This window comes from Poecilia reticulata, linkage group LG20 (genome assembly GCF_000633615.1).
Source record: "Poecilia reticulata strain Guanapo linkage group LG20, Guppy_female_1.0+MT, whole genome shotgun sequence".
Lineage (NCBI taxonomy): Eukaryota > Metazoa > Chordata > Actinopteri > Cyprinodontiformes > Poeciliidae > Poecilia > Poecilia reticulata.
In genome coordinates this window covers 20,291,828-20,363,916 of record NC_024350.1, presented here as the reverse complement: position 1 = coordinate 20,363,916, position 72,089 = coordinate 20,291,828, and the positions used below count along the sequence as shown (strand labels likewise).

General features: G+C 38.3%; 1 long non-coding RNA gene across 1 annotated transcript; it reads left to right on the top strand.

Moving 5' to 3' along the window:
- The first annotated feature begins 25,144 nt into the window (after positions 1 to 25,144).
- On the top strand, positions 25,145 to 53,902 carry LOC103456791 (uncharacterized). The gene is made up of 3 exons (XR_532321.2): positions 25,145 to 25,389; positions 40,523 to 40,608; positions 53,522 to 53,902. It is a non-coding gene; the product is annotated as an uncharacterized LOC103456791 (long non-coding RNA).
- Positions 53,903 to 72,089: the final 18,187 nt, after the last annotated feature.

Below are 72,089 nucleotides of genomic sequence, written 5' to 3'. Positions count from 1 at the left end.
GGGAGCGGAGGTGGAAAGTCTGACAGGTGACAACGGATGGGAGCCCTGTGAGCTTTTAAAGCTTTGATTTTTGCTCCGCTGAGACCCTTTTTTCAAGCCACCTTCCAGGTTGTAACTCTCAGAAAGGAGTGGTGATACATCATCTTTTGTACCAATTAGAGTCATCACCGTGACACTGTCTTTGACCTGTTTTAACATGATGACAGATGAATTCAGAACATGTCATGACTTTTATTCGTGGCTCTGCCGTAGAGAGCCTCGTCAGAAAGTGGAATTTATGGCAGTGAAGCGCCTGTGTTGCATTTTTCCATTAATTTTATCCACCACAAAAGTTTGAACTGCTGATATTTGTCTACTTTTCGATTAAACTTTAGAATGCTGCTGCAAAACAAGTCGTGCAGGTGCATTTTAATAAAACTTTAATAATCTTCTTCTCCTTTTCCTTTCAGCTTTTCCCTTTTGGGGTCGTCGCAGTGACTTTAATGCCTTTAATGATAAAAAGAAAACTTTCATCAGAAAGTACATTTATTCCAGCTAAAAAGGTGAAACTCATTTTAAATTGATTCTTTATGTATCTTCAAGTATTTCTGTTCATTTTGATGACGATGACTAAGTTAATTAAACTAACTAAGATCAATAAAATGTAAGATCAATAAAAAAAAAAACTTTTTAATTGAGTCAGCAGTCATCCCCATGATTGTGATTTGATAGTAGTTACGCAGTCATTGACACAACTGGCTGTTAAACGAGTGCTGTATCCAAGCATAGTAGAAAGTTGAGTGGAAGGAAAACAGGTGATAGAAAGTAAATATCGCATTTAATTTGGATATCAGCTTTTCAGAGTCAGAAGAAAAGTGGAGACACACAGAAGGTCCAGTGTGAAGTTTCCTCTTTCAGTGAGGATTTGGGGAAACCATTTCCTTGGTCGCTGTTGGTTCACTGTGTTTTATGAAGTCCAGAATTACTGCAGGAGCAAAGAAAGACAGTTTAGAAAATGCTTTAAAAAATGCTTCTCTGTGCGAACATGCTGGCTAGACCTCAACCTTATGGGTGTTGTCCAGATGAGAGACACCAGGGCAAATAAACTGACCAGCTGAAGATGAACGTCTTTAAGACGTCACAAGTCACAGACTGATCTTCTTCATGTGTTTGTGCAGTAATTCATGAAAAAGAACCAAGAATTGAGTGAATACTCGTTACAATTGTAGACTTCTGTTTAGAAATGTAGTTTGTTTCTCCTATGTGAGGCTCCATGGTGGCAGGATACCAACAGAACCACGTCACCTGCAAACAGGAAGTCCTGATGCCTCTCCTGAACTACCCATTGAAATCCTCCACATTAACATCACTTTCATGTTTTAAAGGTTTAAGTCTTTGTAGCTGAGACTTTGTGTGAGTTCTGTTCTTCTTTCGTTCTTGTTCAGTTGCAGTTGCAGCTTCCCGCCTGCTGGTGTCACTGTGAAAACTGGGTGCAGACCTCCTCCTACGTCACTTCCTGTCTGAGGCCCACAGAAGATCTGATTGGATCATCACTTGATGGCTCCCTGAATCCCTGAAGAGGCCTCCATATTTAAACTTCAACTTCCTCACAGGTTTTTTTTCAATATTTGTTTGACTTTTGTACTGACACTGGTTTGTAACCTCTTGGTTTGTTTAGCCCAGTGTTACTCAATCCCGGTCCTCACGCCCCCCTGACCTGCATGTTTTAGGTGTTTCCCTTCGGCCACACACCTGGATTGAATCTCTGGGTGATTAACAGGTTTCTGCAGTACTTGATGGTCATGCAATCGTTTGAATCAGCTGTTCTGGAACAGAGGCACATCTAAAACATGCAGAGCAGGGGGGCCTGAGGACTGGAATTGAGAAGCACTGGTTTTAGCCTGAGGTTTTTGGTCAAGTTTTGTTTTTAAGATCTCTGGGTTACAGCTCTGATTTTAAAATGCTAATTTGGTTTTGTGGATTTTGTTTCGGTTTCTAAGATTCTATTGAACTTTTATTGTTAATTTTCACTCTTGATTTAAGAAAAAGAACTGAACAATAAACCGCTAACTGTTAAACCTTTAAAATCTGGGTTTCTTCTTCCATGTGGTTGAACCGGGTCGTAACAGCTGGCATATTGTGATCTCATTTTTTACTTTTTATTTTGGAGTGATGACTTTTTTCTTACTGAGTTGCCTCTCAGTTTTACTGTGGATGCTGACCTTCTTTTACCAGCCTAAATCAATATCTTCATAAGGTCATTTTCTTTTCATCTCCAGTTTAAAGATGCATGAAAAGTATGATGCCTGTTTATGTTTGCATATATTATTTAACCATTCATATTTTTGTTTCATCGCTGCAGGCTTCGCTAATAAAATCCCCATCAAAATAAATCTCAATTGCTCATATGGCATATGAAATAAATCAACATTTTGTGTTTTTTTTTATTATTATTCTGAAAAGAAAAACACGAAAGAGACTGTAGTGCCTCTGTACGACAGGTTGAGTAATTTAGGATTGTAGTATTGACAAAAGTGAATTAACATCTCCAGTGTTTGGTTTTGTAATCTTTATTTCAATCCTCCATTAATCCGTTCATTTTGCAGCCACTTACCCCGGATTTACCCTGCCTATGGATTACAATTCACCAGAGGAAATCAAGCGTACTTGCTGTCATTTTTCATGTTGGAGTGTGGGATGTGTTTTCAGGCCAGCTGGGAAATCTTGTGTCCTAGTTCTGCCCTCATGCCGCCTGAAGGAAATCCTTAAAAATGCAAAAGAGAAGTATTTTCAATCAAAACTCCTTAGGATTTTTTTTTTCTCTTTCTTTTGAATGCCTGAAACTGTCATATTGATAAATATCATTTTCCTCTCTTGTTTCTCATCAGAACTTGTCACTAAAAACTGACTAAATGAAAACGCTGCGAACGCAGCACTACACCTGATCTCATGGACCTTTTTTATTTGATTAATGACTCTGGAAAGCATGAAAAGCTGTCAAATGAGGTCAAAGAGATCTGCTTGAATGTTCTGCAACTAAAAAAGGTAGAAAAAAAGTGCGACCGTGCTGGGTTTGCGCTCTCTCATTTAGTGTCCTTGAAATATTTGTTTTTGCAGCTTATTCGTGCATAATTCTTGCATAAAAGTGAAGTGACAACCATCAGCCGATTAACTTATATTCATGAGCAAAATCATTTTAATCAAATGAAACATCACTCAAATGTTATAAGGAATAAATGTAAAAAAAAAATGCATGTGAGAACATTAACTTTGCCAACGTATCTCTGCTGATTTGCCTGAGTGATTTCGATCATTATCCTAATGAAAGTTTTATTGTAAAGTGGGTCAAATCTTGCCCTGATAAAATCAAAGATGAAATTTTATGAGAAGATGATAAACACTGAATATTGTTTTGGCCACACCTCCAACATTCTTATAATATACAACAGGAGTGAAGGGTATTTCTGTTTACAGTTAAACTAGAGGAGCTTCTTTATAAAGAGAAAAATGTTGCTGCACATATATGGTATATAACATTCCTTTATGCATATTTGAATCATATAAAGTTTATGCATTTAAACGTAATGTCTGCATGGTGTCACTGCTTGAAAAGTCGAATTCAGATTCACTTTTTTTTTTACACTATCAGCCATTAAAACTGATTCTGATTCAAGTCTCTCAGATTGAGCTTAACTTTTATTCTGTGACTCTTTCAAATACTAAGGGAGTGATGATGAGTTCAAAGTCAACTGTCAGATATTTACTTCGGTAAAGTTGGAATATTTTTCTGCTGATACAATTTGAAACAATCGCACCTCCAGAATGTTTAGATGTGGAGGAATCGGATTCACTGAAGCAGCTGAAAATACATGGAAATCGTCGTTAGCTTTAGATTTTATGATTTTCTTCGTCTATAATATAATTATTGTAATTCAATTCTGTGATTGAAGTAAAATCTGAACATATCTGAGCTTAGGCCAATGGCAAAATCTTTTACATTTTCAGACAGTATTTAAGAAATTCTTTCAGCACAAGTTTAATATTTTAAATCCCTTGTTATCTGATGAGGAGAAAATCTGCATCTCGTTTTCCTGTGAAGCTGATTAGTTGCCATGAGGTGAACTCTCCTCTCAGAAACCCTGCCAAGCATTTCCAAGAGCCAGAGTTTAGTCCTTCAACCGTTTTCCAAAAGTTTCTCTACAGAAATAAAAAAAAAAAACAAATAGGCAAGTTCAAGTTTATGTTTTGTACTTTTGTGTTTTAAAATGCATTTCTTTGTCATCTGTTAAAATAATCACTGTATATTTACACACGTCAGGTTGAGCTGAGGTGATCCAGTTTCAGTTGTGTAACCTTCATCATTAGCTGGCTGCTTCTAAGGATTTACGTCACCCTTACATCATCTACAGTGAAAATGCCCTGGATGTGTGAGGTGAGGCTTAATTTCACCCTGTTTTCGCCGCTCACACTCCAGATTAGTGCCGAACACGACTCCTCCACAAATTTTGGCTTTATGTAACCGGATCCATCAGGGATCAGTGGCCTCCATCGACGTGGGCATGGGTCGTGGAGTCTGTCCGCCAAACACAGCGGACAGTTTTTGTTCTCCTTTGGCATCAACACAGTAAAATAAACCATTAGGGTTGTGGCAGCTTCAAGGTACAGGTAACATTGAACAGCACAAGAATATGTTTGCTCTATTGTCATGAAAAAAGCCCTGTCAACAAAACTTCAATTTCTCCCCCTTTATTTTTTGCTTCTTTAAGCTTTTGTCTGCTGCCTGAGGCACAACTCTTAGCAGGAAAACTTGCTTTAAAACCAAACAATTTGTTTTTCTTTCAAAGTATTCCGAGTTGAAATTGTATTCCAACAAAAGGATGCTAGCACAGCGTGGAAGACGATATGCTGCAATTTTCTGCAATTTAGTGTACATACTCTCGGCACGGACATGAATGCCATATTTATTTTGACCTTTTAATGTTTTATTTGAACTGCTTTTATCTGCAGGAAGGAATATCTATGTAACAAACAATCTTACGTAGTAATAAAAGAAATAGAAATGTGTGAAAAATCAGAATGTGTTTTGGATTTTCTCAAATCTTTTCTTTTGTCTGGCAGAACACTAAACAACTCTGGGACAAAACTGTTCCAGGTCATTTACGCTAGTTGGTTTCCTGATATTTCTTTAGATGTACAATTTTCTATCAAGGCTGAAGTAAAATAAAATTGGCAAAACAATTTTGGAAGTGATGTTTCAGCCTGATATTTCAGAGCCAGTTTTGATGTGTGTTCCTGATCCCTGAGCTGCTGATTTGAGGTGAAGCTCAAGAATTAGGAGGTAAAATGAACCAGGACTTCTGGCTCTGCACCATTATCCTGCCACCACCATATCTGACAGTCATGTCACAAAAAACAGAGTTTTGGTTTTCTTCTGTGTTTGGTGTCTTGATCATTTCCTTGTTTTATAATTTATTTATATCTGTTTAGTTCTTGCCATATTTCATTCAGTTCCCTGCATTTATTATTGTACCAAACGTCTTGCCATATAATTTTCTGTCTGCATTTTTACCAGCTGTTCCCCATTTGCCTCTGATTAGCTTGTCTGGCTCCATTGTCATTTTTTCCCTCTGCCTGTGTATTCAAGCTTCTGCATTGTCATTGTTGAATCCCTCCATTAAACCGCCTGTTGACGTGTTTCATTCAGTTTCCTGTTCCTCCTCCATTTACTTCTGTAATTTCATTTAAAATAATAAACTTCACTTTGCCAGTTTGTCCTTGCACTTGGGTTCTTGCAATCTGAAAACATGACACACTTGGTATTTATGTTTTCTTTTTCTTTTTTATGTGATGATATTCTTTGTCAGTCAATTATCAAATTGCTCCATAAACTCTCTCCTAAGCCTCTTGGAAATCTTTCAAGAAGAGCTTAGGCTGCCAATATAATGGATAATGTCTCCAAGCATAAATTTTCTGTCTCATTTTATGAATGTGAAGATTCTGGTGATAGATTTTTCTCTTCTATATTCCAAGTTTTTAATATTTACTAGTCCAAACATGCTTTTTTATAGTAAATTTTCACCCAATTAAACTCAATAGATTTTATGTTACATAATCAGTCTTAATGCATCCTAAAAAAACACATTTATCATGACATGCCCATGATTTTATGGAGCTATCACTAGAACCATATATATTTTAATGGCGATAAAACGGCGCTAATGCAACAATGTCGATGGAGTTTTTCTCTGCCTTGAATTTATTGACTAGGTGACACCGATGTTGCTTACCTGGTTTTCTGAAATTAGCAAAACAAATAAAATGCATAACAAGAATTAAACCTAGACAACATTTGTCTAGGTTGTGTTAAGTAACTTTTCTCATTGCCCGTATGCTTCCTGTTTGCATTTCACAACGTGTCCTTGGCTAATTTCTCTACATAGAGAAATATAATGATTCAGGGCTGTTGATTGAAATGTTTCAGCTTTCTCCATCTGAGAAAAATAAAAAATCCATTCAGATTCTCTGTGTTTCGTCTGCGTTTTTCTTGTTATATTCTCAGCAGGGTTTCCAGTGAGTCGGATAAAGAAAAGTGAACTGCAGACAGCTGCAGTGCAGACAGATAATGTAGATGTATTGTACAATCTCAGTGAAATTTCACACCTCTGGCTGAATTTTTTTTCCGCCTCTTACTCTTTAATGTGACAGATGAACAGACCCAACCACCGGCTTTCCGTACCTGCGACCCCTCCTGTGCGTCGAAGCCGCGTTCTCTACATTTGCGCCATGCAGCCCATCCCTCTCTCTCTCTCTCTCTCTCTCTCTGCTGTATAATAACCACTGTCCTTCGTTTCCATAGTAACAGATGGAGGAGCTTTTATGAGGGCAGAGACGTTGATTTGATTTGCTAGAGATTAATATAGATGTAGAATGAAGTTGAAAAGGGGAAAAAGGGGGAACGTGGTTCGTAGTGACGATGCTGGAGGCGGAGTTGGCTTTTACTCCATCAGTGTCAGCAAATTGTTCACATTGTTTAACTTTTAAATGCCTCTGAGAATGACATGAACGATCAAAACCAGACGCAAGGACAAGTATTCGCACTCTCTACAACAAAGTGATGTGTACTTGTGAAGAGCAGCAAAAACATTCAAGAGGTGGACGGTGACTCTGGAGAAGATTCAGCGATTTGCTGCTCAAATGAAACAACTTAGTCGTGTCATTCATTGGGCCTTTATGGTAGCGTGTCACAAAGAAAGTCAAGTTGTGAGATTTTTTTTTTCTTCAAATGGTCAGAGTTGATGGAAAAATGGATGGAGGAAAATGCAGAGCCATTCTGGAGAAAAAGCAGTTAGAGGCAGGAAAAGGTTGAAGAAATTCACTCTTGAGCGTGGCTTGTTTTTAAATTTAGTTAGACCCCAAATGTTGCTTGGACTTGCAGACTTTCAAAAAGTACTAACAGGACATTGCTGTGTAACAAAAGTAGGCAAAGCAGAGGAATTTGTAAAGCATTACATTCCAATAAAACACAGAACAGTGTGATAAGAATGTGCATACTGGAACCTGACTCAGGTTCAAGCTTTGGCATGTTGCATAGAAATGCGTTTTAACTGTGGAACATCAGTAACAACTAAATAGTAAAGGATAAGAGCAATTACATTGTGAACATTTTGGATTTCTGGTTCAAAAGTAACAAAACCCCAAGTGACAAATTGTGACATTTTCCTAAAAATGTGTCTAATATTGTAATATTTTGCGTACAGCTACTTTAGTGTTTCTCTCTTTATATTAAACAGCAGTTTAATTTTCCTGCTGGTTGAGTGTTGATAGAAGCATTAATGATTCTGAAATCTTGGTTTTTAATGTCCTTTTCATGTTTTATTTCTAGTTGTTGAGTCTGTTTACGTCTCGCTCTAAAAACCAATTGATTTTAATGTTTGAATTGATTTATATTAGTCATGTTCCCCAATGAACTCACCAAAATAACTACCTATTTATACAATAAGACATGAGGGAAGAATCTGCTCCACCTGTTTGGTGTTTTTTTTTTTTTGGCCTTAAGCAGTAAAAGATATCAGAAAACGCATCTATGACAGCTGTAGTGAAGACTAAAGTTAATAATAGCATTTACGGACATGAAAAAAGGGAGGAAACGTAATTCACAAAATGTAGGAACCCCAGAGAGTTAAGGGAGAACATCTCCAAAGCAGAACAACTGAACCTCATCTTGATTACATGACCAGACCCCTCCGCACCCCCTCACCCCGTTTCTGTAATGCAGCATCAAAGAGCCCAATTCCCCCAAACTTCAGATTTAAAATTACCATAGAAATGACAAATCATCTCTGAAATCTCCTGCAGCAATTCGCCCCAACAGTCCTGGCTGTGAATGAAGTGAATGTTAGAGTGATTTAGCCTGCGGTCACAGTCTGATCATGCCTGCAAGGCTGTCATCTTCAAAGGAAATCGCAGCTGAAGTTTAGGTAATTAGACAGAGGAGCTATCTACATCAGGCATCATCACGCGGTACAGGCCGCTGAAAGCCTTCATTGTCTCATCTCTTCCTCTCCTTCTCCTCTCGGTTACCCATATCAAAGGGAATTTCAAGGGTGATTAAAAGTTAAACTGGATCTTCACCAAGGGAATGCCAATGCTTCCAAACTTCATGCGATTCACTTCGGGGTCCTGGAGCTTCTCGCTTCAGTTCAGCATCGGAGAGAATGTGGATAGATGCAGGAACTTGGCACGTTTTGCCATGGGCTATCACACACTTTCAGCTAAAGAGCTTTTTTGAAGCAGTGTACGAACCTGAAATGTAAGAAAAACACTAAAAATGTTTAGACTGCTCATAACTGCCTCATCTAAAAGTGGTTAAGCTTAGTATTAGAATTAAAAATAGTCTAAAAAAAGTCAAGCCAGAAAGCCTTAACCTACCGTGTTTTCCGGACTATAGAGCGCTCATCACTGTAAGCCCCACCCACAAAGTTTTTGGAAAAAACTGGAAACTTGCATATAAGTCGCTGGTATCTCCGCCGCTCTCGGTTTTCCACAAGGGCGTCTCCAACGCCGAACCATGGATTCGTTCAAGCCGAGCTTATGTGGAGCGGCTACCGATCTGTACTGCCAGATCGATAGCCTTCAACTTAAAGCTGCATCATATGAACTTCTTTGTGTTGTTCCCATGATGAGGGGGTATGAGTTTCAAAACATTTCTCCATGCTGCTAGCATGTGCTTGTTCTAAATAAAAATTAGCGCATTCTTCTCTGATTTCCACTTTTGACTTCCAATGATTCACTTCCTGCTAAAGAGCCCCCTGGTGGTTGAAGAAAGATCCACAGAAAAGCCGCACCGGGCTACAAGCTGGATGGTTCAAAATGTGGGGAAAAAGTAGCGGCTTATAGTCTGAAAAATACAGTAATTTAGCTTTAACCTAAATTAGAAGACCGCTTCATTTTATTCAGTCTAAATAAATCTAATTCATATGTATATTCTTCAACTAATAGCAGTAGTAACAGTTAATGTATTACCAGAAACTTTATTAATAAACCCAGAATTAAACCTTTTGGTTTGCATGAAATAAGTACGAGGCCTGAGCTATATGTTAGCTTTTACTTGAGCTCTTACAAACTTACCTTGCATGCCTTTTAAATTATCTAGAAATTAGTAGACTATATTCATATCCAAGTCTTGGTTTATTTAAAAGCACAAAAACACGAAAGCTTTGCCTTCCACATCGCTATGCATGCACAGAGCTCTCCAAAGCTGCTTCCGCTGCTCTCCGTAAAGTATCACACATTTTGGTGGTGATTTCCCAAAGGGTGTAATTCCTCTCCCTCTATTTCTGTGTTACATCCACGTCTGCAGACGCACACACTCTCCACATGCATGCATTTCATGCTCTTCTGCTTTATTTGTCGTCGTGGCGAACAAACACCCCGCTGAGTCGAACTTGTTTCAGGTGTCGTCGCACTGAAAGCCACCTGCTGTTCTCAGCGGAGCACCTCTCTGTCCCATCTTACCCGCATCCTGACTACATTATTCACAAGTCAAGTGGTAATTCATTGACTTGTCAAAGAGTCTCACATCTGCAGTGAAGCGGAGGACAGTTGAGTGGATGCAAACTCTCTTGTTGAGAGGACATAAAATCTCTACACACCACTGTGTAGTCATTCCAGGTTTTGTGATGTAAGAAAAAATGTAAGTATCTTGTAAAGAAAAGGACACTTTGCCAAAGCAGGTTTCCAGATACTGTTCTTAAAACCTCTTGGAACAATGTGTCAACTGTAAGGTTGGTGTAAGACTAACACTGAGTGTAGGATATGCAGTATTTCACACTAAAGGAGGTAAAAGTGTTCAAAAATAATTTCTCATGGTCTCACTTTTCACATAAAAAGAAGGAGACTGAGCTCTTCTTGTATCCAATGTAGCAATGATAAAACTGAAATGATGATTCTCCAGGCACTTTATGTTTACCTTGTAAAATGCATTAATTATTCTCTCTCTGCAGTGGGAGATAAGCCCATTTCTGTATGAAGTGGCCTGTGACTTAATTACATTGTTGGGATGCAGCGAAACGGTTTAAGGAAGAATTTATGGGTTTTTATTCAGAGCAGGATTCGCTGTCAGCGCTTTAAAATTGTGAGATTCTGTGATGGCAAGAAGGGCAGAGGTTTGACCTAAATAATGTGGCTCCAGGTGTTTGACGAGATCAATAGCAAGTGAAGGTAGGAAACAATATTTATAAATCAGATTGGATGTTATCATTTCTGTTCGTACAGAGAAACACCAGCTTATCCTAGTCTGATGATTTTTATGCATTTTGCTGCAACTTCTTTTAATTGTGTATCGTAGACAAACCATTGCATGAGTTAATTTCTCCTATCAGAAATAACCATGAGTTCGGGTGAAAAATATTTACAAAAACATTAACATACAGTTTAATTCGTCTTAAATATTTTTCAAAGAAGGTTTACATTTATTGTGGTTATTAGTCCAAGCCGACAAATTTCACCCTTACTGTGCAGTATGTTGTTCTTCATTTTGTTTCTTATGTATATTTTATACTCTGCCTTTGTGTGAGTCTATTGGCGGTAATTGCCTTTCACTTTGCTGAAATGTGTGTTTTGGGATGCAACAAAACAAAACATTTTGTTTTGTTTTTTCCAAAAATGTGTGTTTTGGGATGCAAATCCCTAAACACACATAAATGATGCTAGTGCAGATTTCTCTGTTATGGGACATAAAAAAGGATTATTCTATTTTATTCTACCTAGCAGTCTTGTTTTGGACTGTGGGAAGAAGCCAAAGTACCCATGCACAGTTAGAACATGCAAACTCCATGCAGAAAACCCAGAACCTCCTTCCTGCAAGGCACCGGCGCCACCATGCATTCCTGATGCATCATAATTAAAATCGATGTGATCTTTGGAGGCACAGAGTTGATTAAGTGGGTTGTACTCATTTATTGCTGGTAAACTGCCTGTTCTGCCTCAAACTCTTTATTGGACTGGAAAGTTTGGGATGATAGAACATGGAGGCAATTTAAAAGATGATTCATTTAACAAACTGGGGCCACTGGTGACCGGCTTAATCACACACTGCTGTGGGACAGCCAAGATGGACAGACAGACAGATGGGCTGATGAACAAACAGTTTGGTGTTTTCTCTCTAACATCCCTAGCCTCTCATCGTCTTTAGTTTCACTGATGCACATGAGCTAAAATATAAATACACACGACACAGGAAATGAGGAATAGCTCAAAATAGTTTTAGATCCGGTATGGGTAAATTCAAAACTGTTTTAAAGTTTGGGCATTATGCAGACACACCATCAAGACAAGTAAATTAAATCTGCTTAACTGTGATTTTAATACCAAATCCCAAAACACCCACTGATGATGCTAAAATGTGAGTTTTTTTCACTTTATTTTCAGATTATAGCTGTGCAGTCTATTGATGTCTCAATTTTAAAAACGATTTGATGTTAATGTTTGGAATGATTCATATTAGTCATTTTCATCAATGAACACTTCACATTAACCATCCATATATAAGATCATTTCATCTGTATGCCTGGTTGGTTTGTGCCATGAGAAACCGAACATCACATGCAATCTGTGTGTTTTATTTTCAGTTTTTAACAGTCTTGAGAAAAATCTGTGAAGGCAATTAGACTTCTGTCTTTTCCCAAAAATGATTCGTCTTTCACCCAAGAATCTTTTTGGATGAGAGGTGAAACATCTTCAACCTAACAAGAGAAGTCCAGATTCTTTCATGCATAACTCTCAAGGTTACCCCGTCCCAGAAGACTGAGAATCTACGCCGACGTTTTTGACAGTCATGGTTATGATATTTAGTGAAATTCAAAGATATAATTTCTGGATCACTACTTGTCAATTCACATGTTTCCTGTCTCATTTTTCACACAGTTGGGGTCATTTTGCAGAGCACTGGGAGTTGAAAGAAGTCTCTCGTCTCACTACGAAGTGACAGACTCAGGCATCACTGGAGCGTAGCGGTGAAATTGTTTAAACCTAATGTACAGTGATGTTCCTTTTCTACATTTAAATAAGGTGTCAAGGACTGAGGAGAGGTTCATCTGTCCTGCTGTCGTCAGGGAGCTGACTGACTTCCTGAGGTATTATTAGACATCTCTCTTCCTCTGGTTCTTTAGTTGCGGTTAGACGGAGAGTTTTATGAATGTCCACTTCAGAACAGGCTCTGTGACCAGAGTGTTTTCCTTCAAACCTATAAGTACTTTGCAGAACATTGTTTTTTTGTGCAGCAAGCCCAGCCTTGAAGTCAAACTGGTGAATGTCAAACGCCGTCTTTATTCCAGCCCTCCAGCAGACACGTGGGTTACAGCACATAAAACACGAGCAGCGTTTGATTTGTACTCCTGCTGTACGTCGGTGGCGCCGCTCATCGACACATCGGTGGCAGCCACGCGTGAAGCCTAATGTGTTTTTCTGATGTATTTGATGAGACTCTCAGCAGGCCACAAAAGGACTCTCCCAGTGACTACCTGCACTCTCTGCAACGCTTATTCTCCCGCCTACATATTTTAATGTTTGCAAAAAAAAAGCTCTAGACACAGCTCACTTCGACTAAAACAGAACAGATCGATCTGCTTTATACATCTATGGTCATCTACTTTTTGTCACACTTCAGTATTTAAAATCATTCAATAATTTATTAATTGGTTATTAGCATGGTGGCCCTATGTGGGGGGGGAGTAATCATCTTGCCCTAACTACAAACATCTGAGAATCAACAATGAGAACTGATTTCAGGAGTTCAGTTAAACCATTCAGAGCCCAACTCTTGGCTCAGTTAAGGTCAATTTCCATGATTCAACAAGAGAAAAGTGACTGGAGCTCCAAGGTTAATAACTGCTGATCAACAATAGCACTTCTTATATTTCCTAAAACATACCATGTCGACGAAACCAAACATTTCTGGGCAACCTGTTGCAGCAGACGTAAGAAAAAGAAAAGAATAAGTTGTCCTTGTCAAAGCCCGTTCTAAATTTGGTTGAGAGGGCGCGGCATGACCTCCAAAAACCTCTACTGTGCCGGCATTAAACAATTGCTTCTAACGTTTTTATATGTAAAAAAAATACTCTTTTGTTCTTTTACAGTTCATTTATTACTGCTGTGAAGGGAAAAGGCATTTTGTAATTTAGATTATTGCTTTAAATCAGTTTCATCATTCTTTTCATAATGTTTTCAAAAATTTGTAGTGTCAAAAAGTGGGCATAAATAACTTTAATCAGTTTTGCATGGAATTGTATTCATTTTAAAAACACAGTAAAGATATGAAAAAAGTCAAATATTCACCGGTACATAATATAAAAAAAAAACATAAATAAAAAGCACATATCTTTAGAAATAAAAACATGACGCACTCTATATGTTATCACAGTGCAGGTAAAAAACACCCAATTTCTTCCACCCACAATCTGTTACTACAAGAGAGCATGATGCTTGTTGAGGAGCTGCAGAGGCTCTGAAAGGCTCCTGTCAGAAGTCAGTCCTCCAGGCTCCTCATTAATGTTCACAAATTCCTTTGTGGAAAAAATCCACATGCAGTGTGGGTGGCTTTACCGTGATTTGAAACTAAGCGCTTTCAGCCCAGTGCTCGGAGCGAGCTGTCGACCGGCAGCGCACGCATTTTTCTTGACAAACCAAAAGAAAACGAAGATTGGAAATAAGTAGATGATCCGAGAACATGTAAGCCCCGTAGTAATGTCAGACTGATCAGTTTTTGGAGAACGGATTCTGGTGTGATTCATCAAAATGTGAGGCGAGTAGGTGCAGGCGAGTACAAACGATAATACGACAGATCCATGACATTGCTGTAAAGCTGGTAGCTGCTGTATGTATAATTGGTAACTCCAAGTTTTAGCTCCTGCTCAAGATTTTGTGCATTCTTAGCACAACAGCAGTTGCTAAACGGCCGAGGGAGTGTGATAATGAAGAAGAGCAGCTCACATTTACCAAAATGAATGAAACATAGTGGAACAACTGACCACATTTTGTGTTTATAGCAGGACATAATATGGAAACATTCATGGTGCAGGCATTGAATCTCAGATCCAAGAAGAAGAGAAGTTCAGCTTGTGCTGAAAGTTGAACTTTTCGTCTGCATGTTGTGGATTATTTGTCTACATTTATTGCAATAAAATCATCCTGCTAAAGGGACTCTCTGCAGCGCCTCCGTTGCACTTTCCCTCCTGACACGCCGGGAATGAGGAACGTTATTGCCTGGCCTACCTTCCTCCGGAGGCATGCTAATGGAACAATTTGGCGGCCTGCCTCCGGAGGCAAGAGGGATGGACTTGTTTCACTTGATGTCAGAGTGGGGATCTGGAGAAGAGAAGAGAATTACAGGTTGGCGTTACATCAATTGGCATGAAGGCGGCGGAGGAGAAGACACCATGCAATATTTCACCCACCAGACAGAGAGCTGAGCGTCGATTATTTTGGGGGATTGTTTCACTTGAATTATTTCGGATGTGATATGTGAACTTCTATTCCCCTCAAATACAAGAAGAAGAAGAAAAAAACAAACCCACAGCTCTATTAGGATCCAACTCCGCCATCTGTTACAGGTAAACCAGCAGGGCGCATTTTCACATTTTTCCCCCCATTCCCGTACAGAAGCAGCACTGATTTGTACAGTAATTAAAACAGTGAACACTAATAGCCCACACATATGGCGCTGGCTGGCTGCTTGTGCCATCTCTCCGGAGCAAACAGCTGCGCTTGCTGATTACCACGAATGGCCTTCAAATGACTCGCCAGAAGGTTCCTCTTCACCTTGTCTGGATGTCTCTGCCCCGAGAATAAGTGTTAATCTCTGTCCTAACTTCAGCGATATAAAATTGAAAGTTCATGCAACGGCTGCATCATGTTAAAAAGACTTTAGCTAGACTCCGGGGCGCAATGTTGGCTCAGCGGTGAGTCTCAGACTGTGACATTCATGATGGGAATGTTAATAAATTACCTGCGTGTCTCTCTCTGAACAAGAGGCTCGGTGTGAATATAATTTCATTTAAAAGTGCAACTTCTAAAAGTGTGTGTGTGTGTTCTCCAAGTACAAATCTCTGTGTTACAAGCTTTTAATGACATTCTAATCTTTGAGAATACTGATAATGCTCCAGCAGCTCTCTTCTTTTCAGTGTATCCCAAGGCTGCAACCAGATTCAAATGTGCTGAGCGCTGATGCTTGGCGGTGGCGTGACGCCTGCAGCTCAGCCATCTATCAGCTCAGCTTAGACGGCTGGCGGCTCGGCACTGTGGCATGGCTGACATGTATTGCCCTGATGGAAGATTCAGTGTTACTCTTGTACATGTTGAGTGTTTTTTTTTCTCCTTCTTCAAACTGAGCAAGAAACTCAGGTGAAATGTTCTGTCTTCATTTCTGGAAGATTGCAATGTCCTTGCTTTGTTTTAGAAATAAAGTCATATGGAAATCAAAGCACATTGCAGTTTCTAACTTTTTAGTTTTAATTTATAATTTCAGATTTTATCCGTTTTTCACGTCATTTTGAATAAATCCTGGCACACCATCTTTAAAAGATTACTTCAGTTTGAGATTTCTGAAGTGTTTCTGTTCACGTCTCTTTAAGTTGCTGCAACCTGTTGCTGCAGACCCACAAGTGGCTCTTTGGACCTTCACAACGGCTAAAAATGAGGAAAAGCCAACAACATTTTTTAAATAGGAATATATTTAAAATAAAAGGGTTTAGCAGCTTTTTCATATATTAGTATGATTGAATTTGTGCAACAGAATCACACTACAAGTATCAGTAATGCTATTCCAAAGACATTTTTCTTGCCATTAGTTTGAAAATGAAGTGCTTTTCGTATGATGTCATTTTCTACATATATCAACATCCTCATCCTCTTTTTGAAATTGTTTTGTTTGGCATTTTCCCCTAAAATCCAACGAAACTGAAGTAAAATTGTCTACAAAAACTAAAAAGAACATTTTCTTTAGAAGTCAAACAAATTCTTTATATGTTTGTGACTAAAGGAGTTTTCTTTAGTCACAAACTCCTGTAAGACTGTAAGACTAAAGGAGTTTTCTTACAGCCCAAAATGCCTCTTTGGACTGTAAGGGTTGCAGACCCTTGGACTAGGACATTACAACACCTTGATTATTTATTGTTTTTGACATTTTGACATTTGCTGCTGAGTTGAAAAACAATATCCTGTTGACTGGTTTAGCTTTATCTTCAGGTCAAATAGTTTTTTGCATCACTCCTCCACCACCGTGCTTTAAAGCTGGTTAGAGGCGTTTGAGCTGATATGCTGTTTGTTTTTCCCCAAACACGGAGCTATATATTATGATTCGACATCTTTTCTCACCTCTACTTTCTCCAGAAGACATTGTTCAAGATGTGCTGTGTTCATAAAGATCCAACTTTTCTAATTTAAGTCATTCTGCATGTCTCTTTTTAGAAACTGCATTTCTCCAAACAACCACTCCAAACAGCTAGTCTTGTTTTTCGCTTTCTCTATTTGTCCTATTAAGAACTTTAACCCTTCACCTGCTAATTAAAGCTTGTCCAATCTGAGATGGAGCTTTTATTTTTTATTCTTTTGCAATTCCTCTGAACATCTCACATCTGAACCGTCGTGCCAGGATGCTCGCTCCTGCTAAGACTGGCATCTGTCCTAAATTCACTCTGCAGAATGACAGACCTCAAATTGTTTGGAAATTACCTTACAACTCATAAATAATTGCTTCTCTGAGTCCATAAATGATGTCTCTCCCCTTTGGCATTGTGTTGACTCACCTGCGTGTTCCAGACTCACAAACTGCTAAAAAACGAAAGGCGGCCAAACCTGCTGAGGATAAAGTGAATTTGATTATCAACACCTGGCTGCAACTTTCACTATTAAATCTTATGAAAGCAACAATTGTGTTTTGAGTTTTGGGCTTCCTTTTTATTTAATAAATAATACAATCGATCAAAGTTAGCTGGTCGGTGTAGTCTGGCGTTGTGTAAGTGTGTGTTTGTTTGTCTACAGTTTTTGGCCGTTGATGGACCGGCGACATCTCCACAGTGAATCTTGCTGCACCAGCCTCCGGCAGAATGGATGGATTCAGTCATGTTTAAACCTTCCCTTGGGGTTATATTTATGTCATGTACAATCTTGTAAAAACTCGATCAATAGCATTTTATGATGATGTGTAACCCCTTGAAACTGAAATAGGGTGTACTTTCTTTTCACCCTGTGAGGTTTTCTGGACAGATTTCTGAAAACACAATCATCATCAATCCTTGGACAAGAGAATCAAAGAGCGACTTCTAATTAACCAGAAATGTCACATACAGCTGACCTTCCTAAAGGAAAATAAGTGGGAATGAGGATTTCTAAACAGCAGCTTCTATATTTACCATTGTGCACAACTCCTCAGAGACACGTTCTGCACCATCAGTATACAACAAATGAAAGGCTTGTATTCATTAAACTTGAGAACGCAGTCACAATCGTTCAGCATACAATGGTGCTAACAGTAGTGATGACCAATGGTCAGAAACGGAGACTGCGCTGAACGTCGTGCAATTATAGCAACAGAGGCAGGATGCTCCAAAGAGATCAGATTTACTTTCCAGCAGCAGCAACACCGACAAAAATGAAACAAAAAAGTACCAGCTTCTAAATAATAAATGAGAAGACAAAAGATTCTGCATGACGTTCCAAAAATGAAAAAAGGCACGGAGCAAAACATGAAAATACGAAAGACAAGAACAGAAAAACAAGTGGTATTCTCTGAGATACACACAAAATAAACCTGCTTTCAGTTTTTTCTGTTTTTGTTTCAGTCATGTCTTTATTAAATAATAATTATGATACATCCCCATTGATAAGCGACTGAAAGACAGGACAGTAAAAAATGATGGAAGAAAATCGATGGAACATCCACAGAATATCAAGAATAAAAATAAAATCCCAGTTTGAGCTTCAACAGAAGCTTCATTTCTACACTCAGCATCATTTGTCCCTTTGGTTTTGTGGTTCAACCTTCTTGTTGTCATGACAGGATTTAGGATGAGCAGAGACTGACTGTGGCTAGAGGAACAAAAGGAAAATGTCATGTTATTAGATACAGGCAGTGAAATGCAAGAATCCAGCCACGAACAACGAAAAACCAGGATAAAATGAACTAATGTTGAACAACTGTGGCATAAGGAAAGCAGAGAAAGTGGGGAAATGAGACTAATTAGCACAAAAGAAAGTTAAATTAAGACTCAAAAGACTAAGAGGGATCAAAGCCAAATAGATCCCAATACACAATGAATAGAACCAAAGAATTAACTCTGAAACTAAACACAAGGGAATAAACTTACACAGCAACACCTTACTAACAACAGCAAACCCAGAAAACATCATTCTCTGTTTGGACCTGACAAACATAAATAAACAACAGGAACATGACTAAAGCGCCAACACAAATGTAAAACCCAAAAGATTATAAAACTTGCTTGGTTCGTTGAAAAAGTAAACACATATTCAGTTCAGAAAACACTAAACATTTATTTTTTATTTTGATTTGCCATAATGTTCAAACTTTATGTATGACATCATATTTCCAGGAGATAATTTGTCCACATTAATTACAGTTTTTGCCTTTATCTTCAGTCAAATCTTTGGCTCATAAAGTCACTTCTCAAAATGTCAGCGTTAACAAGTCAACCAGCATTTATGATCACTGAAAGTTTTCAGAAACACACTGCAGATGGGAAACACACACACACACACACCCACACACACACACACACACACACACACACCCCCACATACGCACACACCTACACAAACGCACACGCACGCACCCACACACACACCCACACACACACACACACACACACAACGTTTCAATCAGGGTTTGGCCTCGTTTTCTGGTGAGTTGAGGGCACTTCTTGTTGGAACAACTCAGACTGATACAACAAAAGCAACATTTTCCTTTGGAATATTTTAACCACCAATCTTGTGTAAGGAAAAAAGAAAAAAAAAAATCAGGCTGATTAGCCAGAACAGCAACATCTTGAAGAAAAAAAAAGCTTATATCAGAGTGAGCCGAGATAAGAGAGGAGGATTACTCTGCTGTCAGAATGCTGAAGAGAAATCAGACAGCCCAGTGAAGACGTCTGTGGCATCAAAGGTCGTCCTCATGAAAGATTATTATGAAAGGGTTCAGAGATACTGTCGGATGAGTGGATTATCGTGAAAATAGACTCCACAAATGCCAGCAGTGGGTAAGGAGGGCAGCGAGGTCGGCTTCATCTCAGGTATACACAATGCTTCTGTCAGGGGAGCCCCCAAAGGTCCGCCTAAATAAATTTGTCACTGATGACTAGGAACCGCTGGGTTATGGAGCAAGGCTTATGACTGCCAATACCGACTGCTTTGGGTGCTTCATCACTGTTTACTTAGAATCCAATTTATTATCGACCTGCAGTGGAAAAAGTCAGCAAAATTGTCCACTTACGAAGAAAGTGCTGCATCAGAAGGACTTTAATGGCTGTGCTAATGCCTACAGCCAGAAAGAGGCTCCATCATGAAGCATTGATCAAGAAGCACTAAATACAGAGAACCCCATTGGAGCTTAAGTAACGCTGTAAGAAGCAGGGACCACTTCTGAAAATATGCCAGAAAGACTGCGGGGGGGAAATAAGGAAAAAAAAAAAAGATCTGATTCTCAGTGGATAAAACGTTCCTGCAGGTGAGCAGAGAGGAAAAACAAAGTTAATCTGCAGAGATGTTCTCCGCCCGAATAAACCAGATTCAAATCAAAAAACCTCGCAGCATTTTCCACCCTGCGTCTTACCGCTGCCTCCGACATGCAGAAGGGAAGCGGAGGACAAATTTACGACAGCTTTGCAGAGATTATCAGAGCTATATTAGGTGATAGAGGAGATTTTTGTGTGTGGTGCTGTGTTGAGGCTACAAATTAGAGTCTGTGCAATAGGATGCAGAGCAGTGACAAATGGCTCACATTCCCACAGTACACAGGCACCATCCTGTGACTTTGCCTGTGCCCTTGACATTTCGTTTTGGAGAGCAGTCCTCACCACAGTTTGACTTGAAATGGCAGGCTGTTTAAACTCCTGGTCCCTAGATATCTACTTAGACATCTTGATTAGGATTGCTGACATTCTGCTGCTGAGAAACTCTGAACGTGTCTCACTCTCTCGCAGGTAGATAAAAATGCTTTTTTTCCTCTCCAGTATTGGCTGTGGAGTGGTATTTGCTTGGTTCTTGTGTTTATACTGCTGTATGACCTGATCACTGGCTTGATATTAAAGGACTCGTTCTGATGTTTTTGAAGAAGTGAGGTTCTGTTGAGAGCTTATGAGCTGTAAGTATCTTACTGAAAATAGTTTGCTCTTCTAGCATCTTCATAGATCAGCTGGTTCAAGAAGATCAAAACTGAATCTCTGAGTGGGACATGGTGCCATTTTAAAGCACTCTCACTTATTAGGTTATTTTCAGTTGCTGTGAAAATGATGTAGCATTTGACTTAGCATCTTAGCCGTATTTAGCACCTTGAAATTGATATCTGTCTCTTTAAGAGCGTCCTACCCTTTCCAACACTTCCTCGCAACAATGCTTATCATTGACGCCATTTACAACCATTCTTAAGAGCACCATAGTTCACATGATAAGCTCAGTAGATGCGCAGTTCCACCAGATGTTTGCTAATTGCTGCTGTCGCTAGTCTGGGGGAGCAGAGTAGGGCGCGGGGTGCTCTGGGGGCCGGGAGCTCAGCATTTAGGTGCCATGGAGAGTCAAAGAATCCTCAAAGAATAAAAGCAACACTTCAGGTTTGTTATTGATGAGAGAATAACATTATAACATAATGTAAAGCAGCAGCAATTAGCAAACACCTGCTGAGCTCCTCATATGAAGTACTTCTCAGTTTACTGTCAGTCTGCATCTGTGTCCTAATTGAACCATTTTTTTCTCATTGTTTAATATATTTTGGTGGGTATGGATTTAAGTGTAAAATACATACAATAAGAAAAAGACAATAAACTTTCTTTTTCAGAAAAGTTGGGCAAAATTATGTATAATTTAAACACTGACATTGCAATATTTATTCTTCATTTTGAATGTGCAGTTATCAAAATCCAGGAAGGGCCACGTCAAAGAAGATGAATTACTTCAATCTTATTGCAATTATTGCCAATTTTTCAATGTACAAAACTGGACACATAAAATGTTTTCAAAACAAAATGACAAAGAAAAGGGGGGGAAACATATAGCAAGAGAATATTCAGTTGCGAATAAATGAGGGACCACAGAGTTTCCAGCTCCTTCAAACTCATTTTTTCTCAAACATGAGAAAACGTAATAGGTGCCATTTACAAAGAAGTCCTCACAGGCCTTCTGCTGGGCTTCTGTATCTCCCTTTCCACACCGAGGAAAATAGAGTAGATAGGCTAATTCTCTGTTCATACATCAAGTCCCTCTGCACTTAGTTATTGAATTTCTAGGCCCCTGGCAACAAAACTCTTTTGTTTGAACCACTATGAAGATACAGAGTCAGAAATTTTGCAACAATTAAACATCTTTTAATATTTTAGTGTGAATTTATCTTTCCATATGTCACTTCTATGCAGTAAGATATTATTCCTATAGCTGTTGTAGTCCTTGAACTTTTACACAATGTGTCTTGTTACAACTAGAAACGTCATTATATGTTACTGAGATTTTATGTGATAGATCAGCACAGTTTTTTGTGTAATTGTGAAGTAAAAGTAAAGGAAAGAAATGAGTTTAATTCTATGTTATGTTTATATTTGTAGAATAAAATAGCCTTTATTGTCAGAGCAGAAATACAGGTCTAACAGCAGCATCACACAAAAAGGTCAGAAACTGTTAGAAACATATATAAAACAAAATGAACTATACAAATAATAGTATGCTGTACAAAATTATCATATTGTGCCATTATCAGAAATAGAAATGTTGTTTCTCACAATCCACAGGATGTGCAAGCAAGTAGTTGAAATGAGACAGCAGGCTATTTAAAATACAGAAAAACATAAAAATGTATAATAGCAGAAATGTTATCTAAAAATGAGTAAAACAGTGCAAATGGTTGTGTCAGGAGGATGAGGACAGTAATTTAGTTTGTTAGGAGCAGAGATGGTTGCAGAGTCTGACAGCTGCTGGGAGGAAGGATCTGTGATGACGCTTCTCTGAGCATTTAGGATGCAGCAGTCCGTCACTGAAATAGTTTATACAATCACGTTCTAATGAGCATCGGCGTGTGATTGAATAGGCATACTTTTCACGTTATTATTTTAAAAAGAAGGCTGATCAAAAATACAGACTTTATTTTATTTGAAGCAAAATGAAATGCAGAAAAGTTTAAGCGGGATGCTGATCTCTCGTACGGCAGGACGCAGCAGTTCTGAATGAATATGAAACTACAAAATGCAAATGGCGCTCACTCCTTCCTGCTGCTGTCTTCCTCATTCTTTCTCATCTTCAAAAATTCCCAGGATTCATCAAGTTTTCTCCCTACTGTGGATTTAGAAGGCAGCAGGAGATGAAGACTTTTCTGTCCTCTCGCTCTCCCTCTCTAGATCTACCCCACATCTTTGATTCTGCCTTCTTCCTCCTTTGCTTTCCTGCATGTTGCCTTGGATTGGAGTTTTTTTTATTCCCATGGTGATGTCTCCTGCTTTTCTTCTGCTGAGTTCAGCATCTGATCAGAGAGCTACCCTTGTGATCAGGCAGGAATAATACTCGTCAGGATCGCCTGCTGTTCTGGATCCCCCTTTTCCTTCTCTCCTTTTATTTTTGTATTGCACCCTCTTTTTTCTGTTCCCTCAGCATCATTTCCCATTATTCTGAAGATGAGTGTCCCTTCTGCCTCTTCTGCTTTTGCCTTAGGTTATTTCTGAGCATTGCAACGTCAGCCATAAAACTTGCAATACACGTCCAGAGCCTTTGAAGAAGTATCCAGCTTGATGTACGCAGTACAAATATATGTGTACATCACGATAAAAGATAGAGTAGAAGTCGAGCAACTTTATGTTGAAGTCATTTTGTCTGTATATACCAGAGAGAAGAAAATGATTGGGTGATGTTTTAAGACATTTAAACAGTTCTAATTATTTCTCTTTCAATAAATTTTCATTAAGGTTTTGCTTTACTATCGCCTTAACTATCAGTATTGTTTGGTATTTTGCACCTCCTTTTTTCCTTCCGGTAAACTTTCCATTAAAGTAACTGGATAAATCACTACGTAAACGCTGAGATTCTTTAACACATTTTCATCGTTTTGCTGATTATCTCATGATTGTGCAGGAGACATGTCATTGCCAGAAAGTAACATTTCTACAACTAAAAAAATAACTTCTTTTTCTCCAGCTCTTAGCTGCTTATAAATAGTGGAAACAAATGCTTTAAATATGTTTTAACTAATTGTGATTTACTTTTAGGTGGAATGCGGAAACATATTGTAAATTGCAGTAAAACTTTTTTCAGTCCGGCTGTAAACCAGATATATGTTTGCATTGGAGGGTGAGTGAGTGAAATGGGACTTTGATTACAAGCTTTTTGTAAAGTCAAATAATATTATTTCTCCAAGACACAAACATTATGTCATAAAAACTTCCAAAGATCCTAAACATTTCCTGTTGTTATTAGGTCCTGATTCTGTCCCAGATGTTCTGCACAGCATCAGGAACTTCCTGGAATGCGGCATTTTCAATAGAAATTAAAATAGAAATGTAGTGTTCTCCGGCAAAAATACTGGAAATACGTCAGCTTTGATTCTTTCGGCTGATTATATGAACAGATCATACAGAAATTATTTAAGAGGCATAAAATCGACTTACTTCCAGACCCAAATATGTTTGAGATCCTGTGTTTCTGAGCTGAGGAGCATTCGATCCAGCACTATTAATAATCCAGAGGGATTCAGAGATATTCAGGAATATTCTCTGAATTCTCCAACTTTGAGAAATAATTTAAGAGACCAACGGTGTGGTACTAGCAAAAGTTAGTGGTGAAAATTACAGCATAAACAACAGGGGGACAAGACTTGAAGCAGAAATTATGGAAAATTGAGTAATTTCTCAATTGAATAAATGTATTCAAAATGAAGGTTATATTATCCAAACATTATATGAGAATGCTGTTTATGCTGTCACTAGTTAAGTAGTATTTGAGGAGCATTTAGGCATTGAATCAGGTTCCTGTGTTTCTTGGACTAACATTGACTCACTACTTTCTGCCTCTTAACCTTGTTGTTTATTTTGTATATTCAGTTTCCTTCAGATATTGTTTGTAATAGTTCCATTTTGCCCACATTTTCTAGACTGTACCGAGAAACAATGTTGGTAAAGAAGTACTGAGGAGTCTCTCTGATGTCCTGAAGCAGCGAACGCACCATTCAGAAAGATGCCGTCATCACCCTGATTAGACCGATGATCCAGCTGTGGTTTCTGAAGAAACAGAAGCATCGTTTATTCTTCATAATATAAAAATGAAATTGGATATTGTTGATTTATTTCAGAATGCTTCAGGAAGCAGAGTGTTTTATTTCTTTAAACAGTGTTAAGTTTTGAAATAAGATCCTTTTTGTCATGTGGTACATGCTCTTTACCAGTTGGGGGCGGTAATGCTTCCTTTAGTTGTTCGCCAATCGCCTATATACCTACTTCTTCGCCTTGAAAGAAGAAGTAGCACCACTGAGAAAGGACAGAAACTGTTTTGAATGAAAGTTTTCCAAAACAATTAAGAAGTTATTTTTGGAATACCCTCTATTAAGTAAAAGCTTGGACTGGACTTTATGCTCAGTGCTACACTGGATGGAGACATTGGGGCCTTTAGCAAGAGAAGCTGCCTTCATCAAGTTTCCATTCAATGGATTGCCAGGTGAGCTAACTATTACAGTGTTTGTCATACCTGCAAAGCCAGATTCAGATCCAGTGTTTACTGAGTCTAGTGGTGGATTTTGATATGGGCCAGTTTATTCAGGGGTTTGTTTTAGTAGTGTTGTTAATCATAATGGGAAGATACTTTCTACTTGGCAGGGTGTTTTTCTGAGAATCAACAACCAAAGCACTTCCTGCTTCACTCAGATTGAATCAGCTCACTGGTTTGGTTTACTGACTGCATATGAGCTAAACATGCTGGTATGTAGTCAGATGTTGTTCATATGACTAAACCCACCCACATATTGGTGACAGTAGCATTGTCTAATAATCTCAGGATGTCCAGTGAGCATGTATAAACCTCAGCAGGACTTTTTCAGAGTTTTAAAAGGTCTGGATGCAAAAACTGTTTGCATGTGCAATTAGATGCATGATTATAGAAAAAAAACAAGCTCAGAAAGTAAACTTAAGATTATCTATGAACTAGTTCCTCTTGCTATTCTTCCTTATTTAGACACTTACACAAATGCAATAGGCTGGAAAGTAAAATGTTATTGATGCTGGAACTAATTAAATGATAAAAACTAAAAGTACTGGTTTGTACTCCTATTCTTATCTCCTTATTCCAGTATTTACCAGACTTTATTCTGTATCTAACATTTCCATCTCTGATTTGCATGATGCATTAAGATGTTCAGTTTTGTATTGTTTTGTGATAAAAGCTCCCCTAAATAAGATTGAGCTTGGCTTGTTTGCTCAGGTAATAGATTCCAGTTGCTGTAAAATGTTTTGCCATGTTTCAGACAACTTTTGAAAATAGTTTTCCTTTCAGATACCTAACCCTAAACTTTTTAAGATAAAGATTTCATCTCTGTTAACAGGAGACATTATGTATATTTAGTTCAGCCAATAATAACGATATATTTCATTCAAGTAGAAGAAACACAAAAGGCCAGAACTGAACCTGTACTTCAAATTACAAACGTGGCGTTGGTAAGATGCTGCTACTTTTGTACTGAGTCAGTTTGGGCAGCTGATCTGGTACACACTCCTCACTCCCACTTTCTCCTTGGAGATTTTCAAGACACATCCAGCTGGGAGAATAACCTGTTGCAAACGGACTGTATTTTCTAACAGCATGTGAACTTCTTGGGGTTCCCAGAATGAGCTGGAGAGAGTCGCTGATTGCAGATGTCTGGGTTTTTTTTCTTCCGAATTCGTTATTCCTGCAAACTGGTTTCAGGGATAGATGGAATAATCCCTCTGCAACACTAATATTCCTTTAACTTTTAAACTTTCCATGAGTCTGGTTAAAAAAGAACAAGCAGCTCCAGCGCCGAACTGTTTGCATTCTGACCTCCCAGATTGAGGTCAGCCTGCGCAATGTTCCTTGAGCGTTTGCAAATCGATGAGGCTTTTGACTTCTATTCATCTGCTGATTAAAACCGAATTGGCTGCAAAGAAAAGCTGCATGTAGTACTTTCTAAATAGCACTGGCTTTTGAACAATTATCCAAGGACAGTTCTGACATTAAAACAAAAAAGGAGACTGGAATTGGGTCACCAAAGGTTGAATTCCTTGATCATTTAAAAAAAAAAGAAAAAAAGCTTGATCTATATTACTGAGCATATAGAGAAAGAAGATGATTATAAACAAGATCCATTAGATGGTGTAGCAAAACCAAAAGGAAAACCCATCAAGAAACTAGTTCAAGAAGGCATGGAGAGCAAAGTGAACATCAAATACCTTGTATTTCTTGAAAGCTGTTGTCCTTGTGTGCTCTTTTGCTTTTCCTGTCCACCTGATTCTTTTATTTTAGTGGGTTGGGTGGACAGTAAGGTATGAATTTCCTCTTATAGACATCTGTCTCCAACTGCAGTCCCCTGCGGCCGGTCACCTGCAACTTTCAAGTGTGCTTGCTGCAGCGCAGCAGATTCAGACGGGTTAATTGTCTCCTCAACAGGGACGGTTCTTGTGAGACTGCTGCACATATCCGTTCAGTTCAGGTATTCTGAAACCTGCAGGACGCAGGGCCCCGAGGACGGGAGTTGGACAACTGGCCGTGTTAAACCTAATTAAAATGATTGGCTTGAGGAAAAAAATGAAACACAAGGCTGATATAATGATGCTAATGTTTGGACGGCGTGAAAGCACAATAGGATGCAGCAGACATTGAATGAAGAGAAAATTAAAAGCTGAACATGAGCTTGGAAAGAATTTGCACACTTCCAATGTTTTCACATTTTATTCACATACCTTAAAGTATTTTTTGGGATGTTATTTGGAAAAAAATAGAAGTGTGGCTCAGATTTTTTTGCCATTTCTCCTTTTCAAAAATAACTCCGTGTGTGAACATCTAATCCCAAGTCTTGCCATATATTCTCATTTGGATTCAGGTTTGGACTTTGACTGAGCCATTTAGACACATGAATATGATTTTATCTATTCATGTGTCATCCCACCAGAGCTCCAGCTTCCACTGGAGCTCTGGTGGGATGTTTCAGCCACCCTGATGAAAGGTGAACCTCCGCCCCAGTCCAGATATTTTCTTTTTTTTTTTGCTTCACATCCATAAAGACCAGATTTGTGGGGCGAGCAAATAATAGCTGTTCTGTTGACAAATTTCTCTCACCCAAGTTGTGGATCTGTGCGTCCCCTCCTAAGTTTTCATAAGTCTCTTGGCTGTTTCTCTGGTTTATGCTTCCCTGACAGTTTAGGTGGTTGGCTGTATCTTGGAGGTTTTGGATTTGTTCAATTCTGTTCCCATTATACGATGACGGATTGACCAGAGCCGTGCGAGATGTTCAAAGCTTTACAACGTTTAATATAAAGTTTTATAACCTAACCCTAGATTAAACTTTCATGATGTCTGTTCACCAATGTTCTCTAACAGACTTTATACCTGGATTTATGCACAGAATAAAGTAAGTAAAGATTTTGTTTGGGGTTATCGCAGTAGATGGGGTTGAATACAAATCCATTGAATTTTAACAGGCTCAGGTGTTATTTGTACTTTTAATTAAATTTTAAATTAACAAAGACTCCCACAAAGGACATGGAGACTTTGTTACAAAATTACATTTAGTGTTGCATGATGGTCTGGGAGGGCGAAACGGTTCTAATCTTCAATAAAACTTTGCTAAAAGCGGTCCAAATCCATTTAATTTAAAAAATGCTGCAGACTGAGGAACTTTTACAATAATTGAATGCATTTTATGGCACAAAGCATAAGCCAAAATAATGTCATTCTCCTCCCACAACTAGTGCAGGAACTGCAGGCACAGTTTTAAACACAAACTCTCTCTTTAGCTTGGACCAGATCCAGAGAGCACAGTGTGAATGGAGGGGTGATATTATGCATGCGCTGGATTCGACGCTTTTTATTCCTAAATGAGCGTGTTTTACATAACTGCCTTTTGTTCTGCACTCATATTGCACTCTCATCGTTTGCGAAATGCTCTGCGGGAGCCGTCTCTCAGTCACCTTCAGCATCATTTCCATTCTTCATTTTTTTTCCTGTTTGTCTGTTTTTATCGCCGTGGAACAGGCTGCAATTTCATTTCTGCCTTAACTTCTGTCCCAGCCAATTACTTCACATGATATTATGCACCCACCTACACACCGAAACACATGTGCAAGCTAACACTCAAAGTAATGTAATGTTTCAATTAACCTGGGGAAATATCTACAGTCTTAAGCTTTATGAGGCTGTTGGAAATTTCCATCTAGCTAATTGTAGCATGAAACTATCATTCATACACAAGCAAAGTAATTTTTTGTCATTTGCGCAGTTGGGGGAAAAAAAAACTAATTTAACTAATTTATGCTGTGCTCTCAAATAGAGTCCCCTGTGGAGTTTGATTTCCCAATGCAGTTCCCAGCACTGGTGGTGTGAGTTAGAAACGCACTGACATTTTGAGAGCATCCACACTCCAACTTTATGAAATGCCCCCTGATTGCACAAAATGGAAAAAAAAAAAACACTATCAGGAAGATGGCAGTTTTTTTTCTCTCCAAAATTCATTCCTTCATTCTTTTTAACTGAATTTACTGTTAAAAATGTTTCTTTTTTTATTTTGAGGTCCAAAGGTGAATTATTTGCTTTTTTTATTTTTAGAAATCTTCATGAAAGAAATCAGCATTTCTAAACACAAAGCCTTGCAAAAGTGTTAATGCCGATTGAACTTTTTTATATTTATGTTACAACCACATACTTCGACACAAAGTGGTGCAGAATTATGAAGTCAAGTGAAATTCTCCATTAATCTATTAGTTATTATATTGAAGTGAAAAAATATAAATCAATCAGTACAGTAGCTATTTAAAAATACACATTTTTATTTTAAAAATATCATAAAATTTATCAGGAGCCTAACTCTTCTTAAAGTTGCTGACCATAAATATGAAAGGTATGAATAATTTTGAGGCTAAGTGAATTTCCAGTCTGGCAGAAACATGCATTTTGTTTTCCGAGAAATCGGATTCTGGGTTTACATTTTTTTTTTTTTTTTTTTTTGCCAAGCCCATCTGTTAGTGTGCGGTTCATCCAGAGGTTGCAGTAATCCCTGGATGCAGCAAAAAAATTTGGATCTTCCATTCCACATTCAATTGAAGGGCCTGACAGGAACCAACAGAGACTCTGTGCTCTGGACGTTTCTTTGTGGTTGGCTGATGAACTGCCTTTTGTTGTTTAAGGCATGATCTCCTTTTTTCATCAATCAACAGCCTGTATGATCTTTACTTATTTTCAAAAGTTATAAAGCTGCAGAAAAAGGAAGAGAAATGTCAAAGATGGGAGAGAATAAATGAAAATGAAATGAAACTGAATATCCACAAGTAAAAAGATCAGCTTGTCAAGATCTGAAGAGATCTCAAAGTAACTGTACTTTGTTTTTGCTTTTTACCACATTCAAACAGCAACATTGTTTTTCAATGACAATGAACTGATCCGATTTCTCGCTGAGTCTTTTGAAATGACTTGGCTAGTGTTATGACACTAAGCCAAGTCATTTTCACCAGTTGTGTTTCAGAGTCCATTCTCAAACTTGCTACCATCAACCAGTTGGGAAGTGGAGATGGAAATTAGCCCATCTGGCTAAATCTGGAAAGTTTGTGGGTAAACAAGGAACATAGAATAGCAAGGCAGATGAAGCCAGACAAACTATAACGACCAGAGAAAAATCTCTCTTCTGATTGGTCAGTTTGAGTGTTCGCTCTCCAATCAGTTCGCACTGTCCATGTAGCATTTCTTTATATTTGTAGTTGGTTAGAATTCAGGATATTTGGTCTCAAATGTTTTATTTATTATCCTACCAGAAATAAAAATACATGTCTCACACAAAATAATTCAATTTGTCTGAGGACGTCCGTCATACAACCTTCAGATAATGAGCCATTCTTCATGTTCCGAACCCACAAACTGCATGAAAGACTTTCCTTACAGAACAAGTTATTCAAAGAATTTTGTTCAGTCTCCACACACTTTGAAGGACTGAATGATTTATGCAAAGCAGCAATCTACATGCACCGTGGCGCGCCCGATCCTCCGCCCGGCGTGGATGTGACCTTTCAAGCTAAATCACCACTATTCATTCAGGACAGATACAACTGGCATCCAAACAAGGCGGCCTGTGATTTCCACATGCGCCACTCAACCGATTACCACGTTATTGTGATCAGAGTAATCCTCATCGGTGGAAATTAATGAAGGCTCTCAGAAAGGCCCGGCAAATCAAGAGAATTCCTTTGCATAATCAAATATGCTAATTAGAAGCAAAGTGGAATAAATCCGGCAGCGAGAGACGGCGCCCCGGATTAGTGCAGCATAAACAATAGGCTGGGATTTGCCAGAGCGTTCCTGTTGTGGGGTTGATGCTTGTTTGATACAAGCCATTTTTGTTCTCACAAAGGTTTGCGTCTGAAAGCTGGAGATGATAAACAGTGGCGTGGATCTGCATTGTTCTTTTATTGCAATCATGAGTTACAGCAGAGGAGTTGGATTGCTGACAGCCAGACAGATGGAAAAAAATCATTATCAGCTTCTATAACTCGAAGGTGTTTGGTTTAGATTTCCAGACTCACAGAGAGGCAGAGGATTAGTCAGAAAGTTCTGAAAACATTATTTTGGTCAAAATTAGGTTTTGTATCACATTTAATTGTTAATGTCAAGTCACAGTACACACATTTGTCACAAACCAAAACAAAAAACCTTCATCACAATGACCTGTAATGACCCCTAATGATTAATCCTGCACTCATTTTGACTCGGTGATCGAAGCTCAGAGCTGGGAAGGACGTCACGCCCGCCAATTTTTTATTTGTTTTTAGAAGGGGAAGTGTCGTTTCCCATCCAGGTTTGTTTTTACAGGAGAAAGTTAGCATAGCTGATGCAGTAGGCTTACAGGGAGCGATGCATGTTATGAAGTTGTAGCCATTCATATTCTGCGGCACAAAACGCAACATATTTTATCTGGTAACACCCCAAGTGCCCACAGCAGGGTATCAACATGTTTGTCCCAATTTTAAATCCCTGCTGTAACAACCAGCAGCATCAGATGGTGTCACAACAGCCTCACTACCTATGATGGGAAAAAAATAAAGCTCTCTAATTAAAGACGTAAATGTTCGTCGATTACCACAGCAAGATTTTTGTCGTTGGTTTTCAACAAGTTGCCAACAAAAATTTTTTCCAAGTCTTGACTGATTCTTTGGTTGTCAGTATTGAATACTACTGGATTTATTTTTTAAAAATGTTCTGCAGAACATTTCTTCTTGTATGTCAGACATAAATACTAGCAAACAACTTTATAATTTAGCTCATACTTGCAGACCTTAGGTGTGCGCTCGATGCAGAGGAGTCATTTAAGTCGCCGCGGGTCGCTCCACTCTTTCTGCTCCTGAAGCTGCTTTCCCTTCATACTTTGCTGAAAAGATCCCTGTGATGATTTCTTATCAACATGTGCAAGTTCCTCCGACCTCTGAATGCAGAAAATAACCCAAATACGAAAAGAGAATAATGATGATTAACTGCAGGCATTTCTGTAATTAATGAAAATTACCAGAGAATACATAATTAATGTAGCAGCGCGGGGAGAAAGTCATTGCCGACTCTTGATATGTGATTAGAAGCGAGAAGGAAGCACTTATCTGTGGAAAATGAACTTTTTGAGAAATTGTGTTGCAGTCGTGCAATTCAGTGATGCTTTCTTTTCATCTGACAGCAGAGGTGAATGTGACAGCCGGTATGAATAAACAGAAGTTCAATTCCCAGCAGAGTTCAGCTGAATAGGGTTGTATAGCACTGATAATGAGGTGGTAAAATGAATGGACTGCCATGTTCATTTACATTGCTTAAATGCCATTGACTGTCTGATAGGGAAATAAAAAAAATGTCTGAGTTCCTGCTGCTGCTGCTGCTTTTAGGATTAAAATATATTCTCTGCCACTTGTTCCTGGACAAACCGTTTGCAGCCCTTTAGGATCCAGGAGAGTCTCATCAATCGCCGTCATGCTGAAGGTCAGCGTCCTGCTGAAATGGGTCCTGAACCCAAAGTCGCCCATGCTGCTCATACGTGACCGATACGCCAGCTTTCTGCTTCCAAATCGATCAATTGATCTTTCTGCACAGTAATACGCAAATAATGTCGATGTTTTTTTTTACTGCGTGATGTGAACTCGTGCAATTTTGGTGTCACTTTGCGAAACTTTTTGAGGTTTTATCAATTCCGCCCACCCGACACAGGAACTATTTATCCTCCTCCTCCGCTGGATGAAGGTCGTGCAACCTCAAGCCAGAACCAAAACAACGAAAAAACAAAGCATTTTTCCACAACCCTCATGTGTTCAAATCTCTTTCATTTTTTTTATTGCACAAGTGTTTATGACTACAGGATTTTAAGGTTGTTTTTTTTTTTTTTTTTAATGAAAAAGATTTTAGGAAATGGTTTCACCGTGATTGATTGCTAATGCATTGAATCTCAGCGTGATTGAAAGATAATAACATGAGAGCCTTAAAGTAAAGTGAGGCTGTGAAAGCGTGTTCTTAGCTGCTCAGTGTTGGCTGTCATTGTTAACGGTTATTGCACAGCCTTTACTTTTGATTAGAGTCAGTACCTGGCTGTGTTGACTTGTCGACTGGAACTGATTCCCAGTGGGAAAGCAAAAACCAGCAGAAGTTTGATTTATTTATTTTTTTCTTCTCTTTTTGTTACGTTTGTTCCTAAAATGAGCACTCCGATTCCAGCTCTGTCCAAAACGCAGCGTGGGAGGAAAGCGAAAAAAGGAAAATAAACCAGCAGGAAAGGGTTCAGTAAATTAAATGGCTTTCTGGAGAACAGGGAAACCTTGCCGAGTGTCTTTCAATGAGAAAGAGATGGATGAATGTGGTGAATGGCAAATGGCTTTTGGAGCCATTTGTTTTGAATCCTTTCTGTGAAATTAAATCCTCAACTGATTATGAGAGAATGGCATTACATGGCTGAGGAGGCAGGGATGGAATTAGGAAACAATTCCAAATGTAGAGGAGAAAAAGTGTTTTCTCTTACCCTGTTGGAAATGACAGTTCACGCTGATGCCTCTACGCTGCGCACAATTGTCTCTTGCTGATAGAAGTCATCCAAGAAATGGCTTTTATGATTGCGGCTAATGTTTGTATTCAGCCATTTGCCAGTTTGAACATAATATCTGCTGCTCATTTATGCATTTCTGGAGTCAAGAGAAAGTTACTGAGAGATCTTACGCACCTGCTTGCTGGAGAGCTTCAATACCGAGTGTATACGTTTTGATTTACAGAAAAAAAATTAAGCTTAGAGCTTATAAGACTGTAACTGTGTTCTTCTCATCTGAATCCGATGCTATTCTGTTGAAATTACCAGCTAGCTGTGCAGATTTTCGGCTGTTCTCTCCATCAGCGGTGAGGCAGCCAGCATCCCAGGGCTTCAAATCATAGCCAGGAGGCAAGTGTGTACACATGACTGATTCTCGGTGTTAATCTGATTGAGGTTAGCTGAGAGGGATGTCTGAATTGCTGTCGTCTGAGTGGAGCATTGCTGCTATTGATTAACCGAGCAAACATCAGATGGGAGACGCCAAACATTTACACAAAAATGTACACATAGGCGCGCCCGCATCCAGCTGATGCGGCGCTGGTTCAGATGGCGGCCAGATAGAGCTGCATGCTCTGCACCGGGGTGTTTTCAAGCCAAATTACCAGTCAACTCTATCGACAGACTGTTGGTGATAATGCTGTGGAGCTGGAACAGATGTTTTCTATTAAGCATCCAACTCATTGGAAACCCCAGACGATTCTCCCAAAAAGTGCTTTAAAATCCCAAAATAAATCGTAACAAATTTTTATTAATGAATCAAAAACCTCCTGTTTGTCAAAACGCCTCGTGAACCTTATATGTTAACTATATGCTGAATAACATTACATCAGTTTCTTCATGACTACAGGTGAACTGAAATTTGCTTGGAAACTCATCAACTGGGAACAACAAAACAATTGGAAAATAATTCAGTGAACAAGAAAATATTCCTCACCCATAAACCACTAAATGGAGTTTATGGGTGAGGAACAAATAACGCAATGTAAAATTTAGACAATTGTAGCACAAGAAGCAATTAATCAGGATTTGGCACATTTCTCATGACTGCAGCCCATTTACTCAACTCTGCTGCCAATGAATACTTTTGCAACGCACCGTAAACAATGAGCAAATACTGCTGAAGTTTTAACTCCGAGTGTTGAGGGATCCTCGTGGGAATAATGTCGGGGCAAACAAACTCAGGAATAACAAGTAAAGGTTAGAGTGCAGGGAGAGTGAAACTCTTTAGACTCTGCAGGGAATAGGGATTTTATGCAAGCAGCTAAAACCACTTTGCAAAGAGCAAGCTGCACTGCGTGTTGGCTCGGCGTTCTGCTGCATAGTTGATGTTATTGAGTTGTACCTCTTCACGTGAGAAGACATGGCAAGCGCCTCTTGTATGCGCACATTTGTTGTTTTGTGACAAAAAAAGAGAAGCAAACCAAATGAAGTCTGACGTCGCACATAGGATGGATGTAGTCCAGCTAAAGGAAATGGCGGACAGATTCGGGGCTGAATGGAAGACTGGTTATCGGATAGAGATTCACTTTCTCCTCGGAGGGAGGGGAAGTGACCATTAGTCAGAGACGTAATCTAATCAGTGTTGTTGTGCACAACAGCGCGGGCAGCCGCAGCGCATCACTGAGTTCTATTATTCTTAGTCATGTTCTCATGGAGGTGAAAACTCCGGTTTCCGCCAGCCCTAACTGCTATTCCGCATCCCGACGAGTTGTAATCAAGAAGCAGGGAATATAGGTGAAAGTCTTATTAACACCCGCTCCTGGGCGACCATCATTTTCTCTACTGTTTTATTTATTTTTGGGTTTTTTTGTGTAAAGCATCTCACACGTGGTGATGAACTCTGACCGGCCTGCAGGACGGAGACATGGAAGCCGAGAGGAGTGTCGACTCAGTTCAGCACCGAGACACACCTCATAAACCTCTTCAGCTATCAAACAGGAGGGAGTAGGACGACCAGATGATAAAACTTAATGACGGAGATGCTGCAGTGTTATTTGTATTTGTTTTAATTGCTTATACAAGTAAAAATAGCGTCTCCTTTCCACACCACCGGTGAAGACGTGTGAAAAGGCTTAAAGATGACAATCTCTTATTGCAGCAGGAGAATCTCACACTTACAATGTTAGAATAATCTCACTTTTAATTTAATTGTTCAGAGACCTACTAACCTAACATGCATGCTTTGTTGGAGGAATTTTGAAAACTTTAACATATTCCTTCCATTTTGATTTTTGGTTTTAGGGACAGAAATACCAGTTGAAGTAATAACTTTACTTATTTTCCTCACTATGCATAAGTATTATCAGTTTCCTCACCATATAGGCTGCCCCATGGACAAATATATTACCCCCTTTATGATTAATGCCAGTCTTGCTAAGATGTGTACAATATCCTTAAAATAAATTGCTTTTACGCTCTTGGGGACTCTAAAATATCACTCTATTCTGCAAGTCTATAACAGTGAGATTTGGAAATTTTCCTGATTTATAAAAATCAACACACATTTTTCTTAGTTGGCTGCTGTGTTTTGCTGTCTTTCCCATTTTGAATAGTATAGAAAATGCATCACATTTACATTGGAGGTGAAAAGGAAGTCATGCATTCCTTAAAAGTTCCCAGACGCTCAACATTTTAGGCTCATGATCTTCCAAGACCATTATAAGTCAGTTTTTCACCAGTTGCAAGATGATAAAATCTGAAACCACACCTTGTGAATACTTTCATCTTCCCCTCTTACCGCCTCCACACCCCGCCTCGACCTTCATCTCAGGTCAGCCCACCACGGACCGAGCAGATATCTTTGATGGACAATTCATTTGAAACGTGTGCCGCACCAAATTCCCTCCAAGCTCTGCAATATCACTAAAAGCACATTTATGAGAACTGTAAATCATAGAAGCATATTCCCCGCCGAGTCTACAGAGCACTGCTTCTGTAAATAGTACAGTAACCTTTTTTTCCTTCATTATGTTTCTCTGCAGAAGCATGCAGGCCTGCTTCCGAACTTCTGAACAGGAAAGTGACACATGACTGACAGCATTTTGTGCAAATGTACCAAATTCAACTGACGGGGGAAAGGAAGTGTTCAATGTGGTCAAAGTTTACCGTTTATTAGCGTTAGGATCCAAAGTATCAACCTAATTATTTGGAAACTGAATGCCAGATTTTGTGATTAAAGTCTATAAATCCAAATGTCTTTTTTTTTTCATGCCTGGAAGCAACATTGATTTAATCTAAAATCATCGAAATGTAATATGAAAGGATGTGAAGTAGAGAGCAGAAAATTATAGAAAAGCTTAAATTTACCCCAAAATTCACAACTGGGTTACATGATATACTGTTTACATCAACGTAGCCAAAATAATGATGAAAGAAAAACACCAAAAACTGCCAAGGGAGTATAGTAACATGAGCTGTACACAGAAAATTCAATTGTTGAAATCCAACATGATGCAAATGTGTCAAACATTAACTTGCAGAATGAAAACATTTTTCAAGAAGCAAATAAATATTCCTAGAATGATTCTGAGGAGAACTTGTGCTTATCACATTTCCAAGGGGCTTGACAGTCAGAGTGAAATGAACTTTTTTGAACATGACCTCATTTGCGTCAGTGACAAAAACGTTGCTTCTGACCTGGAAATGATGCACTGCAATAACAACATCAAGCCAAACCCTGGACACATAAATCACAAGTTCCTCACTTCAACCCATCACCTTTAATTGACTGAGGAGACCGTTGGCTGAAATACAGCAGAGCTCTTTTCAGGCCCGTTAGAAATGCTGAGTCATTTTCCAAGGCCACGGCGAAACAATCCAACATATCACCGAGTCTCAAGGACAGGCTGGACTTAAACATCAACCAGTAACAAGATCTCAAAGATCTGCTGCTTTCGGCCCAGAAAGCAAACAGGAGAGCTCTGCAGAGGCACGGTGTGATTGCAGCAAATGCCCCTTATGCTGCTCAGCGAAGCAATAAGCTCTCCGCATATTGCTGTCATTGACAGTAGAGATCAAATCACGGTCCTGACTAATGGATACTTCCCCTCCCCGAAGAGAGTCTGAGCTCGTCTGATTTTTGCCAGAAGACACGTTTGTGATTTGATTAATTTATTCACACAGGAAAACTGTATAGGACAATCATGAAATTAGATGTTTCTGAGCAGATAATCAATGTGATAAAAATGTTCTTTTCATGGGAACGTGCCTGGTAGACAGTGTTGGCAAATATAATCAATCTAATCAATTCATATGCAAATTCAATCCTGGAGCACCAAAAATACTGATTTCAGTGAGAGAAATAATAGTTTCTGGTTCATTTTATGGCCAATATGCTTAAAAAAACATCTTTAAACTCCTAAATATACAAAAGTCTAATTTACCAGCACAGAAATGTCTTGCAGAGCAGAAACGACATCTTTCAACATTGTGTCAAATTCATTTATGATGTTGACATTTGTGTTCATGCTTTGCAAAATAATATTGCACACATTAGGTAAAAGACATCTGAACATGAAGTTTTCAAGTCTTGCCACAGATTTTCATTTAGATATCGGCCTGAACTTTGATTGGGCTACACCCTGATTCCGCTCCCATCAATCACACATCCCAGAGGTTTGCACTAGAGTCACCCTGCGGTTACAACAAGCGACAAAATGGAACTAGAAGGTGTTTTAAAAAAAAAAGCTAAAAATGGGAGATGTTACGCTAAAAAGTCTTTCGGTCTGGAAGTTAAATCTTCCACATCTACTTATTCCAGACCACTTATTATTTACTTTTGGAACGTGTCTCTAATTAGCTCTAAAGTAGTCGGGTTGGATGGGGTTCAGACTCAATATCTGACTTTTTTGTAGTTTTTTTCAGGCCCAATTTAAACTCTAAGATGGACTATAAAACAATAAATCCACTTTAAAATGCACAAAGTTGTTGATTTAACAATATTTAGTTACACAATGCAAAGATTTTTGAATTAAAACACTTGACTGTTTTATTTTTAGACTGTGCAGTGTAAAAAATATTCTTGAATGCACCATAAAAGAGCAGCTGTTGGAAAATCCCGTCTGGTCAGCGTGAGCTGCACCACTTTGTTGTCGCACCTCATATGCTGTGCAGCGTCTTTAACTGGTGTGTAAAAAGTTGTGCAAGGCGCAGTGAGTACTTCAAATTTCCCAAATCTGAGTTGTATGTAAAAAGAAACTTAGAATTTAAAACCAAAGCTCTAAGTTGACAAATACCTCATGATGCAGGACTAAGTGAATCATGAAGAACGGTTCCTGCCTTCATTGCTTTAAAAGCTCACACATGTCGGCTCTTAGCGCTCCCGAACCACTTGAGAATTCCTGAACGACCCTTTTTGCTGTTCACCCCGGAATAGAAGTGGTAATTATTCTTCCTCTGTCTCTGGAGAGCTTCTCGGAGTCACTGCGACACGTTCAGATTGCTACAATGAGGCTGCATTTATGCAGACGATAAATGGAGAGCGGCAAAGAACAGAATGGCTTGTTTGCAGCTGCATACAGGGGAGGGAAGAAAAAAATGCTTGTTTCAGAAGCCAGTCCTATTTATACAAGATGGAGGTCAAACCACAGCTTTGTTCCTGTCATCTGGAGGAATAATTGGAAAGGGGGAGGAGATGATTGGCCGGCAACAAACTCCGGGAGGCGAGCAAGGCCCACATCTCTGTTTATTTGTGTAAAAATATCACGTTAGAACAACTGCAGCCAAGTGAGTAACACATCAATCCAACTGGCATCATTTTAATTGGCAAAGAAACAAGAACTTAAGACTGAGGTGTGAAAAAATCCAGTTCATCTCCACATTACCTGATCTGGTCTGTAATTAGCCAAAGGCTTCCTCTGCAAGAAACATTTTTTAAATGTCTCATAAAACACCAATCCCTTGGATAATATAGAAAATGCTTCTATGGAAAATGTGTCTTGCCTACATTTATTTTATGTAGGAGCTATAGAAACGATCCTAATTGTTTCTACTCACAAGTATTTAAAACACTTTGACAAATAGACATTGTTCTATATATTTGTTGATCTTTTTATTGTCATAAAATGACTGTTCTGTCAGGATAGAGCTGTCGCCTTAGCAACTAGCAAATGCCATCTACCCAGGATGCATTGCAGGGTAAACATTGCAACATCCAGGTGGCAATAATTTATTTATAAAAGCTAAAGAGTCTACAGTAGTACGTTTCTCAAATAAAGTATGTTGTAACAGCTAGTCATTAATCCCTTTAAATTAAAAAAAAAAGTTAAAGATTTATGTTGAAGCTGTCAAATCAAATTGAATGTTATTGTTCTCAATTAACAATTAATTCCAGCTTTATGGTCTGTGTTAACATTCAAGCATAAATTGGAGGCCTGTGACGATCTAGCTCTGTATGCTGACATCATCCACTATATCTAATACTTCAGCTCCAACATTGTGACTTCTAGCTCAGCCAGGCTGCCTCAGATTTACAGCAGATTTTTATATTTTGTAACCTAATCATCTAAATCTTGTTTTCTTTCCTCCCAGCCCCAGTTGTAATCAGTGAACTTTCTGAAGACCCCTGTGACGGAGCGATGACCTGTCCAGGTGCCTCCTGACCTTTGACTGCCAGGGTAGGTTTGATCTGCATATTCATGTGGGGAAAAAAATGCTCATTTGTCTTTTTGTAATGCACTGAAGCAAAACGTATTATTCCAAATCCATCCTCTAATACAGTGCAGTGAACAGAAGCGTAAATATTTTAAAACATTAAGTCATTTCAGCTAATTTCAGGAGCTAGTAGACGTAATGCAACACATCTCAGAGACAGAGTGGAGAATTCAGATGCCTTTTTCAGAACGCTGTAAAAACCATGATTAATATATTGCATATTATGTTATGAATATTGGATAGAGCTATTAGTAGCTGTGGCTGAAATGACTTTCCAAAGCTCAATGAGTTTTAAAAATGTATTCTGACGCAAATCAGCACTAATTAGGTCAGATTCCACTAACACTTGCATTTATAAGAAATCTGGCAACTCTTGGCAAATTAAAGAAGCATTAATGTTGAGATGCAGTTTGCCAGATCTGGAAGCATGTTCAGCCTGTCACATGGACTGATTAGAAAGTGAGGAACGGCGATTAAATGGGCCCAGGGTTCAGCCAGAGGCTGCAGCTGTGCTCATTGGTCACTGTCATGCACCAAGTCCTTTTTCTTCCTGCTGACTTTTGTTTAGAGCAACAGGCCTCAGGGATGTTTTTGGCACACAGAATAAATCAGAAACAATGATGAATGCGATGCTGAATGCTCCCATGTAATGTTTCTTTGTTTTTCTTACCCACTGTTATTAATGGTTTTGTTAAAGAGGCCTCACAAGAGAAAGGTGTTCGAGGCATAAAAATAAGACTGAAGACACAGAAATTATAAATTGTGGGCTTGCGATATGTGCTGAGTGAAGGAAGGTCCAAATAAATACAGGAAACAACAAATATGCAACTCCTTGCTAAGATGCCGAGAACAATTTGCCATGTTTTCAAGCCAGATTCAATGTATTTCAATTGGATTTTATGTGACAAAACAACAAAATTGTGCATCATTGTAAAATGGAGAAAAATATGCAAAACAATCACAAAAAATGTGATATGCTCATGTATTTAGCCACTGATATCTCTAAATGAAATGTAGTGCTTTGGAATGCATTAAAATGCATCTTAATTAAACACTGGAGTCTTCATGTGAGTAACATGATCAATGTAAAAAAAAACAGAACGTTGGTGAACAAAGTGCGGCATAAAGGCCAGAGGACGAACCAGAGAGGTCAGAGATGCAGCTGGGAAGCTAACATACAGTAAACCCCGAACATACATGGGCAATCAGGAGCACAGCCGCCTGCAAATAGCTAAACTCAACAAATACTTTAGGCTTCCTCTGACAACGTTCTTTTTTAAATAAATACTAAATATATCTTATTAAGCATTAATATGCACAGTGGAAACCTTTTCTAGACTCTTTGGTGTTCAGCTAATTAGCACCAAGTAGAAGAAAGGCACCTCTGTGTTTGCTGCTCTGCAAACACCAACCAGTAGCGTTTAGCTTTGCGTCTCGGTATTTCAGCTTCCACAGCTACATTGTCTTTCGAATATTTTAGATTTGTGCTACAGAAATTCTTTCCACGAATAATTTGGATTTGCGACCACAGAAAAATTTGTGAATGCTGAACCATGGATAGGTGGGAGTTCACTGTAAAACAATTTCCCAAGCACTGACCTTTATAGGCCACACTGGTAATCCTTTATCTGACAATCATTTGACAGAAAACCTGTGAAGAAATGACTGTCCAGTGAAACCAACAAGCCTTCCAAGTAGAGCATTAATCAGAGAAGCAACCAAGAGGCCCATGGTAACTCTGGATGAGCTGCAGGAATCTACAGCTCTGTTAGATGATCACATCCTAAACCTGGTTATTTATGGACATCTGGGAAGAAGAGAAATTAACTTCTTGTGCTAAATGCGATTGTTTTGACTGCAAGATGCTGTGCGGGTGTTTTTTTCCACCTGCTTAAGGAATTGATGGAATTGTAGATGGATCAAGCTGACTAAGCTTCACATATTTCTCTTTTTACAAATAATTAATTAACATTACTTCCGGTGTCTAGATGTGTAAAGATGATAGAGAAACTTTCCTAAAAGCTTGAACCTGCTGCTGAAGGCGTTTCTACAAACTGTTTGCCTCTAATTTCAATAACTTTCCTTGGAACGCTACATGGGAACAACGTGAAAACAAGAATAAACAGGTTTCCCCTCTTAGGGCGCATATTTTTGTCTATGTCAGCTCTCCGGAGTCCTAATAACCAGTCCAGCATATTTCCCTGACATCTTCCCAATACCTCCGACGACAGACTCCAATCACAGAGAACCACGATAAGGATTAGAGTGACAGTCCTCTTGTGTGTGTGTGTGTGTGTGCGTGTTTGTGTGTGTGTGTGAGTGGCCATGGGAATGAGAGTCGAGACCAAAACATCATGGAGTGACATTAAATGCATCGACTCGCCTCCTTCTCAGGCTGTAAACAGTCTCCGCTGCAGCATCCCGCTGTGTTATTAGAGGCAGTCAGAAAAACAGAGGAAGGAAATTGGAATATGCCGCGGCTCCAATCGCGACCTGCAGAAAGAAATTCAGACCAAACAGAATCCGATACAAAGGCAGCAACACCAATTTCTGTTCTGACACTCTTAACTACCTGGCTTTTTATAGAAAAAGTGCTTTGAGCTTTTTATATAAAGAGTTTTTTTGTTCTTTTGTTTTTAATTCACATTGTTTGAGTTTCAGGATTTCTCTACAGTTTGGAAAAGTTTAGAAAGTTGTGGGTTATATTTTTATACATTTTATTATTTCCCAGGTATTTATTGGTGATGGGAAAAGAAAATCAAAGTATGAAAACGTATTTGTACCACCATATTTTGTTCCCTTGTCTTATTCCTTCAATCCATCTCACCGTCCCTCCATCACTCCGTCATTCCTCTATCACATTCATCCTGCATGTGTCCTACAGGCAATACTTCCTTGGGTTTGCATTTTCTTTTCTTTCCATATTCCTTCCTCCTTCCCTTGTTTCCTTTATGTTTTATATAAAGATTATTAGAGGCAATCAGAACAACGGAGGAAGTAAAATTTATGGTGGAACATTTTGGAGCAAATTAAATGAGGAGTTGAAACTAAGTCATATTTAATACCAATTAAAAAGAAATATAAGAAGGTCATTTTCACAAGACAGAATTTCTTTCATTCTTTCCATTCTTTCTTTCACCCTTCTTTCCCTCTTTACCATTTTATCCCACATTTCTGTCCTTCATTCCTCCAGTGTCCTTCCTTCTTATTACATTTTCCCTTCAGACATCCTTCTTTCTTTACTCCTTCCCACCTGTCTCTCCCTACAGTTTTTTCCGGTTTTTTTTGTTTTTTTTAAGTTTCGTATCAAAAGTACAATTATCTGCCACAAATTCATTGTGATCTTTAAAAATACTCATAAAGAACTGAGACCTCCTGAGCTATGAGTCTGGAAAAGTCCAGATTTTCCACATGAAAACTGTGTAGGCGCCTTTTATTTTGAAGAAGCTGTTTGCCACATTTTCTGTGTCTCTTTCGGAGAGCGACGAAGAAAAGCGTTGGAGTCAGAGAGGCGGCAGTGGAGCCAGCAGTGAATGGGAGGTCCAGCTCAGTCTTATGCTCCATTAGCAGTCAGTGTGTAATAGCACGGTTGGACATGTGTTCGGTGCAGATAACAGAGAACCGGCTGAGACTGTGACAGAGGGAGACAGCCCTAACAGACTGGCCTCGATGTTTCACAGCCTTACGACATGTCTGCCTGCTTCCCCGAAACCTCTCCAAATACCTGCAGGTAGAAGAAATCTTAAGAATTAAAAAAAAAAAAAGAACAGGTGAAGACTGCTCAGGCTGAGAATGAACTGATAAGAGCAATTTTACTCCTAACATTTTTTTAAACTTTTTTTTGCAAGAATTCACCTCAGTCAACCCTCAACAGGTTTGGAGGTTGCTGAATTATGCAAACCTCGCTGCGGCATTGCTGTTGCTTCATTCACGTTGACTCCCAATTAATTTTACATCTCAGTTATGCCCCTGTTTTTTGACAACGTGCCCGCATGGACAGACTTTATGAAGATTTGAGATAAAACTTTAATGCTGTGGCCAAAAAAAGCATTTGGTATTTACATAAATATATATTTTTTCTGATTGCAGACTATCTAAAATGTACGATGTTTGAATAAATGTTGAACTACTTTAGGAGGGTTGAGCAAGTTCAGTTTCAAAATCACTGACAGTAAAGCGTAATGAGCTAGAAATCAATCATTTTCATTGGAGCGTTTTGTTCCTGTTTTTATACTGCTTTGTTTTTGCATAATTTTAGTCTTCATTTGTTTAGTTTTAAACTGAAATCTTGTATTTTGCACTAAATATTATGAATTTCATGCATGTTGCATTTTGGTCTGATGTCTTTGTGCATTACTGCTTAAAACTCAAGCAGTTTAATGTCATTTTATAGGTTTTGTTGATGTATATTTTCAACCAAAATGATCCCATTATTAGATGTGCAACACAAATATTTTGTGATTTTATTGAAATAAATATGGTTTGAACTGTGATTAAACTAAGCCACTGGCACTTAAAGTAGGCATACCTAAGGATGCACCTACTATCACTTTAATAGCAGGACTTTAGCTGCTGATTATCCGTCTTGATTTTTTTCCTGACTGAACTCTGTGAGAAGATTACCCTGTAAAATTACACTCATTACTCGCAAATTATCCATTTAAAGCAGCTTAATCATGATTGTCTTCTCAGCTAAAGTAACCAGCAGCAATGGGATATAGATACAGGATGAGACCGCCTTCCTCTATAAAAGAGGGGATTTTTTTTTCTTCTTCTTTTTTTCAGTACTTGAATAATTTAGATGTTGGATTTGGAATAATTTAGACTTTTGCATATTTTATTTAAGGCTTAAAAAATCATCAGAAAGGCACATTTCTTTTTGAATCTTTCTATATTCAACATTTAACTCGGTTTGAGTAAAGCGTTTAAAAAATGAAACAAAGCTTTAAATGAAGGTTTAGATAGTGAAGTTATTTTGTAGCTTAAACAAAGTGGCCGTATGAACTGCTGTTGGAGAATGTTTGTTTAGAGAAAAGTGGAAAAACTAAATCGACTTCATGAAAGGAAGATGATCTAATTGCTACGATGTAGATTATAGATATTTTGAAGTTGTCTGAACTAAATCTTATGACTTGACAGCATCTCAACAATCTGAAAGTAGAAAAAAGGCAAGGAGCTGCACTGTCCAAGAGAAATTACAGTTATCATAAATATCAGCTTTAAAGTTGCATATTAAATGCAAACTCTTTGAGGTAGAGTTCACAGGAACAGCACTGGGTTCATTTGGATCATATTTTGTTAATGTTAAAGATTAATTTTCGTCATACAAAAGGTTACCAATGGAGTACCACAGGGTCAGGGGTTGGACATGCTGACCTTCGCTTTGTGAAAGCACTTTGTCAAATTTTGGATGGCTTCGGATCCAGTTCATTATTATGCTGATGTTAAGAAAATGTATAAATCTGCTTTAAAGTGAGGCTGTAGAGATCTACAGTAGCTCTTAAGTGATAAATGCACATTTTTCCTCACTCAGGAAGGCTAAAAGAACAAAACACTGGAAACTGCTTCAGCGTATCCAAAACTCTGTTGTAGTGAAAATAAAAAAGATACATTTTCTCCAGTTGTATCTTTTCCTGGATGACTCCCTGTAGAAGCCGGAGTACAGATTTCAAATGTTCTTCTTAATTACAGCCCTGAATATTAACGCTTCGTCTCACATTGGAGATCTGATCGTTTCATGCTCTCAACGGATCCGTCTCCTCTCAGACTGCAGCTCCACTGCTTGTTTCTACTAGAGTTCCTTAAAACAGTTTCTATGGAACCAGACTCCAGGTTTTGTCCATGAGGCAGTCACCCTCTGTATTTTTAAGACTAGGTTTAAGGCCTTCCTGACTGATGAAGCTGATGGTTAGAGTGTTATAGGTCATCTGACTAATCTCTATAGTTATACTGGTATGAGGTTGTGCTGCTGCTGCAGGACATACTGACCATTTGTCCAGACTCTGCTATTATCAAAGTGTACTGCTCTCAGGCTTCCAGCGGACACTTTGACATCTTTCTTAGAGTATGTATGCTTTCCAGTCCTGGCATTTTCTCCACCTCCGACTGTAGCAAACACCATCATGTTTTCACCGTCCTCTTTTTCCTCCAGGTTTGCAAACGCTCCTGTCAAATATATAATTTTCTAATGCTTTATTTAACTTAAAAACAACATCCGAATGTTAAGTTGTACGCTCCAGTATTTTTAAAAAAGTGAAATTTAGCTGGTTAGTTACTCTTAGTACCTTACAGTCAAGTCTAGCAGCCATTCTTGCAATATAAACCCATTTTTGTCTTCATTCGTCTCCACTGACCTTTCTGACAAATTTAAACAATCGGTGAAGAAATATTTCTCCCACTGGTAAAGCTGCTAAATGAACACTGTGGAGAATGCTTCATATATATTTCGTTTTTCTCTCTTGAGAATAAAGAAAGCAGCTCAGATTAATTTGCCACATTTCACACAGATGGGTGGAAGACGCACATTTCCTCAAATGTAATTCTTCTTCCACTAAAAGAGAGAAATGCTGTTTAAACATCTTGCCAGGGGACGGCACAATCAATCAGACTAACATTTGTTTTATGCCAACATTAATTTAAATGTTGCTTAACTTAACAGGGGAAGGACAGCTCTGCTGAAGAAGCACAGATGAGAAACATCAGTTATGTAAGCTAATGCATTAGTTTTCTGTTTTTGATCATTTTGTGTTTTGTACCGTAGACAAATTTTAATATATTTAAAATATAAATTTAATGCTTCTCAATGTATTTTTTGCGGAAGATGTTAAGTGTTTTTGGTTTTCTTGCAATACCTCAGAGCTCTGAAAGCTTATGATTCTGAAGAACTGAAACTTTGTTCCAATTCATCGTGGACATTTCCCAGCAATTTTCAAACTTGACCTGAGAAAATTGCACTTGAATGAAGATTTTATTCCAGTTCTCACAGCAGCTGAAGTGTTACTGCAGCCTCGCATATCAAAAAATCAGGACTTCTTCTTCTAGATTCATGGAAAAATTGACATGAAAGTAAAGTTTTATAGACAGACATGAATTTTGAGTGTTTTTTCATGACACACCTGAAATTTCAATGGGATAAATCACAGTTAGAGGCTTCTATGGTGTTTGCACTATGTTTTGTTTCATTTGCCTTACCTGGGAAGTGACTTTTGGTTTAAAAAAATCTAGAAAAAATTATAACCTTTTGTAAAATAAGTGGGTTGAGTTAAAGGAAAGACAGACTTGCAGGGAATTAAAACTTGCATTCACATTTCAAGAGAAGGGCACAACAGAAAAACTGAGTTTTAAAATAATTTTAGTTCAGCATGGTGAAAAATTCAGATCTCATTAATGGCAATTCAAAATGATGTTAGACTTCCGTCAAAACACAATTATTTCTAAACTGTTTAAAATAATCTTTGTTCAAAATTTACTCTGTATTTATGAATTTATAGAAGCCAGATTCAACAACAAAGCAAACAATAATTCACATTCTGTAACAGTTTTCTCATTTTTAATCAGGTAAACTGTTTCAAATCGTAATTAAAACTCGGTTTTAGAACTATAGCACTGGAAATGATTAACATTTTACTCCATTTGCAGCTGATAGAGAAGTTCATCTTCAGTGTTTACATATTTATGTATATTTCTGTATGTTTTATGTAAATAACTGTAGTATAGCAGCCTCTACTAACGTGAGCATTTGTGTTAAAGAAGTGTAAAAAAGAGATTTAATTTTATTTTGAAATGGAAAATGTGAGAACTTGATGTAATTCAGGACATGGAGGGAAAAATATTTTTGAACTGAAGGACTTGGGGTTATTTTTCCACAATAAAGTGAGAAAAATCGCAAAGGAGATTAAACACTTTTATTTTGGAGAATAGCAGGAAAGAGCATCATCTTGAAGTCACCAAATCTCCAGAACAACAATTTCATTTTAAGATTTTGGATTCATAATGAAGGAAGATGCATATCTATCTAAAGAACAGAATATAAAGTAATCAATGCCATTTTAACCCAGTTAACTATAAATTAATTTTTAATAGTTTTACAAAGTGGGGGTAAATGTGAAATGACTCTTTAATATGTTTTACTAAACAGATTCATAACTGCTCGTAGGTCGTTTGTTCAGATTTATTTTTGTTTCTTTAGAAATCAACAAGTAAAGAAAAAGAAAAATGTTTGGAGTCTCTTGAAAACTATTTGCAGTTTCTGTCCGGGGAATTTGTTGCAAACAAGAACCTTAACTCAAAGATTCGGCCACCATGGCTGCTGTAGACATCTCCAGCTAACCTTTCATGAAAGGGAAAGAAAAAGACATGAAAGAATGGGCACATGTTTCTGCAAAGAGCAAGTGATAATGGGCTTTTTAGCGGGTGAGAAATGACGTCCGGAGGTTTTGCTTCTGGCCTCGACACATTTGAACCATCTACTGATCATTCTGACCTCCAACATCACTGGAAAATCATCAAACACCCCATATGCTTCCACGGCCTTGATGAGTTGAAAAGCTGACTTCTGATTTGTAATAAGTAACTGCTAGTTGTTTCTGATGAAAGCAGAGCAAACGACATAACTAGCTGGTTTTGTGTTTTATTGTTTAAAACCTTTGAAGGTTAGTGATTGTGTTGCAAAACTCACAACAGCTTCTCTGACAGATTCTCCTCTCCTGTTGCGCCTTGCAGCAGTTTTGCTGTTACAACCACAGTTTCTTGGATTTTTATTGACCAAAAGTCATACATGAGTGTAAAGTTGAAGGAAAATGGCATATCATTTAAAATGTTTTGTGCACATGATTCATGATAACTTTGACATTCTTTTTCATTCAGTACCGCTTCCACCGGAAAAACAGCTGCACAGATAGAAAGTAAAAATAAAATCCCATTAGGTCTGGACTGTGCATGGTCCATTCTAACACACATAATTTGATCTAAAGCAGCCATGTCTCAGAATATTTGTGCTTCACTCTTTATTTTTATAGACAATGGATTGAACTGTGCTACATGAGATCTTCAAGTTTACATCATTGCTGTAAAACCCAACTCTGGTTTTAGCTTCTTCACCACTTTGGCCCTGATCTGTCCGATTTGTTCTCTCATGTTTTCTAACCTCTAGTCTTCACAAAACAGATGGGTGTGCCAGGGGCGCCGTATAGGGGGGCAAAGTTAGGACGATTCTAAAGACCCCTGAGCGGCAGGGGGCCCGAAGCAATTTATTTTTTGTTCATAGAAATAAATAAAAAAAATGGGGGCCATGTCAATTACAAAATCAAATCATCTTGTGTTTTCAAAGATTGTCTTTAGCAGTAAAACATTTTATGTTCCCCCCCAGACCAAAAAACACACATCCAAATTTTCCCTGAACCTCCCTGGATCTGCATGAAATGGTTCGTTCCTGCTTGGAGCGCTTGATGGTGACGGTGATCAGCAGCAGTCAGTAGAAGACAAGAACGACTGTAGCTGTTACTATGCTGCTAAGAAAAATTATAAAGTCAGGTTTTCAAAAAAAAAAAAGAAAAATAGGGAGAGAGAAAAAGGTAAGAGTGTTGATTTATAGCCCAGTTTTTCTCCGAGAGGTGGGTAGGCTGTGTGAGATTATCAACCCCTCACCATAGTTAGCTTAGCTACAGGCTAATCGTTTGCCTCCTTTTAACTAGCATTTAATGAATTAAGGAAAAACATTACCAAGACTTTCATATATTTAACTTGTCCCTGTACCTTTTACCACTTAACAGATGAGTCAGTCAGCAGCAGCTCTAACCCATGTCCCTCCTGACCTGTCCTCTCCTAAGTGAAATTAAAGCTGCAGTATGTAACTTTTATAAAATATGTTGCCACGTATTTGTTAAAACAGTCGTTATGTTGTGACGGTTTGGTATGAGAGATAATCTGTGAAAAATCTATTTCCTCTGTCTTCTCCCAGTGCTCTCTAGAAACAACCAGTCAGTGGCAGGAGAGTTTTAGTGCTGTCAATCACAATCTCATGGTGCTGCTCATTCTCCCTCCCCATCACTCTGTGCTATGCTGCAGCTAGAATAGCCTGTTGTAAATGCTCAGTCTAGTTAGCATAACTATCAATGATGGCAGATAAACATTTTACCTGTAATGATAAGTTTTTTCTCTACCATTAACACATTTAGCAGTGAGTGAATGAGGATGATTGACAGCACTAAGACCCTCCTCCTGGTTCTGATTGGTTGTTTCGGTCAGAACGTTGCATTACTTTAGCTGGTAATAGTAATTCAGGAAGGAGGTGGAGGAGATTGATTGTTTTCACAGATTATCTGTCTCATAACAAACTGCTACGGTGACAACTTTAACAAATATGGAGAAAACATTTTTTATTAAACTTATATACTGCAGCTTGAATAAAATCCAACTACATAGCATTTTTTGAAAAGTCTAGATTGCTTTACGTGTAGTTGCACGTTGCTTTTGACTGTTGCTCGTGGGGAGAGACATTTCAGTAATCTAAAACTAACAGAAAAGATTTAAGCAACCTACTTGCATACTGTGCGTGGACTGTTGGATGTAAAATTCATGAGCTGTAAATATTGTGCTAATTATCAGTATTGAACCAAAGAAAGCAAGTTGCAAGCCTTTAAAATTGTGACACTTTTTATGGATCAAATACTCAAAAAATTGTAACAGCAGCTGCAAATGGGGGGGGGCCCAAACAAATTTTTTGTCAGGGGCCCCAAGATTCCTGGCAGCGCCCCTGGAATGTGCACTAATAGAAAGTTACACAGATAGGCTGCAGGTGAGTATATTCCATTTTACTACTATTAAATACTCTGTGTTAATGTTTCACACAAAAATCCCCCCAAAATTATAGGAAGGTTTGTTGTAATGTGGAAAAATGTTCTTCCTTTCCACTTTATCTCCATTTTACAAACTTTATAATATGGCAGCTTGTGTTTCTGATCAGATTCATCATCTATTTTGGGCGTTAAATAATTTAGGGCCATATTTTCCAGCTATGAGTGCGGAGTAATTTCAACCAGAGTTATTTCAGTCAAATTATCTACAGAAATGAAATTAATTAACTTTATCTTTTACTAACTGCTGCAGGTAAGATTTGGTATTTTAGCCAGTTAAGCATGAGGTCAGAGTCTGATAAAACTGTTAATGCGACACAGTTACCTGAAGATTCCCGCCACTCTTTTCTAATTAAAAGATGAAAGGACAGAGATTAAAGGTTTAGAACAAAATCAGAACGCCGATGCTGGAATGGAAACCAATTTTTACACCGTTTTGTTTGGTGCCACTTTATTACCAAGTCTGAAAAATGTCAAAAAAAATTTTAGAGATTAAAAAAATATTTCTTATGGTGTCTTGCTGGATCTTAATTTACACCTGCTGAAAAAAGGAAAGTTATACATTGACACAATCCAGTGTATTTCTTAAGACGTAAAAAGCAGTGGATGTACAGATGTAAGTATTTATGTTTATTAGAAAGAAACTAAACTGAACCTAAGGAAGATATAGCCATATTGGTCCTGTAAAGGTGGACAGGTGAATATTATTTCACCTAGCCAGAGAGCAAACTGGCAGAAAGTGATGGACAGGTGAAGGAACGATAAGACTTGGACATGAAATTGTTTTGTTGATGAACAGCAATCTGTCTTTTTAACTCAAAATATGTCAGAATTTAGTTTCTTCTGCATGCAGGGGCTTCTGATGTGAGCTTAGATGTTTCATTAAAACCCCCAGCATGTAAAAAAAATGAATAAATAAATAAAAAATGTCCGAACTTCTCACGGATTTACAGCTTATGAGACTGTTTCTAATCTGGAACAGAGTGTGCAGGAAGCATATTAGCATTCAGTGAGGCGCGCAGTGCAGTCTCATCAGCTTGTCAAACTAAATTACAGGTGCAGAATACACAGTGAATCATTCATCACCTCGCACTGTCCTCCCAAGTCTCCAACTGCTTCCTCTTTGTTTAGCCACGATGCTCCATTGAAGATTCATCCAATCAATGTAATTGCTGGTGATTGTGCGACTCAATCCAGTGCCTCCTTACAATCACAGCTACGATCAATGCCCATGGCTCCCTTCCTTCTGCTGTCACCATGAAGGATTATTCATGCATGCTACAAGGAGAGAAATTATTTTATGTGAAGATTTATCCGATTATTGCTAAAGTACCCGAAGGCAGCAGTTTATGTCTATACTACCTCAGGCTTTTGTCATGTTTAATGGAGGTGTCCCATTATTTAAGAAGGAGGACTGCAGATTAAGATGCTGATATATGTGCAAGTGGCAGAAAAGTGACATTTATTTATTGCCTTTATGGTAATTACCATGAAACTTTAGAGGGGAAAGTATTTTGTGAGTTCCCTGTACGTTTTGTCTTAAGGCGGATGTAAACAAAACACAGGTAGCCTGTGCTTGCCAGTTCTGCTGACATCCTAAAAGTAACCAGTACATGGCCTGATTGGACCTCATCGGACACCATGGAAATAAGAAAGTAGCTAATAACAATTAGGAAGCGAAGACTCCTTGATAATGTTTTATTTCTTTTAAAACAATCGTTATGCCCTGTTTCACCATGACTGCTCTCTCTAAACAACTGTGATGTGGCTTCTGCTAATTTAAATTTAAGAAATATAATCTCTTAAAATGAACTCTTATGTCGAAAGGACTCAAGAAATACTTTTAAAGTATGGAGAAATTGGAGTTTGCTGAAATCTGGATGAGCACAAAAGGGACCAGAAATTCTCTGATTGGTGCTTTTCTAAATATTTAATTTGTGCCTCAAATGTCAGCTTTCCTCATCAGTGTTTTTATTTTTAATTTGTGTGACTCTGTGGTCTTTCTTGAACTGTGAATTGACAGGAGATTGTGTAGAAACAGAGGAGGAAGACCAGGAACTGAACCCAGAAGAGCAATGAGTACGAAAGTTTCTTCAGATGCTTCCACCAACTGAACCATGCAGGGCCCCATTAACAGGATACAACTTTCCAGCATCACAGTGGAATCCTGAGATTCTGGAGACGAAGATGACTGCTGGAGGAACTTAGTGTGTCGCCATCATTGAGACAAATTATAGAAATGACTTTTAGAGTGTCAACCTAGCCGTTTCTAATTTGAAGTTTCAGTGGAGGAAAAAAAAGTAAAAACTTTGCATCTGTTCCATAAATCCTGTGTGATTTATCAGAATTAGCTAAATGATCTCATTAAATGCTTTAATAAAGATGAACCCTAATGGCCCAGACAGCTACGTGGGACTTTGTCTGGATTCTCCTCCAGCATGCTGACAGTGTCTTAATCTCCTCTTTATATATCAGCCTCTTCTTTAAAAACTGCAGCTTGGTTCTCATCAAGCTCAGAACAACACGCAGCCTGACTGTACCGACACAGGAACTGTATTAACGTCATGCGGTTATAAATATATTGGAATTATATTTTGTTTTACCTTTAAGTCAGGGCTGTCCAAACTTTTTGTCACGTGGGACAAAATTGCAGACTCAAAAGTAGTCACAGGCCAAAAAGCCCACCCTAAAAAAAAATTTAATTTCTCAGGAATCTTGTGATTAAGTATTTTGTAGAAAATGTTTGTTAATCTAAAAATTATGTTTATTTGGCTTTTTTTTCCTCCTACATTGGCCCTACACCAAAGCAGATTTTGCATGATTGCTTTAGACAGCTAGTTTTAATTTTTCTTTGGGCTCAATTAAATAAATTGATTGTCAGTAATAAGAACATGATCTGGGTCACTTTGTTTCAAAATGTTTATGTTCAACCAAGTTTAAGCAAAAATGAAAGCTGATTTGGGTGAAGCAAAGTTAGTTTTCCAGTAAAAGTCTCTTGGTTTTACTTTTTATTAAAACTTGGTTTCAAAATTACAAACACTTTTTGTTGTACTTTACATTCTCCATTAGAAAATTATGTTGGTAACAAGTTTTACCCTGATTACAAATTAAAAGTCTATGTGCATGGGGACCGAACAAAATCATTCCAGGGGCCACGAATGGCCCCTGGGCCGCACTTTGGACACCTGTGCTTTAAATGAAAGGATCTTTTTCATGAGCTAATCTTTTAGACAGACTTCCTTCCAGCAGTAAAATAATCTATTAATCTGAGAGGATTTAAGTAATCACTGTGTTTTTTGGGGAGCTCACAAAGACGTCACAATGTGATCCAGCAGGCTGCGGCTCGGGCCTCTTTCCTGCTCTCGCTCCGTTTCAACGCTGCTCTTAGTTGATGAAACTCAACATGTGCTTTATAAGTGCAATTTGTCCGTGTATTTCCAGTTGGGGCACTGTGTGTCGGCCCCGCGCCTGGGCCACGGTGCTGAGCAGTGGTGGTGTCCTAAGCTGTGCTGATGGATTGCTGGGCCGCAGGCTGCCGGGTGCAGGCGCTCGCATCGGCTCCCATCGACGCAGCGCGACCCTTTAGCCGAGGGGGATGGCTTAGAGTGCAGCTATTAGAGCAGCGCCCAAGAGTTCCCAGGCTCATTATGCCCAAATGTTGCATGCACACAGGAAAGCCAAAACTGTGGCCTGTCTGGATGCAGGTCCATAAACATCTAGGCCAAAAAAAAACAAAAAAACTGCTAAAAGCATGAGATTGGGCCTCATTGATGCACCACAGGGCAACATGTACAGGAAATTGCTGTAGAGTGAAACAATTTACCAATTTTAAAATAGCAGCATCATTATGTGAAGAGCACATATGCAGCATTTAAGCGGCAGGCAGGATGGATGACTTCTCAGGACTACAACAGGTGCACTGTTAGATTTGGTGCCTGTTAATTATATTTACTTGTCTGAGCAGAGCTTGTAATTTTTGTTTGCTTCCTCTGCTGGTGTTTGCGTGTCTTTTGCACTCATTAGGAGGAGAAATGGAGTTTCATCAGAGCTGGAAGCAGGATGCCATGTCTTTAAGTACTTTCACTACTGATTCACTGTAGGCCTTCCTTAATGTGTTTGTAATGACGGCGGCTTTTTGGAGTGGTGTTAAATTGATTACATCTCTTTTAATGTTTTAATTCTACCTGAACCGTCATGAACTGTAGAGTTGGGTTGGTTTGGACAGGTTTCTTTTTTCCTTTTCCCAGTGTTGACTAGAAACAACCAATCAGAGCCAGGAGGCGGGTCTTGGTGCTGTCAATCACTCTTCATGTTGTGTTTCTCATCCTGCAAGTATAACTAGGTTTAGACGATATGTAGATGGATTGAATTCATAGTATAAAGTGATGCTGGCATTGTCATAAAAAGTTTTAATATAAATGTATTTTTGTTTAACTCAATGTTCTGTAAACATGTTGACTCATTTCAAATGAATCCACTTAAAGTTGGTCTGTTGGTCTTGACATTACATTTAATGATCTAATTACTGAAAAAAAGGGTTATTCCACCAAAATCAGCTGTGCTCAGAGAATGAAACTGATAACGTCTGTTTTTAAGTTCAAAAATGTTGCCCACCAAGATTTATTACAGTGTTTTAACATTTTCACTTGAGTAATGTTTATAGCACACTGGTGTGGGTGGAAAATATGAGTCATCTAAAACCGGAGGCCAATGTGGAAAAAACAACAGACACAAAGAATGAGCAGAAAAGTTGCTTACCAACCGAAATGTTTGGAGATGATTCCCGGGCCGTTTTCCAAACTGTCAATCAGCTCATTGCAGACTTACAAAGCTGTAATGAGAAACACTCTGCCCACGGCTGCCCCGTGAGTCCAGTTAGTGGTTTGATTTATTGAAATTTGCTGCTGGCCAATGCTGAGTCACCAGCTCAGTGGTGAAAGGACCACTGATACTTCACAGTTCCTGTCACCACTTTCATTCTATTTAGCATCAGACATTTTTCTTTCTCTCTGCAAAGGGTGCAATCATTCAGTCAGCAAAGCCACAACTGACAAGCAATGTTTGAGACTGGTTGGATGTATGAGAATTGGACATTATGCCCATAAATCCACTTATGTCTAACTGCATATACACACATGAGCAAACCATTTGTTTATTAAGAAATCATAAGCTTATTTCTAATCTTTAGTTATTCTGCAGATTGATAGTCATATCAGTGCAGCCTGCAGTAATGTGGTTTTCTGGATAGTGACCAAAAAAATGAGATGGCAAATATACAAGCAACTGAATACGCATGGATGAATGTTTAGGAAGTTGTTTTTTTCATGATTCATACATAGACCACTGAACATGAGACTGTTTTGTTTTAATTATTTACTTGTGCAGCATTAATTCACAACAAATGTCGTCTCAAGGAAGTTTACAAAACAAACAGACCCAATTTCTAAACAAAAATACTCAGTGAACTCAGTCCATTTGACAGATTTAAAAACCTTCAAGCCTTCGAGGTTGGAAACCCTCCCTCCCTTCACCAGTCTTCAGTTCTCTCCACAGGATATATTCATCAGATTTAAATCCTTAGATCCAAATAAGCTGCTGCTGGTCACAACCCCCAACTCAACGTTTACACACACATGTAAAATTGGCTGCAAATAGATGCTCCATTTCACAACTGTGCATCTTTGAAAAGCAGACGTAGAGCCTCCTGCACAACCACTGAGAATGCAACAAGTGGTTTCTGAGTGGCAAGTCAACAACAAAACACGTTCCTTCTCCAGTAGCCATTGTAAACCAGCTGACCAAATGTGCTGGAGCTCAGCTTCGGTTGCTAGGTGACGGGCAACCGAAGCTGACTTTACTTTCTGGAGTTTTTTTGAAATGGCTCATTTTACAGACCCCAAAAAAACAACAATTTATTGCCAAAAGCTGGCTGGCAACAGTGATTGGGTTGTTTTTTAAGAGCGTTTGAGACCCAAGTATAAGTGCAAAAACGTGCAAAATGTGTATTTTTCCTCACATTTTGCTACGACTACATTTTAACACACAAAGAGAACTGAAAAAAGAGAAGTCTCAGGATAACTTGTGCCTCGCCACCCATGTAGCCTGTGTGTTGGCAAACCTGTGTGTTAGCAATGTTTGCTAGTTCACAGCTAATTCTCAAACGTAAGCAGGGGTTTCCTACTCAACATCCAGTGGTCCAACAGGACAGGAATGAAAGAAATAAAATGTACAAGTGGCAAATTATACAGTAATTTTTCACACCCCTTCTGAATGCCACTCTTAGCAATTGCCCCTCTGAGCATATCTATTAGTAGATGCATTAAGTGTCGAAATCATTTTACAAAAGTTCACATTGAGACCATTTAATCCATTTTACAGTGTGGCTACTAAGAGAACATGAGCTTTGGGTGTAATTTTATGTACTTTTCCAAGTTTTAATAGCTGCACTGGTGAAACTGATGTCCTGTCATGCTGCTGCACAGAGCATAAAAGCATGATTATTTTCTTTGCTTATCTCTTCTTGTCTGTTATGATTCAATTTTCGCTGCGGCACAAGTCCTGGCAAAGACTTAGATGCGCGCAGGCCTTATCAGAGCTTTCCTTCAGTCCTTCCACGGCTTTGTAGAAAAATCTCTCCTGCCTTTCCCGCTCTGTCCGTCTTCCTTCAGTTTGCAACCCTGAAACTGATGATAATCACTGGAATTTTAACATGCGTCGCCTCCATCCAGACAAACACAAACAGTTCACCGTTGTACTCCAACACACTTGTCTTCCTCTTAATCGCATTTCGACGTGATACTCCATCTGTGAGCCTCCATTTGTCACAAACTCCCAGAGCTGATCCCTCGCAATTAGTCCTTGTTCCAGATTGAAAGATGAGCAGGCCATAATCAAGCAACTCAGAAGCTAGAAACTCTTTGTGACTGATCACAACTTGTCAATAATGGTGATGTAATAAAACTTCCTAGAGCCAAAGAAAGTCTGTTAGGCAACAGAGATTAGGAAAGATGAATCATCTACACTTGTTCCGAGTGAAAATGACTGAAGAACTTGGCGCCTCTGTTCTTTCATGTGAAGTGTTTCCATTTTGTCCTTGAGAAAAGTTCCTCCACTTTCAGGTTTTAACACCTCCAATGAATCAGATCTAAAGAAAAACTGTTGGCAGGCCTGGTAAAAATGTGAATCATTAGGTTTGAACATCACTAAGCATGTGACTTAATAACTTTTTTCTCTTTCTCGTGTCTTTTTCTGTCAGCACAGTTCTTCGCAAAAGTATTTCTACCCTTTCAGGTATTTTACGTGATGGACCAACACAAAGTTAAGCTTCATTTCAAAGTGAAATGATGATGCATTAACCCTTTGCAGTCGAGGTCTAACTGGCCATCCCAGTCTCTCTTCTCTGTGCGTCAGCGCTCGCTATGAAGCCATGTAGCGATAGCTAGCTAAACTACTACTAACCCTACACACACCACAAACTCTAACTAACACACTTATAGTCTAAAAAACCCATCGAAACACTCAGTAAAATCCCCAGCATCGCTGCACCCTAGTCTCTTGCCGTATCCAAATCCCCCCCCCCTTGTCTCTTTCCGCGTGTCTCCGTTCTACCTAGCAACAGACCGTCAACACATTTTCATTGGTTGTTTCGAAATGTGGTACATTTAGACCCCACAAAATAAGGYGGAAATBATCRATCTTATTTCTGGCTTTATTTTRAAGTAAATAACAACAAAACCAATATAAAAACRCCACTTTTATAAAGTTTGAAGTCCGTGCTGTCCAACAGAGTCGAAATGAAAACTCTGTATGCCGTCTGTTATTACGAAGCCTTATTAATGCGTCACATGCTTGTACGCCGGGTGGCGAGTAGCGACTAAAATGTCAATCATTTTACAAAAGTTCACATTGAGACCATTTAATCCATTTTACAGTGTGGCTACTAAGAGAACATGAGCTTTGGGTGTAATTTTATGTACTTTTCCAAGTTTTAATATGTGTAGGAATTAATTCATGGTTTACAACATTTTGCAAAACAGACATTTGAAAAGTGTGCGTTTCTTTGCAGAGTCGATATTCTGTAGATTCTGCAAGTTTTTAATGGTATGTTTCTAGCAATTTTAGACTCTTATATTTGCCACATCGTCTTTGTGAAACTAGTGAAAACCAGCTGTACTGGATGGAGACCAGATATTTTCAAGTCTTTCCACGTGTTTTCAATTAGAAATGAGTCTGGACTTTGATTTTGACCTTCTAACACACAAATGTGCTTTGATCTAAACCATTTTAGCGAAGCTGTGGCTTTGCGTTTAGGACTGTTGTCCTTTATGAGGTTGATATCCACCCCAGTTTCAAGTTTTCTGCCACTTCTAAAGCAAGGGTTTTAAAACCTACACCTCAAAGGCAATTGACAATAGTTGCTTTGTCTGTTTCCTAACTGCTCTAATTGCATTTCTGTCTCTGACCTTTCCTTCATGTTGCTGAAATTTCAATCCTTGCCTCGCAGATTTTGGTTTTGTTCTGCCTCATTATTCGTCTTTTTTGTCAGCGTTTCTAGCGTTAATAGTTCTCTTCTCTGTGTGGTCCAGTGGGTGAAACAATCCCCAGGAACTGGAAACTTCTGTATGTTTTGTGTCCAGAATGTACTGAAACAATTACAAATATGTCATTAAGGAAATAATCACTGGTCGTGTTTCCACTGACCATATAATTCTGCAAAAACTGTGATTTTTTTTCTTTTTAGTTTTTTTGCTCTGAGGTTGTATTTCTGTTGTATTTATCAAAATTCCATTGTAGTTTTGAAAAGTACACACATTTTGATTTGTGTACTTTTCAAAACTACAATGGAATTTTTTTTTCCTCAACACACAAGTTGTGATCGACAACTGGATGTTACTACTGCCAAAAAACAATGTGAATAAGCTCCAGTTATTTTTATTTTAGTTGGATATTGTGAAAGTTTTGTCGACATTAGTAACGGAAACACAGCTAGTGAAAGCTTTTTTATTTGCTTTAAGCAAAACGCTGATAAATGCTTTACTTAGTCACCTAAATGGATCCATTTAAAAATCAAATCCAATGTTTTAACACCTTTTCTATTAGTCAAGATGTTTCTCTGCTAATGACTAAAACACATTTATCCATCAGAGCAATAAACTATTTCTAAAACAGAAAGACGGGCTTAAGAACAATTATATCTAATGGATGTCGAAAGGTAATTTTCAAAAAAGTATTTTAATTTATTGAACATGACTGTAAATATAAATACCAGATCAACACTCAGTTTTTAAACACAGAGGAACAAATCTTCTCTGCGTTTCTGTGTGGGTGAATGTGAAACAGATTGTAACGCATTTTGTGGAGTCTGCATATGTTTAGAAAGGTGTTACAAAATATTTCACATTTACACTTCCAGTACCGCACGGCAATCTGTGCAATTAACTGACACATCCAGTAAGAGTGTGTAAAGAGGCTTAAATTAGCGCTTTTACACACCTTTTCTTTGACTGCATCAGCCGGATATGGCACTGATGATTTTAGATAAATCTAATCTTTGATCTGAGTAGATTCATTTATTACTGAGTGTAAATACTTTCCTCATGAGTTTGGATGAGAAAACAGTCCCATGGCATCACACCTCCTCCACCATGCTCAACAGTGAATATGAGGAACTTTTCATCCTTTCTATCTACATTTGAAGTTCATCAAACTCCAAACTTTTTGAGTTGAAACCAGTTTCTGTCAGGCATTACCAAACTGATCTGATGAATACTGCAACATTTTTATAGCAATAGAAAAGTTTACACATCTTCCATAACACATTTTTTTATTTTGTTCCGTTAATCTTAATCTTTCTGTGATCATTTTTATTAAATGTAGTGACCCACAAAGCTAAGCGAGAGCTATATCTGTGCGTATTTGAATATTATCTCTCTTGCATGGCTCAACAAACAGCTGAGGCTCAGCGGGGGGTAAAGCAAACTACTGCAATATGTAGGCTGGAAGGAAGCGCTGCGTGGAATACAAACTAGGACAGGAGCAGAGACTTCTGAGAGGAAACTGGGAAAAGATTTGCTTCAATTAGGCTGAGAAAGGTCAGCTGTTTGGATGACAGATTGTTAAACAGGCAATGAGAGAGTGTGTTAGCGAAAATCCATACGGTGATAGACTCGGCAGTCATGAATGCTATTTATCGAAATAAAGCTCTCAGGGCTCCATCATCTCTTCACCTTTATTGGTTTTTATATATTTTCTGGGCATTTTCCAGTGATTCTTTTCCCCTTGCGATTCCAATAGAGCATTTTCGCTCTATCAAAACCATCCGTCTAATTCTTGCTGTGTTAAAGCAGCTGTGATCCTTCATACTGTCCTGGCACAGCAGATTTTGCTTTTGGTTCGGCGTATCCTGCCGATGAATGATCAGATTTGCAGCTGGTTTCCTCTGCTTGGCGCTGGACATGCAGGGAGAGTTCACTGCAGTTGTTGGAGGAAGGAGAAGGAAATGCAAGTCGGTCGATCATAGAACCAAAACCAAGAAACTTTTTGCAAACACACTTTCAGCAGACTTTCTTAAAATGTTCAGTTATTCCATATGAATGTTTTATTTTTTAATTGTGGGTGGGAGCTAGAGCACCAGAAGAGAACCAAAATGCGCCTCAGGAGGCCATGCAGACTCCTTGCAGAACTTGGCAGGGATTTTAATCAAGAATCCTTCTTGCTGTGACTCATCTGAGGTCTATTTCTTTTAAATTGTTGTACTACTACAAACGCTAATATCTACAGTTTGCATAATTTTTACTCTTGGAAGTTCAGCAAATGAGGACCAAAGAAAATAAATGGCTGTTTTGCAAGCACGAGCCAATAGGGTGCCAAGTAGCATTGTGTTCGGGTATTTCAGCTTCCCAAGCTGCAATGTCTTAGATTTGCCCAACAAAAAAAATCACAAATAGGCAAAGTTTGCATGAATAACATGGAGTCACGTTCCACAGAATATTACATAAATAGGCTATCTTTTTATGTCAGATTTAAGTAAAGACGTACATTTTTCCAAAACCGAAGCTCCTTTTTTCATTGTTTTATAATCTTTCGATAGGCCTGTCATTCCTCAAACACACGTCTTTATTATGAAAATGTTTATTTGTAAACCACATTTCTAAATGAAATGCAGAATCTGTTAACCTAATCCAGGTTCATAGTGAGACAGTGAGACTCGGGTAACATCACTAACTCTCAAAGTCCAACTTTCTCAAAAAATTGTATTGCAAATGACCCATCTGTCCTAACCAGATAATCTGAAACATCATAGTAGAACAAATATGAAAAAAATACTTCTTGGTTTCCCTGCAGGTTTTTACTGTTATCTGATTACTTAAATTAAAACTCGTTTCAGCCACATTTCTAACAGGCAGAATGGAAAAAGATTTCTGGATGGAGGCTGAAAGCTCTTCAAGAACCAAAAGACGATGGGTTCAGTGGTTCTTTTTAAATATTCATTATGTTTCTTTTCCAACCGTGTCTGGTTTTAAAATTGCATCACATTTTGAAATGCAGAGCAGCTGACATCAAATTGCAAAATATTTACTGGTATTGCTACATACCAGTTGCAGAAAACGCCCCAGGCTCTGGGTTATGGAAAAGACAATCTAGAAGGAGCACAAGCAATTAAATTATTTTTTATTCATATGTATTTACACAAAATGCCCCAAAAGAAAACTAATTAGCAAATGGAGAAATGTTTGGGTCCCTCTGCACAGCACGCATACGACATGCAGGACTAATTAATTAGCAGCTTAGTGTGATTATATCTCATCTGTTGCCTCCATTCTGATTTTTCTTCTGTCTCACAGCAATGCTGGTGACGAAAGTTTTCTGTAATGTTTTTGTAAGTACAGCAACTTTGCCTGAGGTTTGTTTTATGTTGTGGTTGTATGGCCACATGGAATGATGAAAAATATATATAATTATAAGGGCATTAATAGCAGTTTTGTTTTTTGCATTCTCTGTGAGTTGCTTTGGCAAAAGAGTCGGAGATTTTTTACTTTTGTTAAAGGGGAAGTATGTTGTGTTTTTTAGGCACACCGTGCCATTTTATAGGATAGTCAGGTGTTAAAAGGATACATAAATATGACGTGAAAGGAATTTTACTTTCTAATTTAACGCCTTGAAATTGGGCCTCTGTCTCTTTAAAAAAAAAAAAAAAAACTGCTTTTTCTGAAACTTCGCCTTCAGGAAGTTCTTCTTTAATAATGCAGAAACGATTTTATCAGCGTTGCAATGAGAAGTAGTTTGCTTACTGAGCTCAGCAGATGTGTAGTTCCAGCAGATGTTTGCTAATTGCTGCTTGCTAGTCTGGAGGAGCTGAGTGGGAGAGTCGCCCTGTGAGGCGGAAACTTGGAAACTGCAGCTCTGAGGAGGAGCTGCGTCTCGAAGGCGGGGCTAGGTCCCCTGAGGCGTTTAGGTGAATGGTTGCCATGAGAGATTAAAGGATTACTCAAATATGCATGAAAGAATAAAAGCAATACTCTGTGTGTTTTTGATGAGGGAATAACATTAAATATGATGTAAATCTCAAAAAAGTCGATTTTACATAATGCTGCCCTTTAAACAGACACGTTGTTGCTTGTAAACGCTTATTGGAGCTTGCCAATAAAGTAGAATCACACAGATGCACAACAATAACCTATCCAGACATGACTTTGCACCTAAACTGACAGGAGAGAAGCAGCAAAGAGGTGCATGGTGACTTTGGAGGAATCGCAGAGATCTCCGGCTCAGGTGGGAGAATCTGTCTGGACAACTCTGTCATGCATGCCTCGAGGCTGTTGATTATTTAATACTGCTTAAAAAGAAATCATTTTGTGAAAAATACAAGTTCTGCTTGCAACTGTAAAAGAAATTCACCCTGAAAAATATCTCAAATAATTGAGTAAAATCCTTAAAATAATGACATTCAAGCTCAAACTGAATGTAAGTAAACATCAGTCTGAAACTGCACGTAAAATATCAAGAGATTGTTGAAATATTTCTCTGCCTTCCTCCGACACAAAGCAGCAAGCTTCTGTGTCGCCTCCTCTGATGCCTTTTCGTATGACATGCTTACTTATTTATATCCAGCTTTCATTAAACGAATTTTGTCGTCGTTTTTCATGTTCAGGAAACCGTTCCAGTCTCAGAGTCGCAGCTCTGTGTAGATCTTAAATTGCTTCAACCACGTTTTTGTCAACAATGAGCTAATTGAGATTACAGCCAGGAGAAGACGGCGAGCAACATCAAGAAATCTGGGTTATATGTACATAATTACAGCATGATGAAAAGCTCTGGAACAATAACAAAGAGTTTGTTGTTCATCTGTTTGTTTTGTTTGCGCTCTGATGATTCATGTATCGCCTAAAGAAAAGTCTCTTGAAGGCGCTCATCTTCCATGGATGTGGTTGTTAAAAGAAACACTTTAAAACGCAAATGGTCGGAAGATGTCAACAGAGTGCAAACAGAAATTGTTCTAATTTTAATATTTGTTTCCATGCATATCTGACACATCCTTGGTGGTGTTAGGCTCACGGAGAAAAGGAGATGCAGACTCGGTTAATATTCATGTGCAAATCCCAGCTGACTTAATGCACCGCTCTTGTTAGAAGTGTCTGCTTTTGTCGAGGAACAGAAAGAAAGAGAGAGGTTCATTTCCCGCTTTATCCTGCATTTAAAAAAAAAAAGAAAAGATCATCTGTAATTATGTCAAATTACACAAAGGTAGAATTTTTTGAAAACAATGTAAGAAAATGTCTTGGAGAGGACAATTTCGGATGATTGTTGATGATTGCCGTCAAAGTCGAACAAACAAGACACAAAAAACTCAATCTTCCTCTTAGAAACAGTAAACACAAATCCTGCTTCTCTTGTTTTTATTTTGGTGAAAATATTGAGACAAAGTAAAGTAGAATCACACAGATGAAGCACTGTGACTTCATCTGTGAAGTCACAGTGAAGCACTGAAATCACATTTTTTCGCATTGCCGGTTCATATAGGTTCAGAAAAGTGTACATTCCTGTTGTGCTTTCTGGGTGGGAGCCAATCAGTTTCTACAGCATCAACTCACCTGAATAAACTTAAGACTTGTTTTGTATCTTTTTTGTACTTGTTATTGTTGCGGTTTGATACCATTGGTTGTCTAAATGATGGTTATTTTGTCCTTACAGCATATGTAAACAAATTCACGATCAAAATATCACATCAGAGCGTTGAAAGCAAATGTGGGTTTAATCAAGTTTATGTTTAGTACATGCTTAAAGGTTATTTTCAAAAGAAACCTAATCTGACAAAGATTCACAGAAATGTATTCAAATTTATTGAATATTACTTTATGAGGTTGGAGAAAAACAAATGTACAAGCCAAATTAACCAATAAAATCATTAAAACATACCGTAAATTTCAACAAAACACAAAAATAACAGGAAGTGTCATCAATGTAAATTTTAAACAGCTTCATTCTGCACCTCCATGAGGTCCTGCAGCAATCTCTCCCGCCCTACAGACTCCCTACATCTTGGAGCCAAGAGGTTTGAGGTAGCAGACAGCTCAGGTTGGACGTTTCCCAACTAGCTGAGCGTCACAAGCCAAATGCACCAGGAAGGCATTCACTACCAATAAGAGGCCTCACAAGGAGGGACAATCGTGGGCAAACAACCTCAGACTCTGTTGCCCCCTTCTTTCTGCAAAGTGGCTGCCAAACTACTGCTGGCCTCTTTCATGTGTGTTTCTTTCTTTTTTCTTTTTATCGTCTCTCTCCACTATCAGCTTCTGCAGAATCTGATTAAGAAGGATTTTCGTGGCTCCTGCCACGGCCGCTGGGAGCTCTTCTTCCAGACGCACCTGAACCGGCGAGCCAAAGACATTCTGGTTTGGCCGAAGCAGCAGAGCAAACAGCCTGGAAACCAGAGCACAGATGCATAAAGAAACACTTGATTTCTTGTATTACTTCACTTTTTAACTCTGAATTATTCTCATAGTTTGTTTTCGCTGAATGAATGCTCTGCGTATTTTTAAACTTTAATGCAGCAGAAACAACTGCTCGCTTTTTTTCCCCCCAGATTCTGCTTAGTAGCGCTTTGATGTTTTGCAGAGAAAACAGTCTGTCTTCTTGTCAGCAAAGAGTGAAGTGAGTGAGCAAAGTTTGAGCATTTCCTCAGCTAGAAACTTCGCTCCAACATAAAGGAAAACGCAGTTTGAGCCAAAACTGGCCTGCTTTATTCCAGATAGATGTGAAAAGTAAAAACATCTACACAACTTCTGCTTCTTTCAACTCGACCACATTAAATATTCTTTTCATGTTTTCACTTCAGTGCCGGACATAATCGGTTAGGTTCGAGTCCTGGCCAGGTTTGCTTTGATTACTGTTTGAGCGAAACTTTTAATCTTGGGAAAACAAGCAGAAATACCAGGAGCAAAATGTGCCACAATGAAAGAGAAACAAAGTGACACTTTGAAATGCAGCTAATCGATTACAGTTACTGTCTTTAGAACAAGACAGCTAGTTTGCTCTTGCATAGATTTACTATGTTTATGCTTTTTTTTGTCGAACAAAAATGTTTAAGGGCAAAAAAATGCCAAGTAATCCTCTCCATATCAATAGCTGAACCAATAATCAACTGTAATTAACCTAATTTTAACCCTTTCATGCATGAATTATGATCCTTTGTCAGGATTTTTTTTTTTCTTAAGGCATAAAAAAAGGTAGGAAAAAATGCTATAAAAAATGCTTTTTTAGTGATCAGTAGTATTGTTCTTTAGGGGTTATCTGATGTCACAATGGGGTTTTTTTACCTACAAGAGTCGTCTACGGTAGACTGAGGGACCGGGCCGGTCGGCATGCTTTTTTTGTCTGTCGGCCATATTGGATTTAACAAAAACAATTTATTGCATTTGCAGCTGATGGCCAGTAGTTGATGTGAAGCATTAGTGTCCACTTCAGTGGTCTGTGTGCATTTATAACATTAAAATCCACAAGAAGCACAAGAAAATGGCTTTTAGTTAGCTGCCCACTGTAGCAACCACTGAAAGGGTTGAGGCGAAAACTGCACTGTAAAACATTTGACGGTGGTTTAAATTGAAAATGAAGCTTCACCAGCAACCTTTAAAATACAAGTCAATTAGAAAACTGATTTTGTTTTGACTCAAATTAAAGTCCACTCAGTTGATTTAACAGGAAACAAGTTGTCTGAGTATTGTTTTCTAACAATATTCAGACATTGTTAGAAATGTCTGAGTATTGTTAGAAAACAATACTCAGACACTCACATTGAAGTGAGTTATTACATAATACAGTAATTTAAACCAACTAATTATTTCACATTATGCGGGAAAACTGCCCTCAAGTTGAAATATCTGCTTGTTTTAAGGTAGAAGAGTTGAACATTTTCACTCAGATGAATTTTCTGATGATGCAAATAATTAAACATCACTCTGATTTCTGCTCAAACTTTTATTTTGAACAGGGCAGAAGCACCGTGAGAAGACGCTTTCCTCAAACATTGCAAACTGATTGTATCAATAAAACAAACATCTGCTTTGGTAAAGCATAAGAGGCTCTCATGGTGCAACACAGACTCGCACATTAAAGTTCAAAATATAAAACATGCAAAATGTATTTTGACTTAAAGAGTAGAACTTGGTGGAAACAACTAAGTGTGGCTAAAATATTTTACAGTGCACAGCTGGCAAAAAACAAAAAATCCCCCATAAAGTTGTGATTTAAGTTTGTTTTCTTGTCGTTGCTCAGATTAGCATGTGCAGCAGGTAAAAACTTTTCAAAACATTAAAATCCAGTTATCACATTTCATTTCCACACAATTTATTCCCAGATGTCACAGCTGGACCAATTTCATGGTCCTGTGAACAGACTGGTAAAATGTTATCCCTGCTATCATCTTCCAAAATAAAAATATCCTTCATAAAAACCAAACAAAAGAGTCCTCTTTAAAATATCGCATCTCACCATATGTTCCAAACTGCAGCGTGTGCACGAGAACAGCAAAATAAATTAGCTGTCATATACTTTTATAAATTAATCACCATGCTGGTCCGAGCAGCACAAAGCACGATCGACCCGTGTCAGTCATACAGCGCTGGTTGCCGTGGTGAATTCAGGAGAGTCCTGTTACTTTGTGCTGGAAAGGTCAGCCTGCCTCGGTCTCTGTTGGTGCCTGCCACCACCACGCTGAAACAGAAACGTCCCTGTGCGACGTGACAATTAAGCCGACAGCTGTTAACAAGCTAAGTACATAATGTGCACATTCTTTCAGCGTGACCTCTCCTCTTCAGGTTCAACCTCTGCTCCGTTATCAGGGGTTTTTTTTTGTTTGTTTGTTTTGTTTAAGATGTGAAGAAGAAGTTCTGACGCTGTTATCATCTGAGCAACAGTTGTTGTCTACTTTCTTCACAGTTTATTTTAACTGCTGCTAGACGAACTGACAAAAAGAAAAAAGCAACTTTTAATTTAATAGAACTTTAAACCAACTGTGTTTTCTGAAAAGTGTGAATTCAGAACTTCCAGTTGGTTCTGGATGTTTCTAAGGGTGCTGTCCACACTGCAGCCTGAAGTGACCCAATTCCGATTTTTTTTGGCAATTCCGATTTTTTTTTTTTTTTTTTTTTGCCGGGGCTGTCCAAACAACCTGAAAGTGTCCCGCATGCGCACTAGAGGGCGCAATAGCGTCAGCGTTCTCAGTGTTCTGCCAGCTGCCATAAAAAGAAGAAGAAGTGCTCAGTGTTTGCGGAAGTAAACGTGCTGTGAACGCACCCTTTGACTCGTCTTATAAATCCTCTTACTGTAAGGATTGCTAATACATAAAATTATTTAAATTCTGTTTTGGTGTAAATTATTATGCTGTTCTAATCATGAGTGCTTTATTTTTTATCTCTCTTTCCTGATTTATTATCCGCGCTTATGTCTTACTGGTTATGTTTTATTTTATGGACTTGTACAGCAATTCGCTCACCTTAGACGTGTAATATACTCTATAAACAAAAGCTGATTGATTGATTGATTGATTGATTGATTGATTGATTGATTGATTGATTGATTGATGTTATGTTGTCTAAAATATTTTCTATCTTGATAATGATCTACTGTAATGTTTTGTAAAACTGTTTATTTGTCATTATGCAGGTTAACACAAAGTCAACAATGCAATGAAATGTTTGGCTATAAATGTCAAGATGTAATAATAGCATCCAATAGGAGTAAAACAAATATAGTAAAATATAACAGTGTGAATATGAAATATTTCACAGCTTTTATTATTATTATTATTATTATTATTATTATTATTATTATTATTATTGTGTTGCAGGTTATTGTAAGTAATAAGTGACTGAGATTAGTTTTTTGTGACACATTTAGCATTGATTTAATAGAATTTTGACACAACTAACTGAGATCAAACCAAATATAATTAAATCATTTAACCAGTGGATTGCATGTGAGCATTGTTTTCTTTCCACGGATTTAGTTTGTGGGATTAAATCCTGCGCTGAAACAGCAGAAACAATACAAACCGAAATGGAGAGGAAATTACTCAACGTGACAATCTGAACGGCTTTTGTGTTGGAAGAAAAGAAAAAGATTTGGGCGGAAAAAAAACAAACTTGTAGATAATCTCTTTATGGAAAATTAAACCCATCTGTTTCTTAATTAAATAACCTTCTAAAAGAGTCTATAGTAAGTCATAAAACCTTAATGGTTGGTGTAAGACTGCACCAGAGGCAGATGTTAGAAACTCAGACTCTGACTATTATTCATCCATCAGTAAACATGCCTTTGGTCTCGGCAGACTGAGAGAGGTCAGTCAGCTCCCTCAGATTTGAGGCATCGACAAGGATGAAAGAAAACGAGGCAGCTACATAAACACTTTGGAGACGCATCTTGATGGATGTAATGCACAGGCTGACATTATACCCACTGACCTAGCCTACACAAGCACATTCCAACCTTTTAAAATATGCATCATGGTGACAAAAAATCTTTCCCTGTAACGATTTCTTTACCGAGCCCATGCGCCGCTGCTTATATTTGCAAACACAAACAACGAGAAACGGTTTCTGAATCTATTTATATTTTGCGCCTTTTTTTTTTTTCATAATCCTTCCATGTCAAGCTCCGGATTTGTAAAAGCAACCTATTTATTATAATGAGCGTTAAATCCACTTACAGTTGTGTCTGCACACTCATTTTACTTTTAATTAAAACATCTTGCAGAATCTATGCAGACTTCTTGACAATTGCTAATTAAAGAATAGAAAATACTTCCCTAGCTTTATAAAGGTATTAATTCCTTCCTTTTTTTTGTGCATAACAGGCTCACAATGAAGTGGTTCTCCGTGTAGCATGGGTGATAATAATGTCATGTCTGTTTCTAAAGAATAATTCATCTCATTCTACATTAAAAGGTTAGACTGGAAGTGAATATTGTTATTATATTTTCATCTTGATCATTGATATTTTTTTTCCTGCACTACTTTCCTAAAACAGGTCAGAGTAAAACTTGACTGAAATTAAATCACAACTTTCTCTTTTTTTCCCACTACACTATTTCTATAAATAATGCAATATCATGTATCGATTCATGAACCTCAAGAGTAACAAGAAAGCTCAAAAGCCCCAATGTTTTTGAGCTTTGCCTCAAATTGAAAATTTTTTTATGGCCAAAGGCAATGCATGGTCTTTGCACTGTATTTCTGCTTATGACAATTTCATGTCAGGTAATTAATTTTTTTTTTTTTTTTTTTAGCTTCATTTCTTATGTAGCTCTAGAAACATCCAGCAGTATGTACACAAAGATTGAAAGTGATTTTGGCGAGGCAGAGGTTCGGCGAAACTGAGCGCGTCGCTGAGCCTGCTGACTCCGTGTCAAAAAGGTTGATATGATTGATACGTCTTATTTGAGAGATTCACGAAGGTCATTAACCTTGTGAGTCTCTTTCTGGCGTGCAAGCAGGACCCTGATAACAGGAGCGGACCAGAAACCCGGAGCGAGCCTCACCATAAAAGTGACGCCGTTCTCCAGCGTTTTACAGCCTGACGTGTGAATCATGTCGAGCGAAGGGTTCAGTCCTCACTCCTCTGCATGTTTCACACAGTGCGGAAGTTATGCAGATTTAGAATGGAAGAAAAGATGATTTCAAGCCAAATGACTGTTAATAACGTTGAGTCAATAAAGATGTCAAGCATTAGTCATACTTTATTATAGAGTGCGGTACAGGATTAGATGGAATTATTTTGGCTGTGCTTTAATTGCTTAATTTTCTTCATTACCTTCTCTGCCTACATCTTGGCAGCTGCATCTATCTATGCACCATCCAGCACCTGAATAAGACCTTTGTGTCTTTTTTATCACAAGCAGCACGGCTACAGGACGTTAGTAAAGCAACACATTCAAATTCCACTGAACTGTTGAGTTGATGTGCAAAGTTAAACCAGATTAATATCAATTTAAAAAAATAATCTGGGTTTTTATTCCACTCCCAGTAGTAAAAAAAAATGCACTACTTTCATATTTTATTCAAATGCTGAATTGCTGTCAATTAAAAATTTAAACTTTA